The sequence below is a fragment of the Juglans microcarpa x Juglans regia genome, chromosome 1D (assembly GCF_004785595.1).
Source record: "Juglans microcarpa x Juglans regia isolate MS1-56 chromosome 1D, Jm3101_v1.0, whole genome shotgun sequence".
NCBI classification, from domain to species: Eukaryota; Viridiplantae; Streptophyta; class Magnoliopsida; order Fagales; family Juglandaceae; genus Juglans; species Juglans microcarpa x Juglans regia.
In genome coordinates this window covers 36,888,947-36,961,035 of record NC_054594.1, presented here as the reverse complement: position 1 = coordinate 36,961,035, position 72,089 = coordinate 36,888,947, and the positions used below count along the sequence as shown (strand labels likewise).

Below are 72,089 nucleotides of genomic sequence, written 5' to 3'. Positions count from 1 at the left end.
CTTTTGAAGAATATTTGGACATTGCAAAAGGAATTTCGCAACTCATTTTCGTTTAAAAGGAGAAGCGTTTGGTATTTATTTTTGGCAATATGTGTAGCCTGGAGACATTTTCTTAACCTTCCTATAGACTTTTGAATGTTAATTTTAAAAGTTTGTTTGTACACTAATTTGAAAAATTCACATAAATCAATTAAAATTCTTCGAAGAATATTTTACCTTTGCAGAATTACTTTTGAATATTTGTAAACATCCAAAGACATATAGTGTAAATCCTCCTAGGCCATTTGGATGCCTTTCAACATGATGTTGAAACCTAACTGCCAAAAATGGAGATCATACTTGCTGGGACAACCCTTTGTGGTGAAAACCGACCACCAAAGTTTTAAGTATTTGCAAGAACAAAAAGTAGGGACTCATATGCAGTAGAAATGAGTGTCTAAACCACTGGGTTACGATTTGTTAGAATAAAAGAGGGGGCAGGACAACATAATGGTTGATGCACTGTCTAGAAGATTTGAAGGTTAGCCTCTTAAAGAGGTTTTCACTCTTGTTGCAATCTCTCTACTGACTCTAGATTGATTAGAGGAGGTCAAGCAGGGGTACAATGGGAATCCAAAGATGCAAGAATTGTTGTTGAAATTTCAGAAAAGGGATTTACTTACAACTTACACAGTCAAGAATGGGTTGATGTTTTACAAGCAAAGGCTAATGGTTGCTAATGATCAGACTTTTAAGCAAAAGCTTATACACTTGTTGCACACAAGTCCCATTGGGGGTCTCTGAGGTTATGACAAGACTATACATTGGGTTGAGAGAGATTTTTACAGGAAGGATTGAAGGTAGATGTTAAACACTTTATCAGACATTATGACATTTGTCAAAGTGTTAAGGCCGACCAATCTAGGCCTAGTGGCTTGCTACAACAACTACCAACTCTCTCTTAACCATGATCCCAAATTACCATGGATTTCATTGAGGGTTTGCCTTATCACACATGTTTAATTGTGTGTGGGTTGTGGTGGACAAACTCACAAAGTACGCACACTTCACTCCCTTAACCCACTCCTTCATGGCAAATATAGTAGCCTAACTATTCAATAAGCACAGTTTGGAGTTGCTTTGAATGTCTGCCTCAATTGTCCAGACCGGGATAGTACATTTTCTAACAATTTTTTACCAGAATTGTTCAAGATTCAGGGAGTCCAATTAGCCTATAGCATTGTCTATCATCCTTAGTTGGATGGGCAATCAGAGGCTATTTATAAGACATTGGAAAATTACTTGAGGTGTTTTGCTAGGGACCGACTGAAACAATGGGCCCATTCAGTTCCTTTGGTCGAGTTGTGGTACAATACAAGCCAACACTCGTCAACCCGTATGACTCCCTTTTAGGGCCTATACGGCTACCACCCACCCCGGTTGCTAACTTACACCTCTGGACTTGTTAAAGCTGAAGTTGTTGAGGAAAACCTAAGGGCTAAAGATCAAATATTGCACCTTTTGAAGCACAATCAATAGAGATCACAAGACTATATGAAAAAATATGCAGATTTGAAACGTAAATAACATAACTTTCAAACGGGGGAATAGGTTTACCTATGCCTCCAACCATACTGATAGTCAACGATGGCTTATCGCTGTAGTCTCAAACTGGCGCTGCAATTCTACAACCCCTTCCAAGTAACCCACATGGTAGGGGAGGTGGCCTACCAACTCTAGCTACCGCCCATCGCCGCAATCCACCCCGTTTTTCATATCTCCAAGCTGAAGAGGAAGCTTGGAAGGCAAATCTCGACCATCCCCACTCTCCCTCCAGCGGATCTAGGTGGGATCTTCCAACCCGAGCCTGAAAATGTGTTGGCCCAATGAATTCGCAAGGTTTGAAACCTACCACAAGCCGAGCTCCTGTCTGAGGATCTTCATATCTTTTTGTGTTGTTACATCTAGCGAGCATGTGAGCCCATTTACAATTTTGTATCTTTCAGTCAAAGCATTAGCATTGGCTTCCATCTCCAAAATTCAACTAAAAATATATGTTTTCCATAAATTCAAAAATGTTCAAGACATAACTCTACATTGAATTAGTCAAAATAATAGTATAATATTATTTTTTTAATAATAATTTATTTATTTATTTTTAATATTTTGTAACTACACTAACCATATGTTAATTAATAATTTGATTTTTACTTAAATTATTGTTTCCCAACTATTATTTTTCCTCAACCTATTTCTCAACTATTAGTTGGGTCTGATTTTTAGAATAAAATATTAAAGTAGTTGGGTTTATTATTTGGAATAAAATATTACTTTTAAAGATGAATAGTACATCTTTAAATATGAAGAAACACTCCCAAATATTGTAGCTCATATTTTAAGTCCCTATTATTTGACTACTCCAATGTAGATCATTCAAGTCATATTTCTTCAAATTTTGAAGATGCACTGACATTTAGCTATGCTAATGCATTTTAGTGCATAGTGACCATGAGGTTGCTTTTGAATTTGCCTCAGCCGGCACCTATTTCATTGTAGAATTGGGTGTGGATTGTAATGTCTGATTTTATGCAATTTAGAATTGAGAAAATCTTATAACCAGTCAGTCCATTACATCGCAAATAACTGCCCCTAATATATGAGTGACACGTAAACATTCCAGATTAATCCTCATGTAGCCGCACATCAGATTTGAAATTCCCAAATCGATTCGCCCCCCTCTCACATGGAAAGAAAATCTCTTCCAGAGCATCATTTTCTCAAGAGCATCGTCTTTCTCCAGTGAGCTTGCCCCCCCCCCAAATCGCCTTCTCCTGCATGTATGTTTCTGACTTATTCTTCTATGCCCAAGATCGATGTCCTTCTCTGCTTGTGTTTTATTGCAAGTGTATTTTATGCCCAAAATTGCAATAAGTGTATTTTATGCCCAGGATCGTCTACTACTTGTTTAAGTGCAAGTCTCTATATGTTATACAAACATCATCTTGCAAGTCTCTATATGTCATATTCTGTATTATACAAAATTTGTTAATGCTAGCAAATTGTAAACGTATTTTGTACATGAAAGCTTATAGAGGACTATTTGAAGTAAATTGTAACTGTATTTTAATTTCTCTTTTCTTCTCTGGTGGTTTGACACTCTTTTTTAGGACTATTTGAAGATGGGGGGTTGGTGCATGGAACGTGTTTGAGTCTTTGACTAACTCAATTTCTGGTGGTTTAGCGCCCTCTGAGTAACTCCCTTTCTCCTGCTGTTGAGAGAGAGAACAATCTTGAGGCGACGAGTGATGGAACTGGTGATGGAAAACTAATGATGGTATCACGCAACAATGGGCGACGGGAACTACGGTGTGCGAAAGTTTTCTAAATGGATCTCAAATCGATTTCTAAAGGGGCGAGGAGAAGACGTGTTTTATCGTTTAGTATAATGAGTCTATTGTAATTTTTGTAAAATTGCTAATGTGACAGTGTTATTGGATGGCTGCTAATGCTTCAATGTCAGATGAACAGCTACAAAGCATTTTTGTTTAGAATTTACACTCACCCCTGCAATGAGGCATAGCATCTATTTCTCTGTATTTTCCTGTAGAATTCCTTTATTTTACAAGTTCAATGTGTTACATCTGCTGTCCTACAACCAAGTTTCTAAGAGAATCTCTTACCTTGTAGAATTACTTTTGATGAAATTAATATCCTCCATTGACTTTTACTGCAAATCCTCCTATTTAAATATTTACTTTCATTTTTTTCAATTTTTTATACCCGGAAATGCTGTTTGTTATTTCTATTTTTTCATTTAATTTTTTAAATCTAATATTTAGTTTGATTTTTTGATTTTTTATTTTATCTTGTACGTTCTTAATAGTAATGTGTGTCTTAAATGTGATGACAAAATAGCTGATGCATGGCTAGACCCTACGAAAATGAATTCAAAACTCGAAACTGAGTTTTATTTCCCGCCGAAAGCTACCCGATCTTTCGACATGTATCAGTAGAACGGTACTCGAACAGCGTCATTTTAATCGTATCCTCTCTCTCTCTCTCTCTCTCTCTCGGAAAACCCATAAAACTTTCATCGGATTAACTTTGACCATTTATTTTATAATCGCACAATGTCTGCCTCATCGACTCGCCGCCTCAAGCCGTCCAAACCCCTGACCCCAGTCTCCATCTCCAGCAAAAACGCCACCCGTGCTGTACACAAGTCTTCGTCCATCGGCAAAGAAAACCCCGGGTCCGCTTCCCGGCCCCGGTCCGCGGCTCAGAAGCCCGCTATCCGGTCCATGCCACGCGTCGACAAGGCCGCCGCCTCGTTGACGGGTCCTAGGAACGACGGAAACACACGTCTCCGGTGGTCCACGTCGTCGGCCCCTAGAGGCAGGAGCCCCAGTCCTTCAGAGTTCATTCGGATTTTCTCGGATCGGAGGGTTTCGGTGGGTGTGAGTGGTGGTAAGGGCTTGGAGAGTGGGAAGCAGAAGGACTTCAGGTATGCAAGTGTGAAAGGGTGTGAAGGGAATTCTAGTGCGATTAGGGTTTCAGGGATCGTAAAGAAAAAATTGGGGTCAATTTGGAGAAAAAGAGTGGGGTTTGCGAGGAATCGGAAGTGGAAGTTGGAAAAAGGGGTATGAATTTGAATAAAGTTGGTGTTTTGGAGAATTGTAATGGTGAAGTTAATCTAAGCTTGAAGTTAATAAAATCGAGTGAGACGGGTTTAAGTTTCGATGATAAATTTCAAGATGGTATGCGGGTTGATGAGGTTTTGAATTCGAATGAGGAAGTTTTCAAGGTTGGAAATGGTGTTGATCTGTATGCGGAAGAGAGTGGTGGGAAGTCTTTGGATAAGGGGACCGTCTCAGAGAGTCTAAAACAGAAGAAGTTAAGAAAAGGTGTAGGTGGACGCTCTGATATAGAGTATCCGAGCAAGCTTCATGAAAAGCTTGCTCTTTTGGAAGGGAAGGTGAAGAGGATTGCGTCGGATATTAAGAGGACAAAGGAGATGTTGGATAGGAATAATCCAGATGCATCGAAGCTCATACTTTCGGATATTCAGTACCAGATTTCGGGAGTTCAGAAGGTGATGGGTAATGTCGGAGGTGAATCGGATGGTAAAATGGCATTACCGAAAAAAAATGATGGGGAGAGTGGGATAGTTGAGAAGGGAAAGAACAAGATGGCGGATAATGCTAAAAATTTCGTCGAAGGATTAAATAGCGAGGAACTGGAACCTAGATTACTTCCTCATCATAAGTTGCTAAAAAATGGGACGTATCTGAAAGCAACATCAGAAACCTCCCAAGGTCATGAACCCCATGTAGCAGTACCAAATTGTGAGTCAAAAGAGGATGGGAAGTCGTTTAGCCCTATTGACGAGAACCATTTATCCGTTGAGTTGTTAGCTTCTCTGAATAAGGGGCAAAATAAAGTCGCCGGAAGGGATGGGCAGGCTGATATGGAATGCTGTGAAGTTCAAGAAATGGATGGTGCTACGTCTGCAGGAGTAGAAGATTCTTCAAGCACATTCAATGGAAAGTGCAATATAGAGTCAATTCTCACATCTGATGAGACGCTTGATGAGTTTGATGATCAGGAAAATGTGCAGGGTGTGAAACTTGGTGACAGGACAGACGATACTTGCATTTATGAGCTGAATGAAATTGGCCGTAAGACGTCAACTGGAGGATGGTTTGTCTCTGAGGGGGAGGCAGTCCTTGCCCACGATGATGGTTCTTGCTCATTTTATGATATTACTAATTCTGAGGTTGGCAACCTAGTTACCTAAATTAGAGTGCATTTCCTTGAAGTGTCTCTGTAATTATTTTATAGTGATATTTGATTTGCCAATTTTGTTTCCCTTAGAGATCATGTTATCCATTTCCCGAAAATAGGAATACAATTAGTTCAGATCACTTCTACATACAGTACATCAGTAATGAGTTTTGGCTTGATTCTTTTGTTTCAAATTCTTCATGTGATGATTTATCTTCACTACAATTATGTCTCTTTCCTAATGTAGCAGTGGAGCATGTTTATGTGAACGGACCATGTTACATGTTTTAAAAGTGGTGCGGAAAGATTAGTGCATGCATGGATATAAACAAAGAACTGGCACTTAAGATGGGTTTTGTCTCTGATGCGTCTTTGTTTCAGGAGAAGGCCGAGTACAGGCCTCCAACAGGACTCTCACCTGATATATGGAGGGATTGTTGGGTAATTCGCGCCCCTGGTGCAGATGGTTGCTCGGCAAGATATGTTGTGGCTGCATCCGCTGGGAATGCTATGGATTCAGGTTTTTGCTCTTGGGATTTCTACACCAAAGATGTGCGAGCTTTCCAAATTGAGGGTGGAGCAACCACTTCAAGAACAGTACTGGGTTCCTTACCCTACAATATCGTGCACAGAAGAACTGATATTTCTACTATTGTCCCAGAAAATCAACAATGGTGGTATAAACCCTGTGGGCCCCTTATCATTTCGACTGCCACCTGCCAGAAAGGTGTGAGAATTTTTGATATCCGTGATGGAGAGCAAGTTATGAAATGGGAGGTGCAGAAGCCTGTCTCAACAATGGATTATTCAAGTCCAGTACAGTGGAGAAACAGAGGAAAAGTGGTTCTAACTGAAGCAGAAACAATTTCTGTGTGGGATGTGAACTCTCCGGGTCCTCAAGCACTATTATCTGTCTCTTCATCTGGTCGAAAAGTTTCTGCTCTTCATGTCAACAATTCTGATGCTGAATTAGGTGGTGGGGTTCGTCAAAGGTAATTGCCTACCCTTTTTTTTTTGCTTTCTTCACTGTATGCCCCTTCTTATAATTTCTCTTACTAAATTTTCTAGTTGACATATATTTCTTGCTTGGCAGCGGCAGCGGCAGCTTGGTCGGTTTTTTCTCTTGAGATAGACTGTACTTGTTTATTTTTTGTTTTCTCCGATCAACTTCTAATGAAGATGTATTTCTCTAAGTCCAAATACGGTTCTAAATCTGAGAATTTTATGCTTCTGATTATTGCTGGGTTTCTATAGGCAAAATTATTAGCAGCACTTGAATACATGAATGCTATTTAAAGTCTGTCATTATAGTAATTGTAAATTTGTATGACATAATTGATGCATGACAAATGCAGAGTAAGTTCATCGGAAGCAGAAGGAAATGATGGTGTTTTCTGTACCACTGATTCTATTAATATTTTGGACTTCCGGCTCCCATCTGGTGTAGGTCTTAAGATACCAAAACTTGGTGTCAGTGCGCAGTCAGTTTTCTCTCGAGGCGATTCCATTTTTCTAGGCTGCACTAAAGTAAGGTCAAGTGGGAGAAAGCAACCTTCTTCACAGCTGCAACAGTACTCGCTGCGCCAACAAAGGCTATACGGCACTTACACCTTGCCAGAATCCGAAGCACACTTCCATTACACAGCAATAACACAAGTATGGGGAAGTTCAAACCTTGTAATGGGTGTTTGCGGACTGGGGCTATTTGTATTTGATACCATGAGGGACGATTCATTGCAGTCTTTCACAATTGATTCTGGAAACACTCAAAAAGTTAGAGATATCATTGGTCCAGATGACATGTATTCCCCTTCCTTTGATTACTTATCATCTCGTGCCCTCCTTATATCAAGAGATCGCCCAGCAGTGTGGAGGCACTTATCAGAGGTATGAACTATGATGATGCATGCATGCTGAGACCTGCTAGAATGATTTATCAAGCAGAAAGAACCATCAGCAGAAGGATGTGCTGTTGTTTTTGCTCCGTTTTCTGTCATGCTATGTAAGATATATATATATATATATATATATATATATATATATATTGATAGGTAAATGCTACGTAAGATATTTGAAATAGTATGTGTTATATTGATCGAAGTTGAAGTTATTATAGAAATCGGAAAAGGTGTCATCATGAATTTCCTGCTTTATTAGGAGAGGTTCACCTTCGTTAATTCCGAGAGCCAAAATAAATTCTCATTCTATCTTTTTACTTTTATATAATTCAATACAAAACATTTTTCAAAATTCATTTTAAAAACCCTCATAAATTAGGAAAAAAAAAGTAACATGTTCTAGACTCTGAAAAACACTCGTCTCCCTCGAAATTCTGAATCCCTCTCACACGAGAGGCTTTGTACACTTTCTATTAGTATGTATAACTTTACTTTTGGAGCTTATTATTGACAAGATTAGTTTAAAACGGCCAAAAATTGTAAGGCCATGTTTATTTTACAAACTATCAAAGAAATAGAAATTTTCGTAAAATGCTGACTTTTTGTATTTGAGTTCCGTAACTCAAAAAACGTTATAATTTAGTTGGTGGGTTCATTACAGGAGGGGTTGGAAACTACTTGGAATTTAAAAGAAAAAAACAGGCCACAATTTTAACAAAGTCGAACTAAATAGAATAGCTGAAGCCATGAGGGCTTATAAGATGCGTTCTAAGTGGAATACAAAAGATGGCATTCCGTTCACCTGTTTTCTTTGTTACTAATGACCTCCCATTATTAGATAATTCTGCAGGAGAGATCCATCCTTTGTTCATGAGAAAAGAGCAATTTGACAGAGAAACGGCCATGGGTTAACAGCGGCTAAGATGCAATTCACTGGCTAGCATTTGTGAGGCTATATTACTTCCCCTGCTATCGAGTTCTTTGGATGGAAAGGAAGAGACCAGCCTAGCTAGCATGGCTAGCTGTGCAGTGCTTCTGGGTCTCAAGCTCCATTCCCTGACCAGGTACACTCTATCTTACTGCGGCAACGGTTGATGCAACTAAACATCTTTGTATCATCATACGGGAAAAGTTCAGTACAATTTTCTGTACATGCTAGTGACGCTAGCGAATGGGGGGAAGTTGGGAAGCAGGAGGTGTTATGAGGTGGCTTGAATTCTGATTGAACAGTGCAAGTGTCGTACGTTCGCTCGAGCGGAGGTTCACTCAGCTCGAGCGAAGTCAAACAGAGAGCTTCGCTCGACATTCGCTCGACGTTCAGCTCGAGCGAATTAAGACAGAGAGCTTCGCTCGACATTCGCTCGACATTCAGCTCGAGCGAATTCAGACAGAGAGCTTCGCTCAACACTCGCTCGACACCCAGCTCGAGCGAGTTCAGGCAGAGAGCTTCGCTCGACTCTCGCACAACTGTTGGCTTGAGCGAATTGCAGAATATCTACGTTCGCTCGACACTCGCTCGACGTTCGCTCGAGCCAATGTTCACAAAAGTGAATTCTCACTTTTCCTATAAATATCAAACGGCGCCCCCTCTCATAATTCACTTCTTCTGAATTCATTTGTTAGTTGTTTTTAGTGTTTTCTTGAGAGAGAAGTCTAGAGTGAGTTTGAGAGATAACTTCCTTGTGAAGTTTTGTTGTATTGATTTGTACTCCATCTTTGTTGATAGTGAAATCTTCGATACCGACCCCACCAGTGGACGTAGGCTCGTTTTGAGTCGAACCACTTAATTCTTGGTGTTCTTTCTGTGTGATTGTCATCTATTTCTTTCGTTTAGTTCCGCTACTATACTTCGTGTTAGTCTTAGCTACACTTTTATTCCCAACAAACTGGTATCAGAGCTTTGCTCAGGATCTGGAGGGATGGCTATGGCTAAGTTCGAAGTGGAGAAATTTGACGGTCAGAACAGTTTCAGTCTATGGCGCATCAAGATGAAGGCTTTACTGCGACAACAGGGCTTGTCAAAAGTATTAGAAGCATCAGTATCTGAAGATTCTCCGGCTCCTTCGAAAGAAGAAGAAGAAAAGGTACACAGTACTATTCTTTTGTCACTATCTGATGGAGTTTTAAGAGAGGTTGCTGATGAGGAAACAGCAATTGGTCTCTGGTCTGCACTTGAGAATCTGTACATGAAGAGATCTCTCACTAACCGGTTGTATTTGAAACAACGGTTATACACTCTCAAAATGAAGGAAGGTACTCTTATTTCTGAACACCTAGATGAGTTTAATAAACTCATTATGGATATGAGGAACATAGATATTAAGCTTGAAGAAGAAGATCAAGCGTTAATTATTTTATGTTCATTACCCACATCTTTTGAGAACTTTGTGAATTCCATGTTGTATGGTAGAAATACAATTTCCTTGGTAGATGTAAAGTCTGCTTTGAATTCTAAGGAGTTGAGAAATAAATTGAGTGTGAAGAACACTAATGAACAAGCTAGTGGTTTGTTTGTTAAGGGGTCCTCAAGCAGGGGTAGATCGAATGACAGGGGTTCAGAGAAGAATAAGGGGAAATCCAGGGGCAGTTCACAAACAACGTTCAGTAAGAAAAACGTCAAATGTCATTACTGCCATAAGTTTGGTCACTACAAGAACGAGTGTCCAAAATTGAAAAACAAAGAGGACGGCACTAGTTCATCTAATGCCGTTAGTGTTGCTGATGATAGGTCTAACGACCTAGATCTTGTTCTAGCAATAAGCGACTCCAATAGTCGCTTTAGTGACAAGTGGGTTTTGGACTCAGCTTGCACTTTCCATATGTGTCCCAAGAGGGACTGGTTCACTAACTATGAATCGGTCAACGGAGGTTCTGTTTTGTTAGGGAATGATATGGGTTGTAAAATTGCTGGAATTGGTTCAGTCAGAATCAAGATGTTTGATGGAATTGTCCGGACTTTGTCTAATGTTCGACATATTCCAGATTTGAAAAAGAATCTTATTTCTTTGGGTACTCTTGATTCTCTGGACTACAAGTACACTGGTGAAGGTGGAGCTATCAGAGTCAGTAAGGGCTCTATGGTTGTGATGAAAGGAGATAAGACAAATGGTCTTTATTTCCTTCAGGGCTCTACCGTGACAGGTGCAGCTGCAGTGTCAGTTTCTGATGATCCAGATTCAGATGTCACTCGTTTGTGGCATATGCGGTTGGGTCATATGAGTGAAAAGGGAATGTCAATTCTGAGTAAGCAGGGTTTGTTATGTGATCAGAAGATAGGGAAACTGGATTTCTGTGAGCACTGCGTGTTTGGCAAACAGTGCAAAGTTCAGTTCTCTACAGGGGTTCACAGAACCAAAAGTTCTGTGGACTACATTCATTCTGATCTTTGGGGCCCATCTTCCGTCCCGTCAAAAGGTGGAGCTCAATATTTGCTTACGTTCATTGATGATTTCTCTCGGAAGGTTTGGGTCTACTTTTTGAAGCAGAAAAGTGATGTGTTTGTCAACTTCAAACAGTGGAAAGCTTTGATTGAAAATCAGACGGGCAAGAAAATCAAGCGACTTCGCACAGACAACGGTATGGAGTTCTGCGGAGGTGAGTTTGATGAATTCTGCAGAAATGAGGGTATTGCCAGACATCGTACAGTTAGACATACTCCACAGCAAAACGGGGTAGCTGAACGGATGAACAGGACCCTCTTGGAGAGAGCTCGCAGCATGCTTTCTAATGCAGGCTTGGCTAAGGATTTTTGGGCCGAAGCAATCAACACGGCCTGTTACTTGGTCAATCGCTCTCCAGCCACAGCGATTGGTTTGAAGACTCCAAATGAGGTATGGTCTGATACTCCTGCTGATTATTCAAATTTGAAAATTTTTGGTTGTCCTGCATATTTTCATGTTAATGATGGAAAACTTGAGCCAAGGGCAAAGAAGGGCATATTCATTGGGTATGCCAGTGGGGTGAAGGGATTCAGGTTGTGGTGTACTGATCCTAAATCACCCAAGTTTGTAATCAGTAGGGATGTCACTTTTGATGAAAAATCCATGCTTAGACCGAGGAAGGAGAATTTTGAGTCTACAGGACAAGAACAGGATGTTAGAAAGCAGGTGGAGTTTCAGGTGGAAGCATCACAAGGGCTGCCCAACGGTGCCCAAGATCATGCGATTGAAGATGAGCATGATTCCGATTCAAGTAGCGGCGCACAAAGTGAGCAAGACTACAGTATAGCGACTGGTAGACAGAGGAGGCAGATTAGACCACCTCAGAGATATGCTCATGCAGATATGGTTATGTATGCTCTTACTACGGCAGAGAATTTTGTTGGTCAGGAACCTTCCAGTTATTCAGAAGCTGTCAAGAGCGTAGAATCTGCACAGTGGTGCGCAGCTATGACTGAAGAGATTGAGTCTCTTCACAAAAACCAAACATGGGATTTGGTTCTGTTGCCAAAGAAGGTAAAGACTGTTGGCTGCAAATGGATTTTCAAAAGAAAAGAGGGAATCCAGGGTGATACAGATGCAAGGTACAAGGCACGCTTAGTTGCTAAGGGCTTCAGTCAGAGAGAAGGCATCGACTTCACTGAAGTCTTCTCTCCAGTGGTGAAACACAGTTCGATCAGATTGCTACTAGCTTTAGTAGCATTGTATGACTTAGAGCTACAGCAACTTGATGTTAAAACAGCGTTCCTACATGGTGAACTTGAAGAGACCATTTACATGCATCAGCCAGAGGGATTCATTGTTGAAAACAAGGAAGATCATGTGTGCAGATTGAAGAAGTCTTTATATGGTTTGAAGCAGTCGCCAAGGCAATGGTATAAGCGGTTTGATTCCTTTATGATTGATCATGGTTATTTGAGAAGTAACTATGATAGTTGTGTTTATCATAAGGAATTATCTGATAAGTCTTTCATTTATTTGCTATTATATGTTGATGATATGCTTATTGCTGCTAGAAGCATATTTGACATAGGTTTGTTAAAGACCCAACTCAGAAATGAGTTTGAAATGAAAGACTTAGGTGCTGCAAAGAAGATTTTGGGAATGGAAATCTTCAGAGATAGGAAAGCTGGAAAGTTGTACTTGTCCCAGGGAAAGTATATTGAGAAAGTGCTTCAGAGATTTGGGATGTTTGATTCCAAACCAGTAAGTACACCACTTGCTACGCACTTTAAGCTTTCAGCTTGCCTATCTCCTCAGACAACTAAAGAGGAACAGTTTATGGCTAGTGTTCCTTATTCAAGTGCAGTTGGCAGCATCATGTATGCAATGGTTTGCACCCGCCCAGACATTTCACAGGCAGTGAGCGTAGTTAGCAGGTATATGGCTAACCCAGGTAAGACTCATTGGCAGGCTGTGAAATGGATACTCAGGTATCTGAGGGGAACCCTGAACTTTGGGTTAATATTTGATAGAGATGTTGATCTCAGTTCCAAAGTTACTGGTTTTGTTGATTCAGATTATGCTGGAGACTTAGATAAGAGAAGATCATTGACAGGTTATGTTTTCACTCTGTGTGGGTCAGCTATCAGTTGGAAAGCAACACTGCAATCCACTGTTGCTTTATCAACTACCGAGGCAGAGTACATGGCAGCAGCAGAGGCTGTTAAGGAGGACATTTGGTTGAAAGGCTTGGTCAATGATTTGGGTTTACAACAAGATGAGATCTCAGTATTCTGTGACAGTCAGAGTGCAATACATTTGACCAAAAATCAAATGTATCATGAAAGAACGAAGCACATTGATGTCAGGTACCATTTTCTCAGAGAGATTGTTATAGAGGGTGCTATACAGATTCTGAAGATTGCTACTACAGAGAATCCAGCAGATATGATGACTAAGCCAGTTGCAGTATACAAGTTCAAATTTTGTTTGGACTTGATTGGTGTTCGCATTTTGTTATTCCCGTAAGGGATTTGGTGGTGGTGGGATTGGTTTTGTGGTCGGAGGTTTTTTGGTGTTTTGGCAGAGTTCAAGCCAAGGTGGAGATTTGTTATGAGGTGGCTTGAATTCTGATTGAACAGTGCAAGTGTCGTACGTTCGCTCGAGCGGAGGTTCACTCAGCTCGAGCGAAGTCAAACAGAGAGCTTCGCTCGACATTCGCTCGACGTTCAGCTCGAGCGAATTAAGACAGAGAGCTTCGCTCGACATTCGCTCGACATTCAGCTCGAGCGAATTCAGACAGAGAGCTTCGCTCAACACTCGCTCGACACCCAGCTCGAGCGAGTTCAGGCAGAGAGCTTCGCTCGACTCTCGCACAACTGTTGGCTTGAGCGAATTGCAGAATATCTACGTTCGCTCGACACTCGCTCGACGTTCGCTCGAGCCAATGTTCACAAAAGTGAATTCTCACTTTTCCTATAAATATCAAACGGCGCCCCCTCTCATAATTCACTTCTTCTGAATTCATTTGTTAGTTGTTTTTAGTGTTTTCTTGAGAGAGAAGTCTAGAGTGAGTTTGAGAGATAACTTCCTTGTGAAGTTTTGTTGTATTGATTTGTACTCCATCTTTGTTGATAGTGAAATCTTCGATACCGACCCCACCAGTGGACGTAGGCTCGTTTTGAGTCGAACCACTTAATTCTTGGTGTTCTTTCTGTGTGATTGTCATCTATTTCTTTCGTTTAGTTCCGCTACTATACTTCGTGTTAGTCTTAGCTACACTTTTATTCCCAACAGGAGGCATAATCGTTTGTGATGCCTAGTGTTCTGCCCAGTGCTGTTGGTGTCAATCCCCTTATCACAATCCAGTCAACTGCCTACTACTTCCAAATATAAAATCTGAGTCCTTATAATAGGTGCCGTTCGCAGCCTTGTATGTTTTCATAGATAAGGTAAAATGAGTTAAAATTAAAATTAAAAGTTTAATAAAATATTGTAGAATATATTTTTTTAATATTATTTTTGTTTTAAAATTTAAAAAAATTGAATTATTTATTTTATTTTGTGTAAAAATTTGAAATAGTTATAATGATTAGATGAGATGAAATGAGTTAAAATGAATTGTGAAAACAAACGAGACTGAAGACTTGCACAGAGCACAAACGAGTTATTTCTATTTTTCTTCTTTTATCATGCACACATATGCTTTTGAACACTTGCACAGATCACATATATCCATATTGTATAGCTATTATTGGGATTGCACAGATCACATATATCCAAAGATTGTGTGGTCTTCTCAAATTTGAGTTCTTTAGACTACAAGTTTCAGTTTCTCTTGGAGATTTCAGCATTTTGAAACCGAAACACTCCTCCCCCTACCCTGGCTACCCCTTGTGCCCTGTACTAGCAGTAAAAGTAAGTAGCACATAAGAATTTACAATTTAAATTTCTGATACATACTTGAAATGAAGATTTTCATCAGATGATCATCTGAGAACAAGACGAATCTCAATATACTTGCAACCGAAACTTGCTGAACGAGCCACTCTGACGTATTATGAACAGACTTCACACCTTAAACTCGATTGAATACTTAGAAAACAATTCCCTAACATATATGGTCGATCAATTGTACTTGGAGAAAGCAGGTGATCTGTGAGGGTGAAGGTTTTGATGGGAAGTGAAAATCACAGGTCTGCATCTGCATGAAAGTTGGAGTTTATACTTTTGTCTGATTCATTTAATGGTTAAGGCTAAATGATCTGGCAAGTTTCACATTCTCACAAGCTGCTTTTATCTCTCAAACACAAGCACCGCTGTATTAATGGAGTTATTGCCTTCTTTTCTGAAAATAATCATATTTCAAAGGGAATACCTTCAAGCCGGTCGGTCTGTTCCCCCCAACATAACAGCCCCCAATAATAATTCTCCACGTAAGGCTGTTTGTTTACCTATCCTACACCCACCCAACAGAAGATCAAAAGCTCCAAAAGACTCTGGAACGTACGAAATTGACCAGTCATTTCCTTCACACAGACCCATTCGTCTTCTTCCCCTCAATCCCGTCTCCCAGCGATTTCGTCCACAGCAAAAGAACTCGTCTTCCACCACCCTTCGTTTCGTCCCCCTTCGTCGTCCACCCTGAGCTTACCCAGCAAATGCCGAGCCGCGACGGACTGATTTGAGAAGCCCCATCGACGGACTGATTTCATGACCCCCATCGACGGACTGATTTCGAAACCCCCATCGACCAAATAATTTCGCGACCCCCATCAACGGACTCCATCTTCGCGACCCCCATATTTTGCAGGTATGATTTTCTGATCTATGATTTTGGGGATTTTTTTGCCATTAACTTCATCCCGATGAGTTCCTTGATTATTTTGAGCTTGTTTTGATTATGGCAGTGCTTGGGTGATGAATTTTAAGCTTACAGTGCTTGTTTTGATTATAGCACCATGTGTTTGATGTAATATTTCACAGAAAACCTGCAAAATTCTAGGAGGAAAGTGATGGCTCTGAGCTTGGCGGCGATTGAGCTTGGCGGCGGCGACAGCTCTAGAACGAACAGAGATGGAGGAAGGTGATGGCTCATGGCGATGGAGGAGAAATTCACTGCACGGGTCTTTTAGAGGAAAAGGTGAACGATGAGTGAAATGTGAAAAGTGAAATGGGAAAGTGAAAAGGGAAGAGTGTAATCAGATGAAAAAGGATGTATTTTACTTTTTATGAAATAGTCTACGTGTCTTGCTGTGATTGGAGGCTGTTTATCTCTTAATACCAGCCCGTCTATTCCGAAGAGGAACTGTATTTCAAAACATTAACATCTTTGTTGGTTTTCGTCTATATGTAAACATTACTGATGGCGAATAAAGATTAAATGAATTAAGTGGTAAAAACGGGGGAGCCTTGTGAAAGGGACCAATGCAGTGGGCTTTCAAGAAAAAGGAAGGAAGAGTTGCAGAAATGTAAGACACACTACTTACTTATAACCTCATGTCCAGTCCAACTCGGAATGCCAAAATGTACCGGAAACATATTGCTGGTTTTACACGCGCCTTTTTTCATTACAAATGGCGCCTGAGGATTCACATTTTGAATTGGAAATGTAATGAATAAGGGAGATCGGATCTCACATTTTGTTATTTATAATGTGGAGGATCGGTTCTAGTACTATCAGCTTGACATGGACGTCTGTACATGAGTCTAAGAATAGCATTCAGCCATCAGAATCCATCTCGTGGAATGGTAATGGAACTTCCTTCACTGCCCTGTAGTTTCCGACGTTGTTTAGATGCTCATTCTCCAACCTGTTTAGGGACAGTTTACCATTATCAGAAGATTTGTCCCCTTTTCCATTATATATAGGTCACAATGTACCCGGCCTTTTGACTGTACTGTTTTTCAAAGGTTCCCGTTAATATTGCCTTTTCTTTTATGCCCTTTGGATACTACGTGAAAAATGAAGTTGATTGGAGTTGTCTCCAAGCTTTTAGAGGCAGGATCATAAACACAATATCCGCTAATGTAGTTGTTGCTTTACGGACCCAAACTCTCGAAAAGTTGATCAAATGGTTCAATCTTTATCTAAGAAAAATGCTAAATGTACATGAGAAAAATGCTAAAGTTGATCATGTGGTTAATTCTCTTCCAAGACACGAAAATAACTTAATCATGTGAGATCGAAAGTACCTATAAAAGTTCCAATGCCCGCGACGAATTACTTCTAATGAAGCCAAGACAAAATCTAGCAGCCGTTGTTGAACATCGTTAACGTTCAACTTCAACACAGATTCCACCCATGCGACTCTTAGAACAACATTCAAGGCCTGCAGTTCAGTTTCTCATCTCTTCAGATCTTGAGATTGTGGTTTAAAAGAAGGCCCCCAAAATTCTATCAAAGATTCAAAAGGAGAAGAGAGTGATCAGAGAGATAAGTACTCACGATGGATACATAGTAGATGTTTTTGTTTTTCAGAATCAAATCATCTCTTAGCCATGAGTTTTTGGAGTTTTGTTTAAGAAGCCCCCAGTCCTTCACAAAATCCCAGTAACACTGATATACGGTGGCCACCACGGAAGTCACTATGACTACGGGAAACCATATGCTGTGGTGGTCGTGATTCTTGTGATCATATGTTAGCCTCGCGCCGGCTGCCACCATGGCCGAAACATACTTCCCCATGTTAGCCAAATGCTCCACGTCATTGCTATCAAACCATCGTCTTGCACACTTGTAATTACATTGAAAATTAAGCAAGGTGTTAGTTGGATCAGATACATAGACATAGGCTTTTACAAACAGTACTAACGATTTAAACAACCGATTAAACTACTATTTCAGAAGCATACACACACACGCATTTATATAAGGAGTTCTGGGGATCTACCTGCATTGCACGCCAATAGTATGGCATGAATGAAATGACATAAGATAGATCCTTGAATAGCCTTCCGTTTCTGCAGGTTTCATAGTGGTGTGTTCTAAAACTTCCTTCCAGAAAGTAGCAGGCTGCGGATTCCATCTGCCTCAACAACGGAATCTATAGAAAGGAATTACCAAAGAAATTAATTGGATATAAATGCAGCATGATCAGTGTGTTGCGAAAAGAGAGTACTGAATCTAAAACAAATTGAAATGGACGAAATTCAGCGAGTAGGCTTTAAGATTGAGTGGTTACCTGGCTAGTAAGCTGGTCGGCCATGAAAAAGTCGACCAACACAACCTGCGTAGAATAGAACTCAAGTCATTATATTGCAGAGAATGAATAGCATTTTTTAACCAAAGGAGAAAAGAAATGCATAGATGTACCTTATAAAATGGAGAGAAGAATATGTTACGAATAATACGGATAAAGCAGTAGCGCGTCGTGCGATAGAAGATGTCCAATGGGCATATTAGCAGAGCGAGGAAAAACTGAAAAAGGGATTCACGATCAGAACAAAGGGATAAAGCAGAGCGCGTCGTGCGATAGAAGATGTTGGGTTTGTGAAGAGGGTCTGTTTGGACAGTGAGATAAGATGAGATGATTTGAGATGATTTGTAAATAGCAATGAGATTATTAGTTGAAATTAGATGAGATGAGACCAGATAATCACCTCTGTATCCAAACGGGCTGATAGTTATGGCTTGTGTCACAATTCCCTGGTAATTGGGAAGTCCATAAAGTGCTGCACCCCTTGAAACTTTTGACTCTTTAACTAAGTTATTTTTTAGTTACAGTGTTCTAAAACAGTCACGATCATGTTCTACGTGACGATGTAGGAAGTATCTATGAAATTCTTATCATTATGACTACATTCGATATTGGCAAGAAAATTAACAAATTTTCACCTAACATTTTAATTAACATGCTACATTATGTAGGGGCCGGCAATAGCACATAACATCCTAAATTTCTTTAAAAAGGGAAGAATCTCCATGCTATATAAAAAGAATGGACAGAGAAAATTGCTGGCACCAACCAAAAGAAGAATTGCAGGAATGGCATCAACTTGGCCAGGTGAGACGCCACTGGCCCGCAAAAGAAGGTGGACGACCATCGCCCCGACCACAATGGTCATGAGGGTGGTGCAGATGAGGAAGGCATCTCTGTACTTAAGGGATGTATTTGGTGAGAATCCAAAGATGAAGTTGTAATTGATCCTCTTACTCTTCCACATGAACAAATTGCACCCATACATGAACAGGTGCAAGCTTAGTAACGCAAACACGCTGCAAAATGTCACACCTTCACTGTTAGTTTGTCAATATCAGATGCATGGGTACGTTTTTCATCTTAAATTTTGCATGAAATGCATGATACAAATATGCAAAATATGTTCAAAATTGATAACGTTAAAAGCGTACTGTGAACAGCACCCCAGTACTTTTAGAAGAGATGAACGGCTTCGAATATAAATGAAGTAGAAAAATCAAGTAATTAATAGAAAACTGTATTCATTTGAGTTTGTTTCTTCACTTGCATTCTTACCAACTATCCAATGATCAAAATAGTACTGAGCTATTTCAATAGGATTTTAAGTTATTTTTTACCATTAAATCCAGACAATCGAGTTCAGTTCAGTTCAGACGATTCTCTTTCTTTTTTTTTTTTTTTTCCTTTTTTTACTTGTCAACTAATTACAGTGATCAGTACTGATGATTTCAATATCCTGAATTTATGATGATTTTTTTTATTTTTTTTTACTTAAAAATTATGCTTCTATATATTGCGTACTATGAAACTGAATTATATGCATGCCACTTTTATATGATTAGCAATATATAGTTGGTATATGAATGTGGGTAGAAAATGAAAATGATATAGGACAATGTGAGAATTTAAGGACCACCACCTGAAAACCGGATATACTCCATCCATATAAGCTATCTCTGTAGGAGGGGAGAACATACGCGACAAGTGCGCTAAGATTGCATATATAGTAAACAATGATACAAAACACCCAGTAAACAATCCTGCAAAACAGACCCAAAAAAAAAAAAAAAAAAAAAACAATAATAATTAGAAGAAAACAAGACTTTATAAGGAACATTATTCATCAGGAAAAAAAAAAAGATTATTCATCAGAAGTGGCAAAATTCCTTTTGAAAAACCAGCCACCCCAGTACTGTTTTGGTGGGGAGCGGGCTGGCCTACTGAAATTAATTAGGAATGATTAGTGACGAATAATCCCACTAGGCATGCAAGTATATATATATAGTGGCCAGCATGCATGCAGTAGTAGGGGGTTCAACATGAGGAGATCAATTAATAGTAATAGTATATATAATGTGGCTTAGTGAAAGCTAATTACCAACAAAGAAGGTGATCATGTGAGAAGCTTTTTTCTCATGTTGTGGCCGCAGGAATTTCATTGCCTTTTTCCTGTCATTGCTGGCGAAGTGCTTTATGAATATGGATTCCACTTCGTCCATCAGTTTAACCACCTTTTCATCAGACAAAATAATTATAATATATATTAATGGCTATATATTAATATCAAATCATAACGCCTGTTAATTCTCTATAGGAAAATGATATATATATATATATATATATATATATATATATATATACCATCATTTTCACAATTTTATAGATAATTAAATCACAAACATTTTTATAAAATAATAATATCATTTTATAAAAAAATATTCTTAATTTAAAACATGGCGAATTATAAATCAATTTTACGGATATCATTGCTCTTCTTTTATCATTAAAAACCATAAACAAGGTTTCAATCCACAAATCAAATGATGATAACAAAAGTTGCTAATGTTTCGATGATGGGACTGACCACGATCGGTTACGTACCCATGGCCTGTCACATGATTTTGAAGTGTTTGAGAGCTTTGATCAACACCAAGTCGTTAATTATAAAGATAATAAAAATGATAAATAATAATAATACCAATATTAGTATAACAATCCTTTGAAGTTTGAGCAACTGATCATGATCATGAGGCCGTGGCAATTCATCATTTTGTCAAAATAAGGACGACGCTGGATGCATGGATGTCTAAAATATTAATTAATTAATTGGTAGTACGGTTCACGATTCAATTAAATGTCACATATCTAAAGAAACTATATAATGTGCGGTAATTGTGCATATATATATATATATATAATACAATTAATTATATAGTGGGAAGAGCTACGTATATATATATATATTATACGTACGTACAAGATCATGTGAGATCATAAATGTGACACATGACACACACACACACATATATATATATATATATATATATATATAATCGTCACACTTCTCTTAATTCATTGGTCATGATTTCAGTACTGTCTGATTTTTATTTTTTATTTTTTCAACTCATGACTAGTCATAAATAGACCACTATTTGGTTGTGAAATGCAAAAGGTTTTGAGCCTCAAATAATTCAAATTAGGGTGCGACATTAGGCTATATATATATATTATAATATTATATATGCATGGTGCGTGAGTGAGAAAATCCAGAATAATTAAAGAAGCATCATTAATACTCATTAATTCTTGACCTAGCTAGCTGATCTACGTACGTGCACGTCAAATGCAAATTTATAAACCACGTACGTCGTGCACTTGCTAATTAAAATATTTTTTATTTTTATTTTTATTTTTGAATGAGTGATCAGAGATCATCATCAGGGAATAATAAGGGAGAGATAGATATTTTAAACTAGTGCTAATCGATTCATTAAACAATTAATATATATATGTCTTTAATTACCTTATCGGAACTAATAAAAGGAGAGGCCTTCACTGCTTGTAGATAATTCACAGAAGCATGCTGGTTGGATACCTGCATGCCGGCCACATGATATTGATCAAATACCTCTTTATATATAAATATATATATATATTAACAGAATAATATATAGCTCATGTGTAGACTTAAATTAATTGAGAGGGAAAATTGCACCAGTTCTACTATATATAATTGTACTTACAATGAAAAAATTCAGTGCATGCAGTAATTATATAATTAATGGAGGTAGCGTATAGCTGACCCAAAAAATGAAACCAAAAAACGATCAAGGATGGACCTGTCAAGATCAGTCTGGTTTTCGACATTAATTTCGGGTAAAAATTAATCAGAATTTGATTTTAGTAGGGGAAAAGATCAATTAAAAGAAGAAGGAATTAAAGGTACTACTGCTCCAATTATAAAATCCATTTAGGTAACCTGGAAAATATGACTCATATATAGATGGTTATATTAGGAACGTCATTAAGTATGACTCATAGATAGCTGTTTGGAATCTAAGGGCTCGTTTAGGGAGTGAGATGAGATGAGATGAGAATTTTGTGAATAGTAATAAAATAGTTTAAATTGAGTATTTTTTAGATTATAGAAAATGAGAGAGAAAAAGTTAAATTAATATTGTTAAAATATAATTTTATAATATCACTTTTGTTTTGAAATTTAAAAAAAATTGAATTGTTTTTATTTTTTGTTTAAAAGTTTAGGCAAATTATAATGATTAATTTAAAAATATTTGTATTTAAATTATATAATTTGAAGATATTATAATAACTACTAGTCCATAGATCGTTGTTAGGAGTCTCACAGTCTTCATGCATGCTGCATGTGAGGTACTCTCGACATCATTGTCTCCGAAACCGCCAAGCTAGCAAGCTTAATTATACCTAAGCAATTAAGGGATCGATATTTGTACGTACCGATCATATATATATATATATATACACACACGCTTACTCATCATTTTACACTACCCACTTTATATATTTTAATATTATTTTAATTATTTTTTATTTTATTTTATTCTCCTTAACCTAATTAAGTTATTCTACTTATTATCCATACATCACAATATATTTGTTATAATAAAAATGAAAAAAAAAATTAAAATAAGTGGTGTGTGGTGTGTGAATATGATAGGTAGAATTATTCTATATATATATAGGCAAGTACTGTTTAATTCATTAATATTGAATGATTGTATTCCTTTAGTTTTATTGGAAAATGATCGTATTCAATGTCATTTAATTATGTGAAACTGAAAGCTAGCTGTAAGTGCGCAACCAAATTAAAGCACAACCAGCTTAATTTAGTAGTACTAGTACTTATATATGCATGATGACATTTGTCCAGAATAACATGACTAAAATATCTGTCTAATTCGTTTTGTCTGTATGTTCTCCTTGATCTATATATATATATATATATATAATATGTGTGTGTGTGTGTTGTGTCAAGTATGTATGGTATATGCATTGATCATCATCAGATATTTCTCATTTGGTAAATTGATGTTCCAATAAACCACAGCACCGTACCTTGTCAAACTTCTTGAGTATCTTTGTAAACGCCATCATGTTCATCGAACTGCCAAATTAAATAGTTTCTTCGATTAGAACAAGCAAAATTCAGATAAATCTCTACATGATGTATAACTCGAGGGGAAAAAAAATTGATCACGCCCATGCATGCATGCAGGTACCACATTCATGAGTATTTATTGCGTTGAAGTCACTAATTAAATATATACTTGATGGGGCTCATTCTAATTAGCGAGTGACACATTTATAATTCGAAGCTAGCTAGCATTCGCGATTCTTATGCTGAATGAACTGTATGCATGCTTGCTTCAAGGTTATATATAAATACACACACACACACACACATACATACATCAGCTATTGCAAACCAATAATTTCCAGATCGGATCCATTTAATTTGAGGTAAAAACCAAAACAGTGTTTATTCCAAAGGAGACTTCTTCTGTTTTTACTTAAGAATGATTTCTACTGCTTGTGACATCATGTAATCTCGTAATATATATACATATTATATATATATATATATATCTATGTATGTATGTATGTATGTATGTATGTATATATATATATGTATATATATATATATGTAATTTTGTCTATTGGAGCTTCCAACCTAAAGCTGGAAATTAACCAGCCGGTATCTTATGAAATTGGTTGCAGGTTTGATTATATAAAATCAAATTATTTTATCCATTTTCATATAATCATTACAACTTTTTCAAACTCCAACACAAAATATAATAAAAAATTCATTTTTTTCAAATCTTAAAATAAAAATAATATTAAAAAATAATATTATAACAATATTTTATTCAATTTTTAACAAAATATCTGATTTCATCTTAACTGCGTAACCAAACGAGGCATTTATTTATTTATCTATTCAACAAACTAAAGAGGTTATACCGCAAGTTAATGAGATTAATCCTTCTGATCTATATTTAAAATTGTTATTAGTTTTCACGTCGATCACAAATTAAGTAAAAGAATTAATAAATAGAAAAATATGATAAAAGTAAACGTATAACCTGTAAGCTTTGAGCAGACCAAGTACTCTATAGAGCTCCACATAGGCCCCTCGAATCATCTTCTCTGCAGACTGAACCTTCTTTCGATTAATCAATTGATCTCCAGTACGGCAGTACTCTTTTTTGGGACTGATCTTCACCAAATCTTCCCACAGCGATGATGTCAAGGCCGCGATCACGCGTGTTGGTGTTTCAGCAGGAATGTCAATCTTCACGCCCATCTTAGGCTTCGCTTGCTTTGTTAGTTTTGTCTTCGTCTCGCTATAATTCCTAGTACTACTGTTTCTTTGATCTAGTGCTGCTATTACTTCGTCAGTCGACTCCGATATCTGATCATGACTAAGGTTTTCAGCTAATTCAATAGAGCTTTCTGCAAATTATAAATTTCATCACAAATATTAATTAGACATGATCACACACACATTTAATTGCCCTGTTATTTTGAAAAAGAAAAAAGAAATTAATCCCATCAACATATGATATTATATTATATGGAAAACTATTTGACAAAGATCAAGTCGTTCAACGTTAAATGGAAATTAAAAAGAAAGGCCACAAAAATAAGGCCATGGCCAATTGACTTCAAAATAGTCAAAGTTTCCCATGTGTTTCCAGTCGTGTTTATCATTTCACTACAATAAAATTCCTGCCAAAATGATCAATAGTTAGAAATAATCATTTTCATCTCAAATAACTCGTTATAAATATTCATTTTTCTTATGTTAAATTTAGTATGTCTTTATATATATATATATATATATAATGACGTTTCTTTTTCTAAGATCCCAGTTAAAAAATTAAAATTAAAATGTAGACTTAGGTTTCGTTTGGAAACACAATTCATCTCAACTCATCTCAACTCATCATTACAACTTTTTCAAATCTCAAAACAATAATAATAATAATAATAAATAATATTCTAATAATATTTTATCAACTCACTTCAACATCCAAACGCACTCTTAAACTATATTTATTCATTATGATAATCTCGATCATATATATGAAGTAATAACTTGAACCAATTACACCTTAGGAAATTTTATAGGGGTATATTTGACCATGTGTCAGCATGACATTGTTCCATATCTAAAGTACTTGGACTTTACGGGGAATTAATTCTATACCCTACATGCAGCATGCAACGGAGAAATGAAATTTCCGTGCACACGCACGTATAGAATTAGGTTGGTTTGATTATATAAAATGAAATTATCTTATTTTATTTTAAATAATATATTTATTATAAATTTTTAAAAATTTCACACAAAATATAATAAATAATTTAATATTTTTAAATTTAAAAATAAAAATAATATTAAAATAATATTTTATTTAATTTTTAATAAAATATATCATCCTATAACTACGCAATGACTTGCTGCTTATCTATGGTCAGACCAATTGAATCGCTCCATGTCGCTGAGTCATCATTCTAGGCAAAAGTCAACAAATATGGAATTACCATTTTACCCGCATACCGATGAACAACTCCGAGGAATGACCTAACATGATCAGTATTCAGTGGCCCCATTTTTGGCTGCGCACTCAACTTTGTGGCACGTAAAACTGAGAAATTATAAAAGTTACCAAAGGAAAGGAAGCTCACCGGAATAATTAGAAGACCGGGGAGGAGATACAGATGACCAAGAAGGAGGGGAACTTCCGAAGTTTGGACTGGACGGGGAGTTTTTCTGGAGACGGATGTGGCTGAGAACTTGCTTATTGTCCATCAAAAACTGCAGCTGTTTCTTTAAAATCTCTGCTTTCTCAACAACCTCACTCTCTCTCTCCTTATAAAATTGGTTGATCTTATTATGTTCTTCGTCCAATTTCTCGAAGAATATCCTGACCTATACAATCAGAAAATACCCATATATATAAAATCAGAAAATAGACAAATAAAATAAAAGATGATCAATATGATGGATCGAGTACAATATTCAAAGAATTTGCTTTAAAAAAAAAATGTACCAAAATGAATTAAACAGTAAATTGTGACAATGTACAAGTAGTTTAACCTCATCTTCTTGGGAAAACAGTTGAGAGAGATCAGTTTCGTACACCTCCTGATCTTCACCGTCCTCCAGGCTTTTACTCCTCCTGAGCTGCAACAGAAAATGGATATATCAGGGAGAGGCTTCTTGCTTTCTCTAGTGTCTTTTTCTTTGGAGCTTTGTGACTTTATTTTCTATGACTCACGATTGTTTCGTGAGATGATGAGTGTGTGCCTGCAACCGTTTCGTTTGCTTTCGTGAGAGAACGAGAAATGAAAGGAAAGCATGCAGAAGAAACCAATGGGTTTTGTATTTTCTATTTACATTTATTTTCTTCTTCTGGTAGTTGACAAACTTGTGCATCACTCAAGCTTTATTTTTCAACAGCCACAAACGTCAAAACGGCGAAGGGAGAGTTCTAACTTCTAAGAAACGTAACATGCAGCTAGCGGGGTTTTAGCTTTGTACGAAGCACTAATATTATGCATGGAACCTGACTATAAGTGATTTAGAAATTCGTCATTTCTCATATAGGATCCTGCAACTCGCTATTAATATTGTAAGGTAGATTATCGAAATGGAAAATAATTCCTGAACAGCTTGCGCGAGAGAAATTAGACAGAGGATCCTATCTAGTACGCAGGCCACGAGGACATGGAGCGAAATTCCAGAAACTCAAAGTCCAACGGTAGAAAATCAGTCTAGCTAGCTAGCTATCAGTGCATCGGAAACCCTCTGTGGTTTCTTCTGCCTGAAAATGACGTCACTTCACTTTCTGGAAATATTTCCCAACACGCATATATACAATTACACAACAAGACAAAAATCCGAACAGCGCGCACTAACTTTTTGGGTGCAAAAAATAACTACGACCAAAAAGCTTTCGTAAATGTCTGACGCTTTTTAGCTAGCCATCGTAGATCACCGGGAACTCGTAACAGTCGCCGGAAAATCCAGAATGAAGCCAACCCGAAATCAGAAACTACGGGAAAAAAAAAACACACACACAAAAAGAAACAAAGTCACCGGAATCCGGTCATACAGTACGCGTTCATATTACGCGTGTGTGTGTATGTGTTATGTACCTGAATCACATCAGTTTGGCTATCGGAATTGCGGAACTTGTCACAGATTTTCCAAGCGGCCAAGCGTACGGGTTCGAAAATGGACAGACTATAGTCGCCGTTCATGTCTTGGCGGGGATGTTTGGGTAATCTAGATAGCTTGATCTTCTTTATATGCCTCTTCAATTCCCTATAGCTCAGGTAAGCATCCCTCCATTCAGGGATTAGCTGACCTTCGAGCTCCTTTGAGAACTTCACCATGTTTTGTTATTGAAGTATTATGGAGGGGGAAGAGTGAGGAAAAATGAAAGACGAGCTTAAGAGGCCGTAAGAATGTGATCAGAGAGGTTTACATATATAGATGAAGAGAGAGCCGTGGAGACAAAATCAAAGACAGATTTTGCCACTCAGATGTGGATATTTTTAATGTCTTTACGGATTCTTTTTTCTTTAACTAAAGGGGGTACCGTGAATGGCTGTGATCATTTTTTTTAAAGAAAAATAATAATTATAAATAATGTGAATGCTAGTACTACTGATCATTTTGTGGATGGAGCCTTCTCAGGTGGTAATTAATTTTGGATAGCCATGGGACTGGGACGAGAGACCTTATCATTGAACTGGCTATGCGAGATATGCAGGTTAATTTATGTAAACCAAAAGAGAAGCAAATTAAAAACAATATAATTGGGTACACTAGAGATATATACCATTTATGTAAAACCTGCAGATCATCAATCGCAATAATGTGCCGACTTTGCGGCTGCTAAACTACTACTCGTGGGTGCGGCAGCTTGATGAATAATGCAAGTTTGATCTTCATTGCATGATATTAAAACAGATTTCCTATTTCAGAAAGTACTGCAAATTATATATATATATATATAATTAATTGAATAATCACAAAGTGCAAATTAATTAGTAATGCTAGTAGATCAGCTAGCTTTGAAGAAAAAGCTATTTTCTTCACCTTTTTTTTTCCTTTTGGGGGATCGAGTATATATAACAAGTTTCATCGATCACTTAATTAATTAATATAAGGCACCAATTAATTCAATAAAGATCCTTTAATTGCCTGTTTGCTTTTGTTTGATCTTAATTTGTAAATGGTAACGCGTATGTACGTAATTGCTTGGTCTATACACAATTAAGGCCGACAGTTATATACATATGTATGTGATCATGTGAATGAAGTAGTACTCGAGTACGTACTCAGCGAATCTCGAACATAACAAGTTAAAAGAAGATAGAAATAATGGGAAGTTCTTAGAAATCGTGGCGTCCAAAACTTCAGAGTATGTGGCCAGAGTTTTACTATACAATCTCAACTGTTTACGTGTAACGCCCCAAACCCGGTTGGTCCGGAGAATTACTACATGTCACTTAAGAACATGTTTCCCAACACAACTAAAATAAAACTCCAAAACTTTATTAGCAAAACTCAATCTAATGTAATCTAAAAAAACCACATTGAAAACTCTACAAAGTCATTACTGCATAAAAATAAACTAAGGCATCCAAAATCTCTCGGTAGTCGTAACAAACCAAACTAATACTTTCATAAGTCTTACTAAAACCCAAGCCCAAAATATAAATAAATCCAAAAGACATTAAAACTAAAGGACATCAAAATTCATTCTTCTAACATCTTCTCCCAGCTTAATCATTCACACCAATCTAATCCAGGTCCTCAGTTGGACTCTCCACATCATCTGAAAAATATTATAAAGATAGGGGGTGAGTTATCAACAACTCAGTAAGCAGAGAACATATGCTAGCGTGCAAACATGAGCATTTACAAAGTATAGCATGCAGAACAAAACATTTTCTAAAGTTATCATGCAGAGCAGAACATATTTTCAAAAGTAACAGAGCGATGGTTTTAAGACACGTAAAACCCATAATACTTTGGCATAACATAAACTGAGTATCATCATCAGATCAAAACAGAGCATCAAACAGAGCAGAGACCATGTTTCACCCCCGTGGTAGGGTTGTGCTAACCCCGGTGGCCAAACCAGGCAGAGACAGAGGTGAAATCTTTCCTTTATTCTTCTCGGAGCCCCGAGTGTGCACACAGGAAAGACCACAATAAAACCACTTTGTTTCCAAAGTGGGTGCACTCAGAGACAGAAGTTGGTACCAACCCAAACAGAACAGAGCATAACAGAGCAGAGCAGAGCAAAGCAGAGACAGAGTCAGATACGAAAACCAGTACACCATGCCAAAGGTTTTCAGATGTTATATCAAAATAATACAGAGTATTAAAACAGAATCAGACAGTTTACACACACTGAACACAAAAGCCAGAATATCTTTTCAAATAAATGCACAACTTTTCATATTCTCAATATCGCTCATTTTTCAGATTTCAGAAATCACATGACAGAATTTAGCTCATGTCTACACAATGCATGTCAGAACATATTTTTCTCTTTTTCGTACAGATTTCATGAGTATGTAAATAAACGACCGTGGTTGGTTTTTGTTTTTTTCCAAGTTCTCATTTCACCACAAAAAAATATGCAAAGTTTTCAGAAAATCAACCTCAGTCTCAAATAATTCGTGTAAGGCCTAGCATAGGAACCCCGCTTACCTGAACAACTTAGCTTATCAAAAATTTCCTCAAAAATGTCGAGTCGAATATAAATTGTCACCTATAAAAAATAATAACATAATTTCCGTAAGTTTTCAATCAATCACAGATTTCGACATTTAATCATAAACTTCTAAAATAACCTATTTTAATATCTCAAAACTTAAAACCCTCATAATCTCAAGATATATCATCACTTCCTAAAAATCACCAATATTCACCATGACGAACGTCCAACTCAAAACACCAATATTTAAACCCGAAACAGCCAACAAATTTCATAGCATAAACCAGTCTCACACTAACAACTCCATCATCCAATCCAACCGACCCCCCTTACTCCTCGAACTCAGTCCGGCACAACCAACAAATTCACAGTAAATATGAATTAGCGCAGAAATACATTTAAATCTCAAAAGTTATTTGGGAAAAATACTTACAATGCTATAATATAATTTTTGAAAGATCACGGAGCTGTACGAAGCGACAACGCAGCAACAAAACAGTGCCAAATGCACTGTGGCCGAGGGTCTCAAAGACCCACTTTTGAACGGGTGCAAACGAAGACCCGAGATTGATAGGGTAGGGCCTAAGGATGTCGGTGAAGCTAGTGGTGGTGGTGGTTGGCCGTGCGTGGCGGCACAAAGGGGGGTTGAAGTGAAAAAATACCCAAAACGGAAATATTGATGGTGGGGCTTCACCGGTGACAGATCGGAGGTGGGGTTGGGTCCATTGGGTTGCTAGGAGGTCGATGATGATGTGGTGAGAAGATGGTGGCCGGAGGTGGCGCGACGGCGGTGCAGCGGTGCAAGGAGTGCCGCGGCTTAGTGATGCTTGTGGGAGCTAACGGCGGCGCGGTTGGGGCTGAGATTACAGGGTGGTGGTCGCCGGTGGCTGGGGAGGACGGAGGGCCGGCCGGTGTCGATCACCGCCGGCGCACGGCGGCGGGCTGAGAGGATGAAGGAACGGACGGAGAGAGGAGAGGGAGAGACGTGCCGCGCGGGAAGAGGCCAGGAAAAATAAAAGAAAAGAAAGAAAAGAAGGAAAAAAAAAAAGAAGAAAAAAGAAGAAAAAGAAAAGAGGAAAGAGAAAATGTAGGGAAAGAAATGAGGTCTAATTCTCACATCTTGGGTCACAAAAATGATCCAACGGAAACGATTTTAAAACAGCAAGTGAAATAAAATAATTTAAACGCAGCGATTAAAATGAAATTAAATAATTAAACCCAATAATAAGCTAATTTAATATGAAAAACAATTTAAATGTATTACAATAATCAACTATAAAAAATCATTTCAGAATAATTTTCACAAAATTAAAAATCATAAAAATAAACCCACTAAAAATCTAACCAATTTTAAAACAAGTGAATAAATTTTTAAATTAATAATAATAATCTTTCAATTAAAAATACACTAAAATATGGGATGTTACATTACGCAACTCCCGCACTCTAGTCAACGTGGATTTTATTTTATTTTTTATTTTTTTTAAATAAAGAAAACGTGCATTTTGGTGCAAAGATCTCCGGAACATGCATTTCAAACCCCCCCCCCCCCCCCGCATTCTTCCTCACGTCTCTAAAATCCTTCCCCTACGTTCTCTCATCCCCTCCACTCCCCAGCTCATGTCCTTTCGCCGGCCTCACCCTTTCCCTGCCCCGTGTGGCTACATTACTCCGGAACTGTGTGGCTCCACCACTCCGGCATCGTATAAGAAATATTTTCGTATAAGAAATATTCTCGGGTCCGTACGGCTTCTCCAGCTTCACCATTTTCACACGGCTTCAGTCCTCCGCTAGTATTGTATTTACCGTTGTCGAGAGTCACTGTATTTCGTCTTACAAGGGTAAAAAATTAAAGAAAAGGGTTTTTATTTTTCTCTTTTTGTTTCATTTCTCCATTCCTAGCATTTCTCAAAAATGTGTGTTTATGTGTTTATGGATCTGCGATTTGATATTTGTTTGATCAGTATTTTTTGGGATTTTTTTGTTGTTGATGTTGTATGTATGCCACTGATTTTTTAGCTGTTGATAACATCTGAAATGAGCCAATTTGATGTTTGTTTGATCTATGTTTTGTGGGGTTTTTGGATTGTTTTTGTGGTATGTATGTCACTGATTTTTTGGTTGTTGATAACACTTGAAATGAGCGAGATTTATTGGTTGAGGGTGGGTGGTTGGAAGGGGAAAACACAGAGGGAATATACCAAAAAGAGTTTCACAGCTTTGATATACAACATGGTATAAGGTTCATAAGCATGGTCTCAAATTTTTGAATAACTAAAATTTATACCATTTACTAGCTCCTTTAAACAGAACCCCTGAATAAAAACGTGTGAGCTTAACCAATCAAGCAAAAGGAGCTTCCTGGTATTTTCTTGAAGAAAATACAAAAATCTATCCTACACAGCAAACTTCTGGATCCTAAAAGATTAGTTTGAAGCTCCTAAAGAACCAGACCATGAGAATATTTGGCCAAGACCTATTTTTTCACTGTGAAAACTATTGTGTTGTCAGCATCGTGTTAATTGTATATAATATAACACTGCATGTATAGTTTAAGACCTTTTGTAGTAAAGATTCTTGTAGGTCTTTCGATTAAGCCTCTCAATAGCCCTTGAGTATCTCATTGAAGTTGACATTTTCAACTTTAATTTGATGACGCAAAGAAACAAAAAAGGAAAATATCAAAAGTATGCCTTGTGCAGTAAATTCTAGTTTTTTTTTTTTCTCATGATCAACTACTTACTCTTGTCATAGCTATCTCTACTAAAATCAAATTACCCGAAAAATGGTTGTTTTGGCATTCCATGATCTTTGAGCCCTCAAACTGCATATCATATTGGGAAAAAACAACATCTTTTGATTGTATAAATATTTCATTGGAAAAAGAGAATGAACCAAGTGCTTAGGCATGCCACCTAATGCTTGGAGATCTAGACACACCATGCCATATGATTTTTTGGACCCTCAAAGTACTCGGGCAAAGTTGACATTTGACAGGGAAAAGAAGACTTCTTAATATTTGAGCATGACGTTTCTGTCATTCTTTTTCTTTTTCTCTTTCCTTTTTTTTTTTTTCAATTATCTTATAAGGTTTAAGCCCTCCGGTCTTCTTCCTGGCATTTAAGCCTCTAATGTCCTGTTTTAAATAAGCTACAAGACATTTGACATCCACCATTCCAAGCCTAAAATATATATATATATATATATATATATATATTTATATGTATATATATATATAAATTGTCTTTTATCAGTACTCTTAATTATCAACTGCCCAAAGTAATACATACGTCGTTTAAGAGTTGCATTTGGTTGTGCTGCCATTTTACCATTTTCCAAAAATAGGAAACAAGCCATTATCTTTTGTCTAGTTTCCAAGTATTTGGAAACTGAAACCATGATGGTTAATGTCATGGTGGTGGTGACGGTGGTGGTCGGATGCTGACCAAAGAGGCAATATGCTGGCAATGGCAGCAATTGTGGTGGCATGGCTGTGGTGTTGTTGGTGGGAAGATAGCATGGATTTGGTGTTCCTAAACAGTAGTGATCCTAATGGAGTAGTTTTGCCTGTCGTTTTTGACAAAAGTATCAACTTATAGTCTCTTCTTTGAGAATTATGTATCACATTCTTTTATTTGAAATGAATGTTAAACCAACGTGTTTTGTTTTTTCCTTTCCTTTATGTTCATTTTTTCTGACAACGACAACAGATTTGGTGTTCCTAATGAGTAGTTTTGGCTACCGTTTTTGACAAAAGTATCAAATTATAGTCTCTCTTTTGAGAATTATGTACCGCATTCCTTTTATTTGAAATGAATGTTACACCAACGTGTTTTGTTTTTTTCTTTCCTTTATCCTCATTTTTTCTGACAACGACAACAGATTTGGTATTCCTAATGGAGTACTTTTGGCTGCCATTTTTGACAAAAGTATCAAATTATAGTATCTCTTTTGAAAATTATGTACCACATTCCTTTTATTTGAAATGAATGCTAAACCAACGTATTTTGTTTTTTCCTTTCCTTTATCCTCATTTTTCTGACAACGATAACAGAAATAGGAAACTCTAGGTCACTTTTCAACTGATTGAAAAAAAATAATAACTGGAATGTTTACATATTGAAAAAATAGTGTTTTTGATCACTTTTCATTTGAAACAATAACTGACTTACTGCTCGCATTTACAAGTGGCCAATTTTGTCTTGAATGGGCTACTTTAAATGACTTTTTATGCAAGTTTTTTTTTTCCAGCTCTTAGCTTCTAATTATATGTCTTCCTTTTGTGTACGCCCTCTATACTTGGACCATGCCTAATTAATTATGAGGATTAATTATGAAGTTTAGATGATTAATGCATAGTTGTTAGATATATGGGATATTTCCTTCTTCTTTTTAGTATATAAACTATAGCTTGTGACTGTAGGTTGAGGGATTTCTTATGCTGATATGATATTGTAACACTCAATAGTTATTGAATAAATAGTGTGATGGGCGAAGAGGAAGATGAAAGCCACCCAGGCCTACTACATCGATTTCATCCAGCCAGGTATGATACGCATTGGTTATTTGAAAATATCGCAGTGTGAGATATTGTAAAATTTAGTTAATCCATTGTTTATTTTTATATTATGGAACTGTAAATCCATATAGCCTGTCATATATGATGCTTCCAAATATATATCCACATTCATATCTGTATGCTTGGGGTAGCCAGGTAACGTTATTTTAGTACATTGATTTTTTTTTAATACGTGGGTTTGAGTCATTCTAACAAAGTGGATTTTTTGCTGCATCTGGCACTGCCACCCTTTGGACCAACCTTCTCATCCCCTCTGTTGAGTAATCTGGAGGAGTTAAGACGAGGTGAAGATACAACCCAGGTAGTTCATTTCAGTCTCTTTTATGATTTTTTCTTGTACGTATGTTTTTTCCTTACTGAATAACGTGCATTCTGAAAAATTCAGCATTCGACGATGCAATCATGTGTGCCAACTATACCCTACCCACATTGCGCAAGTAAGTCATCAACTATGCCATCCAATGTTGTAGGTGAAAAATATTTAGAAGGTACACTTTTAACCATATGACATTAACATCCACTTTATATATTAAAAATGTATAATGCAATGTTCCTAACCACAACAACAATCCTTGTAAAAAACATATCCACATCCATATCCATATGCTTCGGGTAGCCAAGTAAAGTTAATTTAGTATATTGATTTTTTTTAATGCATGGGTTTGAGTGATTCTAACGAAGTTGATTTTTTGCAGCATCTAGCACTGCCACTCTTTGAACCAACTATGCCATCCCCTCTGTCAAGTAATCCGGAGGAGTTCAGACGAGGTGAAGATACAACCCAGGTAGTTCACTTGAGTCTCTGTTATGATTTTTTCTTGTACTTATGTATTTTTTTTACTGAATAACGTGTATTTCGAAAAATGCAACAGTCGACGATGCCACCCTGTGTGACAACTATGCATGTGTGCCAACTATGCCTTACCCACATTGCGCAAGTGAGTCATCAACTATGCCATCCAATGCTGAAAGTGGAAAAGAATTTAGGAGGTACACTTTTAACCATATGAGTTAACATCTATTGTATATATTAAAAAGGCAATGTTCCTAACCAAAAAAGTTCATTGTCAGAAACTTCATCCGACATAAATTTAGAGCCAAATGCGGAAAGGATGAATGAAGTATCAGATGATGATAATAGAGTTGAGCCTCCAAAATCTGGTATGCACTTTGCTACTGAAAAAGAGGGTTTTGGTGTTATCATAAAAGCACGAAGAGAGATCTGGATGGGGGTGTGAAGTATGTGACGATTAGTTCTGCACGAAGCGGCAGGTACTATCCTAGCCACAGTAATTTATCAAAGCCACGACCAATGACAAAAATTGTTTGCAAGGCAAAAGTAAATGCTCGCTTTGTGAATGGGGTATGGGTGTTGACGAGTATTGATCTTGTTCACAATCATAGTACGGTTAGCCCACAAAAATCTGGATTTTTTAGATCTCTCAAATGTTTAAATGAATATAGTTAGAGGATGCTGGAATTGAATGATAGAGTGGGTATTCGGATGAATAAAAATTTTCAAACACTTGTGGCTGATGCGGGGGGTTTGAGAATTTAGCTTTCCAAGAGAAAGATTGTAGGAATTTTATTCACAAAGCTAGATATTTAAGAATGGGTAAGGAGGTGGTGAAGTATTAAATGAATACTTTAAGAGAATGAGGAAAATGAATGATGGCTTTGTTTCTGTCATGGATGTGGATGATGAGTTAAGAGTTAGGAATGTATTTTGGGCTGACGCATGAAGTCGGGCAGCATATGAGTATTTTGGAGATGTTATCACATTCGATACAACGTACCTAACAAATAGGTACGAGATACCGTTGGCTCCCTTTGTTGGTGTCAACTATCATGGACAGTCCATACTCTTAGGGGCAGGCTTGATTTCAAGCGAGGATACATGCACTTTCGTGTGGTTGTTCGAGGCATGGTTGAAATGCATGAATGGACGGGCTCCCGAAGCCATTATAACCGACCAAGTCTGGACAATGAAAAATGCGATTTAAATTGTATTTCCGAATACAAGACATAGATATTGTCTCTGGCATATAATGCGAAAACTGCCCGAGAAATTGAGATCCCACTCGGCATACAATGCAGGGTTGAAGATCGCCATTCAGAGTGCAGTATATGATACACAAAGTTGTGAACAATTTGGGGAGAAGTGGGGGCAATTAATAAATAAGTATGACCTTATTGATAATGCATGGTTGCAGGGGTTATACACTGAGAGGTCATTTTGGGTACCAGTTTACATGAAAGGTATATTCTGGGCTTGTATGAGCACTACCCAACGGTTTGAAAGCATAAACGCATTCTTCGACGGATATGCGCATTCCGGTACGACGTTGAAAGAATTTGTAGATCAATTTGACAATGATCTAAAGAAGAAGGTGGAGTCGGAGACGACAGCTGATTTCCAATCGTCTAATGAAACAATCCCATGTGTTTCCCTATTTAAAATTGAGACGCAGTTTCAATCATTGTACATGAATGCAAAAATTAAAGAGGTCCAAGCAGAGGTTTGGGGATGCTGATGCTTTTATGTAACCCTTCACTTCTCAGCACAAAATGTAGCATTTCCACCTTCGATGTGTCCGAAGAAATTTCCACACCTGATGGACAGTCCAAATTTGTGAAGTACATAGTTTACTTTAATGAAGACAAATGCGAAGTTAAATGCACGTGTGTCCTGTTTGAGATTAGGGGAATTCTCTGTAGGCATGCATTTAAAATCTATCAGATGAAGTACATTCATGTGCTGCCAGAGAAATATGTGTTGGATGGATGGAGGAAAGATTTAAAGAGAAGATACACACTGGTTAAGAGTAGCTATGATGATTTACTAAGTCAGTGCGGATGCACGACGATATGAGTTTGTCGTTAAAAGATGTCTAAAATTGGCGACGCGTGTATCTCGAAATGATGAGCATGTGAATGCATTCTTTCATGTTTTGGATGAGTTTGAGCAGAAGTATGTAGGATTAGAGCCTGAGTCTGGTTCAACAAAGTTAAATGAGAGTGTGGTCGCCGATAAGGGTAATAAAATATTAAGTCTGCACGTTGTTCAGGGGAAAGGGAGACCGCCAACGAGAAGAAAGGTCCCGATAGTCGAGAAGGCTACAAGGAAGAGAAAAAAGAAACAGGTATTACATTTTGCATCGTCAGTTTGTGTAGATATAGTTTACTGCATACATCTATTGTTCCTAACAAAGTGGGAAATTTTTATTTTTCAATTTAGACTTACAGGAATCTATTTGACGACAAATCACAGAATGTTTACATCCCAATGTCAGAAGTTGGTGATACTGTTGATATCCCAACCCAGTTAGTGCTCTAACATAAATAAGGCCTTCGGCCAATGATGAGGTTTGAGGTTATTTCCACCTTTTGGTTGAAAGTTTCCTATTTTTAATGTAATAAAAGAAATAATTTTGACATTTTGAATATATTCAGGCTATGCCAAGCTTGCCCCATGGAACTTAGCATATATATTTTCCCCGAGTGTGTTTTTATTTTGGAGATCTCAACCTTTTGTGAACTATGGTGGAAGATAGAGATTGGGTATTTTGTCTGAAAGCAAATATGGTGGAAGCACTCTGATGCATTTTGCTTACTATCTTCAACTACCTTGTAGTGTAGTTGCTACAAAAGCTAAGTATTACTGTTGTTGGCAAGCATGAGAAAGTAAGATAATGTTGTATGAGTTTTAGCTGTTTCAAGCTTCCCACTGATGCTATAACACGCACAATAGTAGTTTCAGGATAATTTAATTGTGCACAAATGCATTACTAGGTGGGTAAGAAAATTAGAGTTTGGCGCAAGCAAGATTATTTTAGTTTTTCTATGCATATGAAGTGAAACATAACATGCCAATGAGACAAATATTTTCTTTCTTGGGATTTAGAAGCTTACGTTCGCTAACAAAGTTCTTTAAATATTTGAGAAAGTCTAAATATTTGTGAAAGTTCATTATATATGTGTAGGAATATGTACATGTTTCACTTTGCATTTACTATCTTTTTGATAATCTTGCAAAAGCAAATGGCTGCTTTTTGGTCCTGGTCAAGTCTTATGGAATGTGTCCAAGTTTTGGCTTAGGCAAAAGTTGGAGGTTATGTATTGGAAGTTGAAAGGAGAATTACTTTTGTGTAAAATTATTTGTATAACCACTTGATGAATTTTGAAGTTGCCATAGATACAATCTTGAGATATTTGTAAATAAATTTGTATAGAATAGTTTGACAGTTTTGTAGTGGTGCTTAAATTATGGTTGTGCTGCTAATGAAAATATAAAATATTGTTGTGGAAAAAGAACTATAAGATTTTTTGAAGAAGGTAGTTCATTTCCAGTGCATTAGATGTGGACTGGTAGCTACTTCCTTCGGCTAAGATGGTTGCTGCATTACTTGGTGAGTTTGGTGGCATTGTTAGTCTTACAATTTTGCTGACTTATTGTCTTTGGTTGAAATTTTCCATATGGACAGCTTTGAAAATTTCTTTCAAGTAGTGATCTTTGGCACTGATATTGGCGCTGAGAAGATTTACAGCAATATTTTTATGAACTGATGCATTTTCCTTTATGAATCATGGATGTATTTCCCTTTATTTCCTAGTATTTTCAAGTTGTGTTTCTTTCATGCATGGCAAAATTTTCAAAGCATGAAACATGAACTGCAACACTTTTGAGGGTGGCTTTGTTGTTAGGTTGATAATCGTATTCATTAACCGTTTCATTTATGTTTCCAGTGCAGCGGCTTGGGTAATTGCAGCATACATGATGAAATTTGAATGAGTGATGGCTTTGTTGTTAGGTTGATAATCGCAGCATTGGGTATTTTGTGTAATAGTTATGGAAGTGTACATAGGAAAATATGACATTGTTGGTGTTCTGTTGGGAATCTAAAAACAAAGTTCTGATGGGTGATATTGTATTACATTTTGTATAAGCTACAGATGCATTTTTATATGTATTTGGGAGTGATTGTAGTGGGTTCAAGTTGCATTTCTTTATTTTATGAAAAAATATCTGCACAATGACTACTGTTGTGGTGTGTTATTACTTTATGTATTATATATACATTCAAAAGCAAAGCAAGCACATCTAGAATATATACATTCAATGTGCTTGAAGATCGCATAGTTGTTATGAAAGTAATGGTGCTTGTTCTATAACTACCAGTGAAAACATTGTCCAAAGTTTTGCATGAAGCTTTTCTAGATTGGAAGTGAATTGTGTGAGAGCATTGGATATGGTGGATAATAACAAGTGCACCAATGTATGTCCACACACCCGTACAAATGAATGAAAGAAGGTGGATTAATTTCATGACTCTTCTGCACGCACGTACGTACCGCCATGTTTTTGACAGAAAGGTCCAATATTTGTGTACCAAATTATAGCCATATGGAGGTGCAAGAACAGGTTGGGAGCCAACAAAAGTCAATGGCCATAGGCTCTTCTTCTTCTAATTTTTATTCTTAATCATGCTCCTCATCATCTTTGAACATAGAAACTGGTGAACCGTCTCTTTGGAGCTCACACAATCTTCCTCCTATATGCTTTATTTATACGAGAGAAGTAATGCTCCTCTATTCATTTAGAAGTCTATAGCATTTTAGGCTAGATTTCATAATCTGCATTATGCATCAAAGGGTATTGAAACAGTGTGCTAATTTATTAAATTTGATTTTTGACTTGATTGAGATATAAGGGCAACGCATGGATTTTTGTAATTAAAGTCACTGTGTGTACTGCATTCAACGATTCCTTCCAACAACAATATAAAGTCACTAACAACAGATCTCCCAATAATTACACATTGATAGTCCAAAATTAAAGCCAACTACCTCCAAAAATATTGTCAACTCCAAAAGATCAATAAAAAAAATGTTTTCAATGCCAAATATCACTCCAAAAATCATGTCAACTGCCATGCAGCACATTGAACTTAATATCCATATAAGCTATCATAATTAGACTTTCTAGATAATATATCATACATGTTAGGATCCAAACATTCTATTTACATTTAAAACTAACATGATACATCTAAATTCAGAACTATCCAAAAACTATTACAAGAGATACAAACCAATATAGACACAACAATATACGTACAACTCTATTATCTACTATCCTTCTTCGAAGTTCGTCCTCTTGCTTATTCATCATTTTCTTTCTGTTTATTAGTTTGTCCTTTTCTTTTTGAACTTCATACTCACGCAACAGTAAAGTATCCTCCCTCTTCCGAATTTCATTCTCTCTTGTCAGGTTTTTCTCAGATACTACTGATTGAAGTATATCTGTCCAAATAAAGAATTGATATTTTGTTTCTCCCTGTGAAAAGTTTAATGAATTTCAATCTTCATGTGTACAATTCAAGAATTTCAATCTTCATGTATAAATATTTTTCTACATTCATTCAAGACTAATAAAAAAATTGGAAAATTATTTACCATTCCATAATTCGGACAAGCATAAAATTTCCTTCCAGGATTTTTGTGGGTGTGGGAGATTTTTAATGGCGCTTTCAAACCACACCAACAACTCGGTGATTCTATTTCAAGATCATTAACTGCACATGATGATGATTGACTCGATGCCATAGTTGATCTATGTGATGATTGACATATGACTACTTTAAGTGCAACACTAAATTATTACCCACAGGCTTCATTATCAGAATTATTAGATAGTAGGAGCAGAATATCAAACATCATATAAACCACGAGGCAAATATGACACCAATTTGCAGATAGAATAGAGGTAAAAAAAATATGGGTGCATCTATTGTTCACATCCAATTTGATATGTATTTTTTTTTTTTTTACAAACAGAGTAAAAATCTATCTAAAACCAGAAGTTCATCATGTTAAAATACTAACAAGCAAAAGCAGTTAAAATGCTAACAACAAGCGAATTGTATTGCATTATGGGAATCAAAGCATGACAAAAAAAAAGTATCTAAAGTGTATAAACATGAGAAAATAAAGAGAAAAATGTTTTTCATTTCTAGTAAGTGTATAAACAACACTGTTGTACAACTTTGGTTTTCCTCACAGAACAAAGGAGAATGCATAGTTGTCATTAATTTGTCTCTCTCAAGGGAAGGAAACTAGAGGCTAGGGGATAGATCATATGTGGCGGTCTCACAGAGAATGGATTTGAAACATGAAAGTGGATCTATGTACTGGAAAGCTTGTAGCGTCTAAGCCTTTTCCAAACCATTCATCTATCTATCCATTTAATTTGCCAAAACGCACTCCAATAGATTCTCTATCTTTTAATTTCGCCAGTACTAGTATTGTTTCTTGTGTTTGTATATATGCAGATATTCTACATATATATCTCACATATGAGAGAGAGAGAGAGAGAGAGAGAGAGAGAGAGAGAGGTTTAAAAGTATATTATATACAAATCTGGGGTAAACATGTATATAATTTCCACAATTATTAATCTTCAGCATTTTTATTGATTCTTCTTTCACTTGGATAGTCATCTAGGTACAGATCATCGATGAATGTCATGATCACAAGATTGCCTTAAAGTCCTACAACTAATTTCAAACCAATACATGAGATCCTCTTGAGACAGTTCTTATCCCTGTTTTGTGGGCAAGAGGACACATTTCTTAAAAGTTTCTGTCTTTCAAAACAGAACAAGGCATGCTACTTGAGTCAATTCTCAAAACGATTATATGAACCTGCCCATCACCTCATTCTCTAGATAAACCTAAGTCGACTTAAAAATTACCAAAATTTAAAGATCCAATCCCAAATTCCTGATTTCAACAGGCTCTAGTTTGGTATCCCATCTAAACTTCACAACTGATGAAATAAATTAGTACTGATCCAACCTTACATCTATTCCTGCTTTAGCATACAAAAAAAAAACTAAATAAGCGAAAAAAAATTAAGTGATATAGAACTGAACAACAAAAATATCAGGAAAATTTAGGTAAAATATGGACAAAGTTTCCTGCTTTAGAGTGTATAAAGATTAAGCAATATAGAATAGCATACCATAAAAGATTAAATAAGCAAAAAAAATTTAAGTTATATAAAACTGAACAGCAAAAATATCAAGAAAATTCAGGTAAAATATGAACAAACTTTCCTGCTTTAGCAATATAAAGGTTAAGCAATATAGAATGCTACAATAAAGTAATATTTCAACGATGTCTATGTATCTTCAGACTACTTTAATTTAGTGGAACATGGATTTGATATCTAGATAATGAAAAAATGTAATGATTTTCTTGTAGAATACTCAATTATAACATTACATTAGATGTGGACATGAATTTTGATGAATTCTTTCTAAACAAAATAATAACATGAGAAAATAAAGAGAAAAATGTTTTCCATCTTTAGTAAGTGTATAAACAGCAATGTGATATTGACATGCAGTATTAATTAACCATGTTTTGTGGGCAAGAGGACACATTTATTTGTAATTACCACCATATTCATGGTTTAGCTGAAAGCTATGGAACTTTTGACAACAAACAGGGATAAGAACAGTCTCAAGAGGTTATTAATTTGATTGTGGGCGAGTCAGATTTCTTAGGTTATTAATTTGTTTAAGCCATACTTGGCCTGCCTTACTGATACAAAAATTATGCTTGGCCTGCCTTACTAATACAAAAATTATAGACTATCACAGTACCTTTTGGTTTGATTTATAAGTTTTTTTTCTTTTCAATCTCTATGTTGAGATATTGCTTTTGCATGTTCAATCTCAATAACTTGATGACCAGTAACTGAAAAGAAAATTATGTCACATATGCAGCTGACCTCAGCTACACACTAGCATAAGTACAATGAGATCATGAGAGAATTGTTTTAAACAGCCAAGAAGAGGCATACAATTTACTAAAATACAAATTAATACATACATAAGATTTAGCTACAACTAACAAAACTATCTGGCATAAAATATTTTGGCAAATTGCTAACTGTTTACTTGGCAATTATTTTACATTCAACACTTAACATAGTTCATAATAGAGAGCTTTTACAAAACAAAATGTAATTTACAAGGGATTTAACCTAATTTCTAAAGGGTTTTTTATTTGGAGTACAACAAATACTCGAGTTTTTAGTCGGCTTTTGCTTTTGTGCATTGTACCATATAAATGATACATGGCCATTAACATTGGAATTCAGACGCAGAGCATAAAAAAAATTCAGAATTTAATGTGTAAACATGTGCGACTGAGAAGTGAGTACCATTAAAGTGTGTCTCCAAAAAAAATGCAGAAACTCTTAGAGAGAGAGACGCAACATTGACACAACAGTAGACATTTCAAATGAATTGCAAAAAAAAAAAAAAATTACCTTTCACAGAGATTTCTTCAAACTAAGGGGGTGAGGGAGATGGGTCTTCAAAAGGTTGTGGTGAATCGGTCCCTGTGTCTCCAAAAATAATGTAGAAACTCTGAGAGAGACAGACGCAACATTGACACATTTTAAACGAATTGGAAAAAAAATACCTTTGACGAAGATTTCTTCTACTGAAGGGGGTGAGTCGGTCCAACGGCTTGGGGCTGAAGGGGGGAGAGAGAAGGTCTTCGAGTTAGATGTACCGAGGAGATGTTGCTGAAATTTTCTAGGGTTCGGGAGATTTTGGGGTTAGGGCGTCGGGGTGAGAAAGAAGGCGTGAGAGAGAAGAGTATGAGGTTCGAGAGGGAGAGTTCAGAGGTCTAAGGGAGAACGAGGGTGAGAGATCTGAGGGTCGACGAGGGAGATGCGGCTCGAAGAGGGAGATGCGTTGGCGTCGAGTCAAGTGAGATGTATGTCTGAGGGAGAAGAGGGAGAGTGAAGTAGCTCGGGATTGTGTAGAGCAAGAACCGTACCAAGGGCAAGAACCAAGTTCGGCCATGTCAAGAGTGTGGCGTACGGTTAGAGAACCGGAGGTTGAGTAGAGTTTTCAATGTGGCCAATGCTCATAGAGATTCGAATGTTGAGACTGTCTTCCGTTGAGACTTTTTTCTTTTGAAAAATTTTATTCATAAGCCTAGCACATACACTACACACTACATTTTTTGTTATTTCTTTTAATTTTTTACTCTTATCAAATGTAAGGTATATGGATGATGAGTAGAAGAATTCAATTATTTTAAGAAAAATAAAACAAAAAAAAAAAAATTGTAGTGTGTGGTGTGTGGGGCTTATGAATAGAAATGCTCTTTTTAAAAAAAAAAAATGGTTTTGTTATTATAAGCCCCACATGCACACCACACACCACAATTTCTTTTATTATTTTCTTATTTTTTATTTTTTTGATTTTATTCTTCTTAAAATAATTGAATTCTTCTACTCATCATCTATATACCACATATTTGGTAAAAGAAAAAAATTAAAAAATAACAAAAAAGGTGGTGTGTGGTATGTGAGGCTTATGAGTTTTCTTAACAACTTATCCTAGGAGAATTATAATATAATTTATGAGATATCACATATCTAGATCGATCTAACATTTAGGACTAGTTTGGAAAAATATTTTATCCCAAAATTCTCATCTCATCTCATCGCATCTTATCTAATCTATATCCTAAACATCACTCAAACACAAGTATTTTCAAACTAATCATTACAACTTTTTCAAACTAATTATTACAACTTTTCTAAACTTTCAAACAAAAAATAAAAAATAATTCAGCTTTTTCAAATCACTAAACAGAAATAATATTAAAAAACTATATTCTAACAATATTTTAATTTTATAATATTTTTTATTCAACATTTTCTCTCTCATTTCCCAAAACTATTTTTTATTCAATATTTTAATTGTATGATATTATTTTTGAGTTATTTTTAATTCAAAATAATTCAAAATTTTTTATTAAATATTATAATATTTTTTATTTTCTTTTACAACAGAAAGGATTCATCTTATATATTTTGATCATTAAATGAACCAACATTATATATATGAAACAAATTAATCAATTCGGATCATATCAATCAATTGAAACAAATTAAGGAAGTCTCTTTAATTATGGCCAAAATAATATTTCTTAGTTGAGTTGTTCATGAGTTGAATTAATGAAATTGGGTTTTCATAGATCAAACAATAAGAAATTAACAAACTCGTACACATGTTTAAAAAGTATGCATGCATATAAATCAAATGTCTTCTATAACTCCTTTTTTAGAAAGAAAATTTTTACAAAAAGGTCAAGATATAGACCTAATTAGTTAATTAACTTAATTTGTATCATTTGCAGTTATGGTACCATGATTATGTCAATTCTTGAAGAGAAGCTAATCAGACAGCTGGACAATTAGCAATCAATTAACAGTATATTATATATACATCATGTGTATGTGTGTAACATATACGATTAATTGAGAAAATATTAATAAGACAACATACAATTATATTATATGTATATATATATAAATAGAAAAAATATATTCATCATTATCATTTTTATCATCATATTCTCAACATTTCTTGACATACGTGACATAATTTGATAGGGTCACAACTAAGATATAATAATTAATAGTCTTTAATTATTTAATATCATATCATAGGATGATTAGGGCTGTTCATCCGGGTTTCGACCCGGGAACCCGGGTAGACCCAGACCGGAACTCGGATTCCAAATTTAGGCCGGAACCTGGGCCGGGTTATCCCGGATTAGGCCCGGGCCGAAACCCGGATTCATCCGGGTTCCGGGTTTTAACCGATTTTTTTTTTCTTTTTTTTTTTAACAAATGCTAATTTATTATTAGTTACAAAGATTTTGTCTCCATTTGGCTGAGAATTAAAATCAATTAATGGCCTTTATAGGAACAGAGCAAAAACTCTTGAATACAAGCCTATAAACAATTAATTAATTTTATAACTAAATGGATGTATAAAAAAAAATCAATATTCATTATATAAAATGCATGCGCCATACAACTCACTATATATTATATTATTTGAACTAATTTGCTAAAAATATTACAAAACACATACATTACTTTAATCAAAGTCTAAACAAATTGTATGCAAAAAATCAGAAATTTTTTCATCAATTAGCTCTTCTTCCAACAATCACAGGATAGTGGTTTTGAGTCTTGACAAACTCTCTTGGCTGAATCGGGATCCTTAAATGTTACCTAATTACAAACATAATGAAATCAAAAATCAAAAATGTCATACAGGTGAGAAGTGCCATCGTTATTGTTTCTATCAAAAGAAGAACATCTTTAATTTGCAAATTCTAAATCTGGTAATCTATCTGTGCAAAGAAAATTGTCTCATGGGCAGACATGAGAGAAAGGATAATTTCAAGTTCGATGAAGCCGTATCACTTAAGACTGCCTTTTGCAATATGACCTCTCAGTTTTGTAATTTATGGTGCATATTCAAATTTCTCAGTAATTTATGATGCACATTACAAAAATGGTATGTACTATCCTGTCGTTCATGCTATGTTATGAAATGCAAACCACCGATTTGGAAATGCCTCTTAGACTCTTATATGCAAAAGTTTGGTTTAATATGATAAAGGAAAGTTAAGGCATTAAAAAAAATGTTGAAGAGGATATCCATATGAATATTACAATATATAGATATTTATTTATTATTATTATTATTATTTTACAAAAAAGCATTACCACTTACCAAATCCGAAACGTACTGGAAGCTCCTGGTTTCTTCCCATTGCCGTAGACAGTCAATGGCTCATTCCTTAATGGCTTTTCAATAAATGTATTAACATAAAGAATCCCCGAATATAAATTGTTAGCACTCTCTTAAACTCTTTAATTATTTTGAATAATTAGAATAGAGAAAACAGAGATAGAGAAATAATACCTCCTAGAAATTAATATAAAATAATGATTACCAATTTCTACTACAGAGCTCTATTATTGATTGGAAGAGTTATCATGATTTTAAATAAAATTACATACTAGGATGAAATAGTACAGCTAATTAAAGCGTGCAAGGGCCTATGCTACATAAATTAGTAAGAACAAAATGATCAATAATGCAACTGATATCAGACAGAAGATCATCATGATAAACGTCATTTGAAACATGTTTTTTTTTTCAATTTTCTTTTGGGCAAGTGAAAGAAAGGGCTACAGAAAACTAATGTAACAAAAAAATCAGTGTCCATTTAAAGATGCAATCACCTCATTTTTTTAATATCATTCAAGTATTAATGGAAGGACTAAAATTCTATACAAGTTTAGTATCAAATCTGTTATAAGAAAATGGGTTCAGCATAATCTAAAACTTATGTCCATGATCTAGATCTCACAAATTCAGATCTAACAAATCCAGATCTAATCCATAAAAACACTACACAAAGATTACTCCATTCAAACATTCACATCAAAATAAACCCAAAAACAACAGAGAGAACAAAAATCCAGTCGAAAAAATCAAGCCATGACCAGAAAAAAATAGTAGATCTAGCAAATTAACAATATATAACAGACCCAAATAAATAAATAAAGCCCCACGTTTAAAAACAAACCCAAAACAGACCCTAATCCCTTCCCACGTGCTTACAGATCTAAAACACTGTTATAAAAAAAAATAAAAAATGAAAGAGATTTGGAAGTGTAAATACGAACCTTCGGTTTGTCAAGAAGAACTAACACAGAATTTAATTTGGTTTTTGTCAAGTAGAAGACGACGACCACGAGAAACAGATCTTCGATCGGCAGAGGAAGAGTGACAGGAGGTAGGGTTTTAGCACGAGAAAGAAAGAGAGAGAGAAGAAGACGACGGAGCCACGGCCCATAAGTGAGAAACTCGAAACGAAGAGAAAAGAGAAGAAGACGACGAAGCCAATGAGAAACAAAAACTCGAAGAGGAGAGAGAGAGAGAGAGAGAGAGAGAGAGAGAGAGAGAGAGAGGGGACGGAGATGACCTAACTTCCTACAACAAATTGAGAGAGTGAAAACAAAGCAAATAAATTAGAAATCATATAAATGCGGGTTCCGGATTGGAAATCCGCAACCCACTTTAAACACCCGCATCCGAACAATATAGGTCCGGGTTTTATAATCCGGATTTAGGCCCAGATTTTATCCGGGCCGGAACCGGAATCCGGGTTCCGGACCGGGCCGGGATTTTTCCCTGCCCGGATGAACAGTCTTAACGATGGTGGGAGGATGATCATAATAAAAAAGATGATAAATAACATTACTCATATTATAAATTATAATATCCTCGATATGTGAGTTTCCTATTTATACATAAGCTTAGCAGATAATCTTTTCAAATAAACATGATAATGTGGACCTTGATCTAAATTAATGGTCACTCATGTGGTCTCTAGTGATAGAAAAGGACCCGTGGTTTTTGCACTCTCACAGAATATATATCGTACGTTGACAGCGGTCAAGGAAATCTTTCAGCAAAGTATGTGGAGCCAGGTCGACGCTAGCTGCTGAGTAGTGAAGTACTCACATTTCAGCTAGCTAGGCATGAGTGGATCATCAATATTCAATTAATTAACAATATAATACGTGAGTAATGCACCATTATCTTATTATTGTATCACGATCTACTGATATTGGAAGTTTTTAATTTTGCTAGTGTTAGATCAATTTCTATTTTTTTTAATAACAATTAATTGATCTAAGAAATTTACTTATATGAGATGATAATAAAACAGTACTAATAATGTAATTTCTATTTTTCCATATAAAATCTTTACCCTGATCTCCTATTTAATTATAAGTAATATCACGGCAACCGCAAGGAACAATATTAATGACTGATCACCAGATGATGAGGATCTTTAAGCGTGTGTGTGCATGTATGTGTGTGTGTGTGTGTGTGTATATATATATATATATATATATATAATGATCAGTACTAGAATTTCATGGTCCCAATATTAAAATGCTGTAAGAGAAAAGTTTTACGGCTTGTCAATCTAAAAAGAACAGCGGGCCCACAACTGAAGATTACTGCAGTACCGAATGCCCTAGTATTAATTTCTGAAGGGACCAGATCACAATTCAAAAGGAGGGAAGTTATTATAGATCAGTACTAAAGTTCTTAAAAAACGTCCACCTAAAAATTAAGTATCAATCTACAAATATATATATATATATATATATATATATATATTACCGTTTCACGGAAATAAAAATCAAAAGGAAGGAGGCGGATCGGAGCTGATCAGTAGTACTCATTATCATCTACGTACTAAGCATTATATATGCAGGATTATATAGTTCAAGTAGCAATTAAACGATTAACACGACAATGATTAATAAATATGAATCATGTGTTAATTGTTATATATATACTCATTAAGGGGTGCAAAGACATTGCGATTTTAATGATGCTTTATTAGAAATGATATATATATATATATATATATATATAATTTAGACGTTTCTATAATATATATATATATATATGAAGGTACAATTTATTTCAATTCCGTCCTTAATTATTTTTCCATCTTTATTATATATATATTATATGATGCATGCAAGGTAACTTACCAGCAGCTAGCTAGCAAACTGATCCCTAAGCTTTTAGTTTGATCAGAACCCTAGCTCACCCAAAAATCATTTGTACGTTCTCTAAGTTTCTCTAGAGAAAAACTTAATCACCAATCCAGATTTCAAATCCGCATGGATCTCCTATAGGCAATACGGAGATACTTCAGGTATTATTTACAAGAAAGAGATAATTGGTATATAAAACGGATAATACCTGTAAGATAGAGATAGAGATATTAGAATATGATTGATTCGGTAGAAATGGAACCACCACTAACGTCGTCTGTGAATCGACATATATGGTGGAAGCATTGTAGATTAAAGCAAATTATAATTTTCATCTTTCTAATTTACTTTAGTACTTTCCATACAATGTTGTTCCAAGTAGTGGAGATGATCTGAGAGGGATTGTTAATATTATATGCTTCAGTACCCATGAAGAATATTCCCAAATATATTAAGAAAGGATATCAGGGAAAAGCATATGGGGTCTGGAAACCAAGGGCTAAAATCAGTTTAAATATTTAGAAGTACTTTCATGCATGCATGAATCGCATGGAAGTTGTCCATCTTAATTAGTTGCAGCATGTGTGCTGCGCATTGCTATCTCATGTGCGTTTCTTTACTTTCACATGAGCGTACTTACGGCGAAAAGCATGCATTCTCCTGTTTATGTTTTCGTGTTGGCAGGGTCGTCGAACCGTCGAAGCATCGATCACGTGTTCTTTACGATCCACGTACGGCTTTTGCTCAGATGCTGAATGTGGTTTCAGATGCGTGGTAATTAATTAAAACGTCGACTTGAAAATATTGGTGCATTCCTTCTTCGATCTTTTTTTTTTCTACCGATAAAAATGGTGCATTAATATTGATTATTCATTCCTATATATCATCGAATTAGTGGACATTGTCGCCAACCATTCTGATCTATTTCTTTTACTTTTACAGCTCGGACGACTTAACTTTTCTCCCAAAAAGAAAAATTTCTCCTCACAGCTTCCATCTTCGAAGCTCCCTATTTGATGGGAGAGAGGAGTACGTACTAGCCCCTCCCACCCGGTGTACCTCTCTCTTCGATCTGTTCAGAAACTAGAATCTTTATTTTCTTTTTTCTTTTTTTATTTTTCAAGGAACAATGAAGGTCGACGATCCATCGATCGTACGTGTTTAGGACATCTCTAGCCTACATGTGCACCATCTGATCTGAAATTGCAAGCTGCTGATCTATAAGTTGACTCAACAAGTACAGTTGACTGAATTCAACAAGTGGGTAAACCTCACGTTCCGTTCAGACTAAGCATCAATATGAGTTTTACTTAGTATCATATCGTTGGGCCCTTGACATTGATATATATGCGTTGCTGTGTTGGCTAATTTCCAGCCTCAAATATTTGGAAAGTTCCACCCTTCTCTTGCCAATGCGTGAGCTATACATGATGCACGTATTGTCGCTTATGCGTCCTGAACACCGAGAAAATGCTGGATTTGCCTGATTCTACCTAAATGCATGGTACCATTCTATTGTCTTCTTCTAAATGATCTAGAGCCAACATGATACTCCACTATCTGTGACAGGGAATGCATATTTATCTAATAAAACCTCCTGAACAACCTACAAAAGCCCACCGCTCCAAGCAAATCAAAGTGCTCCATAATCTTCTGGACCACTAATTTATTGGCGGCTCTTTTCTTGATACTTGAGCGCCAAAGGAAACTTGGCCGGGATCATTGAAGTAGTATTAATCATTTAGCTCTATTTCCTTTTATTCTTTCTTTATTTGCATTTTTCTAGCAATTGTAATCATTATTAAAACTCTTGTTGGAGCATTCCATCCCCTATCTTCTTCTTTTTTTTTCATTATTAGAATATATGAATTTCTTAGGATCGAGAAAAAGTCGGCAACCATACCAGCTAGCTACTAGTGTAGGAAGGCTAGACTAAAGGGTTGTTTGGGATTAACAGAGATGGTTTCCTCTCATCTAAAAATTTTTTATCTTATTTAATTCCCAAACATCACTACGCAAATACAAACAATTTCAATTTTTAAATTTTTTTATCTAATCATTACCTAATAATTCAAAAAATAATTCTCAAATTTTCAAATAAAATACAAAAAACAATTCAACTTTTTTAAATCTCAAAATAAAAGTAATATTAAAAATTTATATTTTAATAATATTTTTATTTAACTTTTCTATCTCCTTTTCTAAAACCCAATAAAATATCTATTCACAAACTATTTCACTATTATTATTTACAGATTTATCATCTCATCTCATTCTCCAAACATTCCCTAATTAAACAAACAATATACTTATGTGTTTCTATTCTCAAACGATTTCAAATACGTATATATAGTAAACGTATCATGATAATTCCCAGATGGTATAAACAGTAGGTCCTATTTTGATAATTCAGTATGTAAATGTACTTTTCATTCCAATCTCATCATTAAGTTCCTTCTGTGTATTGCCCTGATCATTAAGTTCCTTCTACGTACTACCTTCTACATTTGAACATTTGTGAATAAAAAAGGTCGCCAAGCCTACTAATGTAGGAATTATTAAATATTGGGCACACATGAAGTAGCTAGTATATGATTCCTAAGATCTTCCTTCTACCTTCTATTCATGATGTACGTGTGCATCAATACCATCCTAGCTAGCTACTATTAGTAAGATTAATTCGACAAAAAAAATTTATTTGCTTTTTTAACATTATTTTTTAAATTCCATACAGGGGTGGGACCGTAGGAGTTCCTTAATTTTAATTAAAGTGTTAATATTCGTCCTAAAACTTAATTTATAACGTCAGGCCTGCTTGTATTTATAATCCAGCTGCATGCATGTAAATGTATAATTAACGTTCCCCGGATTCTAATTATATCCATCGATCGTAAGAAGAATCGATCGAATGAAAACCGGCCTACCAATGATGGGAGGAGTTCTGGCAGGATTTTTCAACAAAGAAGGGACATAGCCGGTAGCAGCATCATTAATTTTAGATCATGACGTGGCCCTGATGTGATTTGTTTACCTAAAAGAAAAATCTAATTTTTGCAAGCGAATTCGTACGCTAAATTGGGTAGCAATGCTGATATGTACAACATTCATTTAATAAAATAGAATGAATTAAAGATAAAAATAATTTTTATGAAATAAATGATATTTTTTTTTTAAAAAATTTTTTTTATTTTATTTTTTTTTTTAATAAAAAAATCATATCAACGTCGGCACACGATTTGGTGTACCGAACCACTTATATCTGGCAAGGCTGTTATCTAAATTGTAGCTACCTAGGTTGTAGCGTGCATGGACCATAATTATTAAAGGCTTTGCATATACATATATATTGGCAGCCACGCGCGCGGTGTTAATTTAAGGTGTTGATGATATATATACATACATATAATATACATAATATATATATATATATATATATATATATATATATATATATATATAAACTCTTGGTATTTAAGCAGTATGAGGGTTTTCTTTTGCTAAGAATTCCTGCAGTACTCTCAAAAGTCAGAATGCATGGCTGCTGCATGTAATGGTACTGATCATGGTGGCTCTTTATAAACTCCATGTGTGGAAGCGTGTAGAGATTCTTTGTCATGAATATGCTTGAGTGCACTCGATTTGGCTACAAGGAGCTGCTTAATTACTGGCTCTCTAGATAATGATCCGGGACTGTAGGCAGGTTGTGTTCTACAGAGCAAGGGACAGAGACAGTACTGGTTTTAGTGCAATTTGCTGATCATAATACATTGAAGTGGAGGAGCAAGTTTATGATCCAACATTTTTTAGTTTGAGTGTGCATGACGTTGGAACATTGCCTCCCCTCCCTTTTCCTTTTTTGGCGTTTTCCCACTAAGAAAATTAACCCCCGCACAAATGAATTTTACTTAATGGGATTTGTAAGGGACACTTTTGGTGAGGGTGACAAAGGAAAAAGGTTAGGGATTTAAGCCGAAAGATTGATAGCTAGCCCATCACTTGGGGCAAGCTGGAGTACTTGAAGCTAGGACTCAAAGGACAGTGGGATTTGAGGTTGTCCCAAAATTCGACCGGATGAAACATGAGGTCAATATATATGTTTCTGAGTACTATTCACTCAATGTCGAGGCCAGGAAACTTTTTAGCGTCTAAAGTGGAATGAAAACCATTTAGGATTAATACGACTCATGTACTATATATTCATTTTAATTAATGTGAAAAAATGATCTTATCCTTCTGATCACGACACCCCCCCCCCCCCAAAAAAAAAAAAAAAAAGAAAAGAAAGAAAAGAAAAGAACAGAAGAGAAAAAATTAATGGAGGGTTATCAGATATTTGTGCAAGAATAATGTATTGAAGGCCTTAATTATTCTAGGTAAATTTCCATGCATGCATGTTCATGTGCAGTACTATAATGTAAACCATGCATCTCCCACCGAAACTTTCATCCCCGTTTTTCTTCTTTTTTTACTATATATTTCTCCTATATGTATGTGTGTGTGTGTGTATATATATATATAATAATTAAGGATCGAGCTGGTAAAGCAGTCATATTTTTTCTTCTTTGCGTTCCTGATGATCTCTAACTTTTGATGGTTTATTTTAATAGCTAGGTAGTTGAGGAGTCATTTGGAAAAGCTTAGTGTTAATGTTGTGTAACCCATTATCGTTATGGATACCGAATTCATGAATCTTTCCTTTTATCTGGCTGACAACGAAAACCCACAATTAAGCTAGCGCATTGCTGGATTCATGCAATAGCTCGCTCGAAGTGCGGTAGATATATGGATATAATTTATTATTTTATTAATTCTGAATCTCTTGCATGTACCGAAGATGCAGAATTTGATACGCATCGCCATCTTCATGAGATCATCGACTCACCATTAAATTAATTAATTGCAACGACAATATTGCATATGATATCAATTCCACTTCAATACTGGGTACTACAAATTATTCAAAGTGAGGGTTAGACCAACCCCCGGCCAGTTAATTATTTAATTACCTAACTCGATCGTAATATTTAATGTAATTATACATATGTTTGTTTGAAAATGTTAAATATTATTGTAAACAGCCTACAACTAATTATATATTTGAGGCCGGTGCATGGTATGTATATGAGATCCCACACGATTTATATTTGGAAGAATTAGTTCGTATTGTTAATTATAATAATTTCAAGGTAGTCCAACATTATTTATGATCATGACACTAAGTACGTACGAATTCCTTATAGAATATAAAACCACATGTGGATTGAGTTTTCCTCGTTCGATTATTAATCTTTTAAAAAAAAACAAAAGAAAAAAAAAAGATAAGAGGTGTGGCTGCTAGCTACTAATACTCGTGAAATTGCTTTCCCCTTAACTAGGGTTGAAAACTGACGTTGTCAGTGCAGTTCCGGTGCAAAACCGATGCCGCACCGATGGCTTTTGGAGAGTTTCAAAACCGATCGATTAGGGGGGAGAAAACCGTCAGCCTCCGTGTTGGCGTGAGTCGGTGCAATTCATCGGTTTACCTTCGGCGTCGCTGTGAAGGAGGAAGGGAGCGGCGGGTTGTGCTGTTGGTGGGAAGAAGCAAACCTACAGAGGGAAGAAACAGAGGGAAGAAACAGAGGGAAGAAGCAGAGGGAAGAAGAAGAGGGGGGTTTAATTAATCACAGTCGAAACTGCGTTGTTTCACCTAAATTTTTTTATAAAAGTCATTTTAAATACATATAATATAATATAATATATATATAATCAGCCGGGTTGACGTTACTGGGTTGCCATTTTGAGAGTGCCAGCCTTCCTATGGCTGCTGCCAATGGGCCAGCGGTTCCACAAAGCCGCCCTCGGATGTTTGCAGATCTTGTAACAGCGGCCCCGTAGCCGCCTCCGGAATTTGATGTACCTTTTAGGGCTCCGAAAGTCATTAAAGGTGAGCTCTATTTTTTGTTCTCCAAGGATGAAATTAAAAGGTCTGAAACCGTTTCGCTTCTCTATTGTTCTTAAGTTCCTCAAGCACCGACCATCTCTGGACGCAATCCGTTCTTTCATTCGCACTCGTTGGGGCTTGGCTAGCATTTCGGTGGTTTCATTACAACAAAAACAAGTATTTATGAAGGATTATTTGCGACGAGAATGATTATTTACGACCAAAACAGACTTATTTTTAGTAGGAAATAATTATTTTCGTAGGAAATAGTTGGCCACGAATAAACAATTTTCTTGTAGTGTTTCAACGATGAGTAGATCTCGTAATGTGTTCATTCAGTTTCAATCGGAGGATGATTTAAACAAGACCATGGCCCGAGAAGCAACTAATGTGGACGGAGTGCATTATCGGGTTTTTTGTTGGTCGCCTGAGTTCAAGGAGGATGATGAACCGTCTCTGGTTCCCGTTTGGGTTTCCCTTCCAGGTCTCCCACCACACTTTTATCATTCCTCTTTTCTGAAGATTTTCACTGCCCCATTTGGAAAATACATTTGTCGCGACAATACAACTCGTTGCGCAACTAAAACAGATGGTGCTCGTGTGTGCGTGGAGATGGATGCAGCAAAGACTCCTCCGAGCTTTTTCTAGATTGGTTCTCCCGGGTCCCCTGCTAGCTGGTATCAGGAAGTAGTTTTTGAAACCCTCCCTACTTTCTGCACAAAGTGTAAGAAACAGAGGCATAATGAGAATAATTGTAAATCAGGAGGGGAGAAAAGCATATTGAATCAGAATATTGGTGGAAAGAAATGGGTGCGGAAGGGCCCTCAGGACAAACCAGAAGAAAATATGGTGATGATAAATACAAATTTAATTACAGGTGAAATTTCGGATGAGAGGAATAAGACACTGGAGAAGGAAGAAGAAAATCTAAGGGAAGAAGGGGAACTTCAATGCCATCAACAAAATTTTACTTCTCTTGTGAAATCAGTTTTTCAAGGTAATATGGCAATGCATGAGGGATTTAAGAAGCAACCAGTATTGATGAATGACAAAATTGTTTTTATTGAAGAGTTGGAAGAGGGTGAAATTATATTGAACAATGACCAGGTGCATATGGCTCTAGTTAGGGTTAGCATAGAGGCTGATCCTTGTCAATCTGGGAAGTTTGGTCTAGCTTATGAAGTGGAGCATGTGCAAGAAGATGACCCTAGTATCCAAGGGGATGATGATATTGATCCGGATATGCCTTCCCTGATGGACTCTAAGGATGTTCATCCAGAGGTGTAGAAAGAAGCACGGTTTTGGTGAGGTTTTTCGGACTCTATCTGATTCGGATGGTTTGCAGCATGCGGTTCATTTCAACAGGACAAAGAAGTTATCTCAGACTCGGATGAGTCTACCCAGAATATTGATGGAGGGATTGGAATTAAGGTGAGGAGCTCTAATAGGGCAAAAAGCAAGCCCTTGCGTCTGAATTTATGATGAATAGGATTATGTATTGGACTATCCGAGGTTTTGGGACCTCTAGAAAAATATTGCTGAAGATGGTGAAAGCTAGCAAGCTGTGTAGTTTTGTCGTGGCAGAATCGTTTATTGATGGGCAACACCTTTGTCGTTTGCAAAAAGATGTTCAATTCAAAGGCAGTGTCTCAAATCAAGAGGAAGGGGGTAAGCTCTAGGTGCTTTGGCCTAAAGATGTGAAAGTCTCTGTGTTGAGTTCTTCTTCTCAGTGTATTAACATGGAGATAGTATTGGCTGGTAAGAGATTGTGGATTTCCTTTGTTTATGCAAAAATGCCAATATGTGGAGCATCGTATGTTATAGGATGAGTTGTGTAGTTTACATCCTCAAAATGTTTCTTGGATGGTTATTGCTGATTTTAATATTATCAGATCGGATGAGGAGCGGATTGGGAGATGACCTCGGCCTCATATAGCCATTGAGGAATTTAATTCTTGCATTGATATGGTCGGATTATCATATTTGAGCTTTAAAGGGAATAAGATGACCTAGTGTTATGGTCATGGTGGGAGGTCTCGAAGCTGGGAAAGATTAGATCGTGCTCTTGTTAACTCCGCCTTTGTATTGGAGTATTCTTCGGCAGGAGGAGTTTATTTACCAAAATTCTCTTCTAACCACTCTCTTTTAGAGGTGAATTTAACTCCAGTTGAGAGAAGATATGGACATGCTCCATTCAAGTTTCAGCAAATGTGGGCAACTCATGAACAATTTTTAGACTTTGTTACTGATGCTTGGAAGAAGGAACAGTGTGGTGGGGGGATGGTTCGATTGGCAAGGAAATTAAAGAATTTGAAAGGGGTTCTCCATGTACGGAACCGAAGGTTTTTGGTAGGACAGGGGTTCACATTAAACAATTGGGGGAAAGGGTGTAGGCATTGGAAGAACAATTACAGGTTGGTGTTTTAAAGGATGTTGAACTTGATCTATTAACTTCCGATGTTGAATTGACTATGTGGAATAATAGAGAAGACAACCTTCTAGCCTAACAAGCAAAGCAAGCATGGCTTAGTTCGGGAGAAGCAAACTCGAAATTTTTCAAAGTTATGGCTTCCAAGAATCACAAAATGGTAGGGTAGGTGGAAATTAGTTAGAATGTTTGGTTGAAAACTCCGGATGAAGTCCGCTCGAGGGCTGTGTTTTATTTCCAAAACTCCTTAGCCTCAAACCACCGAACCTCATTACCAGTTTTATCGGCACTTTTTGATCGGGTCATTTAGGAGGATGGCAATGTGGCTCTCCTTGAGCTCCCTTCAATCCAAGAGGTAAAACAGGCTATGTTTTCAATTCCTACAGATAGTAGTCTGGGTCCTGATGGGTTTGGGTTGGGTTTTATAAACCTTGTTGAGATATTGTGGGTTCAGATGTGATGGATGGTGTTCATGATTTCTTTAGAGGTGGTAAAATTCCAAGGGAGTTCACGGCATCTTTTCTAACTCTGATTCCCAAAGTTGATAACCCAAAGAGTTTTGACAAGTTTCGTCCTATTAGCCTTTGCTTAGTGTTTTATAAGGTGTGTACTAAAATTCTTGTGGGTCATTTATCTCCTTTATCACCTTGTTTAAACTCCGAGGAACAATGAGCTTTTATACCGAGAAGAAACATTTTTGAGAATGTGAGTTTGGTACAAGAGATGATTCAAAACATGAACAAACCGACTCGAGGAAGTAATGTGGTTTTGAAGATAGATATGGCTAGAGCCTATGACAGCATTAGTTGAGATTTCCTTATTCACTCTTCAGCTGCATATGGATTTTCTGAAGAGTTTGGTATGCTGGTGCGGCAATATGTCTCTTTGCCATGGTACTCAGTTGTGATGAACGATATACCAAAGGGTTTCTTTCAGGGAAAGAGAGGTTTATGGCAAGGAGATCCTTTGTCTCATTACCTATTTATTTAGGTGGAGGAGATTCTTTCTAGATTATTGAAAAAGAATTTCCAAGAAAGGAAAATCTCTCATTTTCAGCATCCGATAAGGGCTCCTACGATTTTTCATCTGATGTATGCTGATGATATTATGATTTTTGCTAGTGGGGCTAAAACATCGATTCGGGCCATTGCTGAGATTCTTGCAGTATATGAGAGTTGGTTTGGGCAACAAGTAAACAAAGAGAAGTCCTCCATTATTTTTTCGAATTTGATTACAGATGCTAGGTGAAGAAACATTTTACAAATTTCTAGCTTCACTAAAGGGTCTCTGCCATTTAAATATTTGGGGGTTCCTATTGTGTCAGGGAGGTTGAAAGCAGTTCATTTTGATGAGTTCTTTGGTAAGATCAGAGAGAAAATTGGGGGTTGGCAAGCTCGGCTTTTGTCTAGTGGAGCTCGTCTTCTGCTCTTGAAACATGTACTTGGTAGCTTTCCTATCCATTTTTTGTCGACCTTGTAGATACCTAAGTCTATTCTCTCTTCCATTTCAAAAAGTTTTAATAATTTTTTTTTGGGTTATAAGGATGGAAAGCCAAAGAAACATTGGAAATTTTGGGATTTGATGTGTAAACCTGTTAAAGAGGGTGATATTGGCATTCGGAATTTTGGTGAGGTGCAAAAAGCTCTTCATATAAAATTTGCTTGTCAGTTGTTATCGGAAGATTCTCTTTGGTCCCCATTTTTTAAGGCCAAATACATTAAACAGAATCATATTTCCTTGGTTAACCCAATAAAAGGTTCTAGATTTTGGAAAATGGTGATGAATAGTATACCAAATGTTCTTAATCATTTGAGATGGAAACATAAGAGAGGGCATATTTCTTTTTGGTTGGATAAATGGTTCGGGGATGAGCTTCTAGTGGCTACTTGTTCTACTATGTTACCAAACTTAAAATTGAAGGATTGCCGAATAGAAGGGGGTTGGGCTATGGAGTTGCTAGGTCGGTTATGGGTGTTCAAAAGGCACAGGAAATATTTTCTAATTTTTGTAGGCATCAGGATGAGGTAGACTGTTTAATATGGATGGCTAAAGAGAATGGTAAATTTTCTACTAAAAGTGCATGAGAGGTTATTCGAGTACAAGCTCCAAAAGTCAAATGGAAGGACTGGATTTGGTATCAGTGTATTCCAAAAAATATGGCAACTATCATGTAGAAGAGTAGTCACAATGCTTTAACTGTGGATGATAAAATTCGTAGTATTGGCATTCCCTTAGTTTCCAAATATAACTGTTGTGAGCAAGGGAATTATGAAGACTTAGATCATGTGTTGGCAACGGGTGAAGTGGCATGGACCATTTGGAAGAGATGTGCTTTGCAAGTGGGATTCCTTCGTTATCAACATTGTACCTGGAAGCAGACAGTATATGCATGGTTTGCTAGAGCCTCCAAAACATCGACAAAAGGTCAACTCATGGGTCTCATTCCTACTATACTTGGAGACTTTGGAATCACCGGTGTAGAGCAAGGATGGAAGGAAAGTTGGAATCAGTGGAGGATATTTGGCGGAATATTAAATTTTGGATTTTTAAACTGAGTGAGAAATTGAAGATATTGAAACCCTTATCTCGATGTGATGAAACTTTATTGGCTGATTTAAATATTTCCTTCAAGCCGAGGACGTGTAGGCCAAGTCAGATAGCGCGATGGAACCGGCCAAGGGAACTTTGGCTAAATAAAATATAGATGAAAGTAGTAGGGAAAGATTGAAGAAGGCGGGTGCAGGGGGCTAATTTGGGATTCTGCATGTAATTTGGTGCTTGCTTTTTCTGTCCCTCTAGAGTTTGGTACCAACAATTATGCTGAATTCATGTCCCTTCTATATGGTGTTAGACATTTGAGTAGATTTGGTTATAGGAATGTGGAAATAGATATGGATTCTATGGTTATTGTAAATTGGATAACTGTCTCAAATTGTCCCATTTGGTATCTAGAAGATTATTGGATTGAGCTCATGGAGTTACTTCAGGGAATTACTTTCAGCATACGGCATGTCTATTGGCAAGGAAACAGTACAACAAACTTCTTGACAAAGTTGGCTTCTGATGGTTGTGCTACTACATGGGAGTCCTTGGCTCTTGTCCCTCCTTTGCTTTGAGGTTTTATTAGAACTGACAAAATGGGACTTCCATATATGAGAATTTGATTTAGAATGATGGTTATACTTTTATTCTTGTTTTTATTGGTTCTGGTTGGTTTTAGTTTGAGTGTGTATTGTTTCGATTGATTTGAGCAAGGATTTTAATATCTTAGTTGGGATTTTATGTCTATTGTAACCCACAGGTGTTTGATTGTAATCACGATTTTTTCCTCTACCATAAGTGAGGACTATCAAGAAAATTGGGGTACCGTCCTCTTATAAAAAAAATTAAAAGAAAAAATCGGCCGTAGTTTAGGTTTGGTTTAGAACAAAACCGAACCCGTAAGCGACGATTTCCTTAATTTTATGCTACCGGCCGATCGGTTCTCTGCTAGCTTCGGACTCCGACAACAGTCGATTCTGTCGGTTTCTATACAACTCTACCTTAAACAAGTCTATCTAGCTAGCTATGCAACGTCACTTGTATCCAGAACCACCTAATTTATTATACATATGTTTATCCAATTCAAGCTGTATTATGTGTATGTTCTTAAATTATCAACCAAAATGCAAAGTTAAAACCAATTAAATAATATTATTGGTCAGATGGATATTGCTTATAATTAGGTAACTTTCCATTGCACGCACCATCATGGCCTCATGCACGCATGCTTTAATTTCTGTGATTCAATAATTAGTTGATTAATTACTTCAATCTCATCTACGTGTATTTTCACATATATATATATATATATATATATATATATATATATATATATATATACCAAATCCGCATGATCTAATTGGTCACTTGCACTTAAACTGCAACCAACCAAGCTAATTTATTGTGATCAGGTGCAGTACTACGCGTACATACACAAAAACTCAGTCACCAAGAAATTATATATACTACTTTATAATGAGAGTACTGCTCAAATTATCGCCTTTTTTTTTATAATATATATGCATGCCAGCTACTAAATTATAGTAATTATCATCTTATTCCCCAAGCTCGAGCTCCCCCACTTCTCTATAAATTTATACTTTAAATATTATTTAAGATCTAATATTCGTTAAGATCATGCCACAATATTAACTGTTAATTTTATCCATCTAATTAACTATATATGGTCATATGTTATATATTAATTAATTACCATCATGATCATCAGGAAGTAAATTACAATTTATATTTTTTCAAATTGGAGTTTAAAGTGACAACTTTATTACTTTGATTGCCGGATTAGAAAATAAGAAGTGTGTAATAATTTGAGGGGATCACTAAAATCTAATTTTCCGTTCAGTCAATATTGATCACAAAATAAAGATGTACGTCATCTTCCACCCATCAATTCATGATATATATGTACGGTTGATCTTGACAATAAGAGATACCTACGACTAACATTAATGACTCTTTATCATGAAGATCAATTACCCATGAGTTTTTTTATAACACGTGTGAGGCAACTACAAATTATATATATAGATTATGCTTCGGAATATTTTTCAAGCGGCCCACCATCATCTTCTCTTTTTTTTTTTTTTTCCGTAGAGATACGAATTAGATAAATTCGTTTATATTACTGTTCATTAGTAGTAAAAATAAAATAAGTGCTAAATTAATCATTCATGAAAAGATTTTATACAAATAAAACTTATGAATTCATGACCACGTGGCTAGCTTTAATACGTACGTTAGATTTTATTTACTATAAAAAGAGTTTTACGTGCATAAAATTATTAATTAATGCTGTCAAGTTTCAGTTTCTGGCCAAAGTCTTTGCTCATGGTTAGCTTATACGTACATGCTTTTTTTTTTAATTTTCCTTTTTTTTTAAAAAAAAAAAAAAAGGAAAAGAAGAAGAAGCTAGCTAAATGTCAATATCGGATCACATAGATCTCTTATATATCTATATATATAGCTAATGCATCGCTACTAATACTGAATTTACCTATAACGCAGTCAGTACTGATCAGATCATGATGTGGTATTGATCAAGCATATATATTATATATATGCATTCTCTGAATGCTAATTCCTTCCATGCTTTTGGAAAAAAAAAAATATGTTGCACTTCTTTGTAGATCTTTTGAATGGGGATCATAAATAGGCGCATGTGGTAAATTAAGATCAGCTGAGATCGAAGCATGCATGTAGGCTGCATGCTGCGCTTAAAATTAGGATTTCAGAGATTTTTCCCTTTACTTTCTGAAAAAATAATGAAATTGGTGCTTAATTACTTCCTATACACGCTTTCTTAATTTATTTTTATGAGGATATTAATTATATATAATATATATGATCTACATCCGAAATTAATGAAATTTCCAAAGGTTGGAACTAATATTTTCTCTTTGTCATCACATGAGTCGCTATATATAAAGCCCTTTAATTATTTATGCACAATTGGCAATTTGGCTTGGCATTATATATAAGTGACTATTATCATTCATTCGTTAATTAAGCACTCCAATCGATTAGCATGCAGTTTGTCCGTATATATATAATTAGATTGGGTGTGTGTATATATATATATATATATATATATATATATATATGATTCTTTATCTGAAGGGACGATGGCCCAATGCATTGGGCAAGGGACGCTGCCGGTACTTTTAAGGTATATATAGTTTCATTACAACTGTCGACATTGCTAATAAAGAAGAACCAGAAGTATGGCATATTTAAAAGTGCTATTGATATGAGTAGTGGCCATGCCATATCTTTCTTTTTCAATTGATTAAGACCTCTAATATTCCACCACCATATATATATATATATATATATATATACACCTTTGGCATCTTCTAAAGAATATTAATATTGCACGGCAGTACTACTTGAGGGCTGGCCTCCTTTCATTAATATTCTTCAGTACTACTACTCAACTTGCATGTCCAAGCATCACGAAGACTGCATGTAAAATCAAACAAAAACCCATATAGTCAAGCAACTACTATACATGATCATGACATGCAGAAGATGGAGTGCATTAATCGTGAATTATAAGGATATGTTTCTCAAGATCTTGGGTGACAACATTAACCCTCTTGAGATCAACTAACTAGCATCCATTTGCCTGTTATATAATTATTGGAGATTTAGCTTTGAGTGGGTAAGACTAGCATTAGCAGTAGAGTCAATAAAATTTGGCCAAAATTTGGTTAGAGAATTCACTTTTATAAATTTAGCTAGTCACTTTTTAACAATACCAAATAATAGACTCAACAAATTATCTATATATCACTATTCTATTAAAATATTGATTTTGACATTTTCATTTATTTTGACCCAACGTACTCCGGGCAGACTTTGATGCGGATTTTATTCCAGGTTTTACCTTTCACGCAGTATACTTTTTCTCCTTCGTGCTTCACACGAAAAGACTTTGTGATTTTTCCTTTGTACTGGAAGGTATACTTTTTTAGGATTTTTCCTTCGGTATCGCTTGGGTATACTTTTGTTAACTGAAGAGGATTTTTCCTTCGGCATCTCTTCTTGCGCAAGAGTAAGAGGAATTTTCCTTCCTCTTTTTCTTCTTGCGCGGGAATAATAGAGGCAGCAGAAAGAGGAATATAATTTTAGGATGAAACTAATATTTGGGCAGCCCGAGGGGCTTGCCAAATTTGGCCAGTGAACAAATGCTAGGTTATAATTACTATAGATTTATTGAGTCCATTGTAATAGATTTTTATGTAATTTAGCTAAACTTTGGCCAAAATTTAGCTAAATTGAGTCCACTACTAGTACTCTAAGGGTTGGAGTGGGGTTATATATGCATGGCATGTCTAAATATTGGGTCCCAAAGTTATAATAATTCTCATTAATGCAAAAGCTTTGTACATTGTGGGAAACTGCAGCTTATGATCTGTATTGAGAAGGCGGGGAAAAACCAATGGACAGGATGGTGTGTATAGGAAGGAATGGGGGACTATGTGTTGCTGCTTACTGATGCCATCATCCATATTGAGAAGAACTGCGATCGTGTGTTTACAATGTATGGAAACTAATAGAGGCCTCAACTTGGGTGGGAAACTTTGAAGTGCATTATTAATGTGCTATGATTAATAAGGGAAAAGAGCCAAGACCACTGAAGGTATAAATTTTTAGTGGAGGATACATAAAACATTGAAAAAGACATGACCACCACTAAAACAAGAAAGCAAATGAGAGCTGAGAAAAAATAATGGGTATCATATACAGCACTTCTTTGGCCCATCCTTTTGGTGGGTAACCCCTCAAGACCTAACCCCGGCCAACTCCTACAAAGCAATCCATGTCCTAATCAGGTTCATTAAAAAAAACTGAATAAAAAAAAATGCAAAACCTTTTACATCAGTCCATGATTTCGAAAGATCAACCAATAATTCGGTGCAAAATGGGGCTGATGTCACCAGGAAATTATGCCCTAACCAATCGCTCTTCAGTAACAATATTATCATTGATGTGTGTAATACACTGAAAACCCATTACAGACTTACAGAGTGTAAGCACCAAATAAATGAGAGCATATATATATGGCAAATCATGAGATCGTTATTTTAATCTCCAGCAAAAGGTGTACGTACTAATCTTCCATGTCAAAAGGCAACCGGGATCATATGAGTACATGATATGAAATGCATAGTTTCGAAAATAAGTACATGCATGATGCATCCTTTACATGACTTGGTATATATCAAACAACAGGCCGCCTGCCCTTTTGATCTTAAATCATGGATTTTATTCTTTCTTCTTTTATTTGGGGGATTAAAAATATATATATGCCTGGACAATGAGTTAGATGAGCAAGTGGCTTGCATTGTAACCTCGTGTTTGCTTATCATGAGACACAACAATCAAAAATGTTGATGACATGATTCAAACGTACGTGATCATGACGTGATATTATTCATCAACATCGATCTGCAGGCCGGCACTTAATTTTCATAAACTATCATTTATAAGTTAATCTAATGGGTGATCTCTAAATTAAAGTAGTAGCTTTATTTTATTGGTATTGATCAAGTACTGCCATGCATGATATCCTAATAATTAGTGAGATTATGATAAACGCACAAGCACTATTAATAAATGCATCCGAAACCTGTATCATTAATTCCATGGAGGGATAGATAAATGTTGCTAATTTCGTAAGTAATGAATATTTAGGCTGGCGGTCAGACCGGCCAGACAGATCAATATTGTATTGATCATCTAGCCCTACAAATTATAATTAACTTCATGACGTTACCATGTAACATACCACCTTCTTAATTTCTTGTACTTTGCAGGCATGCATGGTAAAATATTGAGAATACAATTAATTATAAGTTTATGATCACTAAATTATACATGCAGATTACTCGGCCAATAGCAGACAAATCATGATATAGAGTATATATGTAAAGTACTGACCTACAGAATGATAATTATTATATATGATAGACTCATGTACGTAGCAGAATAATGTGCATATATATATATATATATATATATATATATATATATATATATATATATATATACAAACTGATCTACGGCCAGAGAATTCCAGATCAACACCTGGAAATTCAACTGCACATAAAAGAAGAGTAATTGGATACTGGATGTAACAGTGGATGGCTGCTAAGAATGTTCTAAAGTGGCATTTTCTATTATTAGTGATCAGTTTTGCTACGATATATATATGAAGCGAGAGATTCGAGTAATTAATTAGCTAGTCATGACTTCCATTTTAGAGGCATATATATATATATAGAGTATTAATCAGGGGCGGAACTAGGATTTGGTGTCTGGAGGGGCGATCAGCAAAGTGTGCAGTATGTGTCAGCATAAATAATATATACTTTTTGCACGTAACTATATAAAAAAATAATCATACGCATAAAATTATACAATTTTTCTCGATTTATTCATATTTTTCTAAGTTTTAAGAAAAATTTATAAATTAAGAATAAACCTAAAAAAGTATCTAATAATATAAAAGTCATTAGATTTTTTATTGTATAATTGTATTACTATTAATAAGTGAACAAAAAAAAACATGTGAATAACTAATAAATTCTTCACAAAAGAAAATAAATTCTTCACATACTCTCTATCTCTCTAGAAACATCTCATCAATCATCTAGCTAGATAAATTTGCTACCTCTCATATGCAAGAATCTTCCAGATTTGTTTTAACTATTAGATAAACTCTCTTGAAACTTCTAGCTAGTTAACTGATTAATATATGGTTAAAAACATCTCAAAGGTTGTAAAGGAAGATTATGTACAAGTGATAGGTAAGAAATTTAATGAAGTTGAGAATGACCCAAATGAAAAAAATGAAAAAAAAAAATAATCACGTAACTATATATGTAAGCTCAGAAAGATAAGAACAACTTATATGATATCATTGATATAAAACTAAACAAACAGCACAATACACACTAAAAGTAAATAAAGAGAGATAGAGATGTCAAATCAAGACTATTATGTTAATGGACTTAAATATATTTGAGTGATATATTATGTGTTTGAGTATTGGAGCCAATCTTAAATATTTTAAAAATATTTACCCTTAAAATTATAATTATATAATATATAAGACTAATTTTTAAAATTTTTTTGGAGCCCCCAACCTACAAGGCTACGACATAGTTCCGCCCCTGGTATTAATATTCATTGGCCAACCGTACTCACTGTTTTAACGTTGGTGTTCCAACAAATGGCTGGACCGAGGATTGCAATTAATAGTAGTACTAGAGAGTCCATCCAATTATAAGGTTGTTAAACACCATGGGTCCAAAAACTAGAGCTAGCTAGCTAGCTAGTTTCAATCTGAACATCATGTAGTTAGTCGATCTAGTCAACGACAAAAAAGTTCATGTTGAAGTAGGGAGATGTGATGCATCTTAATTAATTCATTAGTGCACGCAGGGCAGAGACAAAATGCATGCGACGGTGGTTTGTTCCACTTTAAACTTTAAAGGTTAATATTCTTCGTCTTCTGTCAATGGAAATAGATCATGACATTGAGAACAAATGATCATATCATGTGTAGGAATATATTGTGGTCGAGAGGCTGATAATTGATCAGCACAACTAGATAATATTATCCAACAACTAGTCCAGGTTGTGGATCTAGCGAATTTACCTGGGCCAGTTATGTGATTAATGCAAGCCCATCTGCGTCGATAAAGATAGCTAGCTAGCTGCCAAAATGTTATTATCATTATTCACACACAAACACACATATATATGTAACTCGTATTAATAATCATAGATCGATGGGTTATTGTTTGGCCCCTCATTTCCTAGTCATGATCAAGCTCACAGATTATGATTCTCAAAGAGCCAAAACGCATTTTATTGAATTCGTGTCTTAGAAATATCTCCTATTTGTCTGCTCTGATAAGGTTAGAATAATGATTAATTACGTGATTAGTTTAAATATCAGCTTTTGGGACAATTTGTCATTTTTCAGGATATTTACAACGTGCATGTCGTCCAGAATTTAAGCCGTATTGGCGCCTATGCCTAATTTAATAATTAACATGATGAGCACATTACATATCATGAATATCATTAATCAACTATCCCTTTATAATGAAGGTTTTGTGAGCACAAGAAGCACGAAAGCACCATGGCCTTGTTAAAATTTCCATCAATTCACCAATTGACAAAATGGCAAAAAACCTAACTCGGAATTCACGTGGGTTTAACCTCATGAAATTGTCTTTTTATGGCATCCCCTGGATCCCGCAAATTAAAGGATCAGGAAAATCTTCTTTTCACAATAGATGATAAGCATCTCTTGTTGACTAAGTACGCAAAAGATGAAACATGCATGAAGAAGATTCCCCTTTATAACCGGATGCTATTATATATCCTACTTTTTGTGTCGTATAGGTCCATAGCCATCTTGATTCAGTACTGTTTGATATGATAAGATTTGGCTTACACCATTACTGCTCGAAATCATGAAGTCTCGAGCAATATCATATATGCAAAGCACTCCTACTTGAGAGCTAGCTGCAACATCCACTACTCCAGTCAAATTGTCCCAGTATTGCGGAGACACATTGAATCTCATCATGCATGCATATATAATATATATATATATATCATATATATTGTCCTATCAATTGTGACCCTCCAGAATTTGCATTTCTTTTAATATTGCTATTTTCTTACACAATATAATTGCCATTGCCTTCATGATGTATGGGGGGGTTTTTACGTGTCAAACTTGGCAAGCTAGCTAGCTAGAGTGTAGCTAGAGACCTCACGCTCACCTGTAGAAGTTTGAAACCAGTATATAAATCCCCGGGCTTTTTTCCAGAGCCAAAGCTTTTTGGTTTATCACATTAATATACAGTAAAATGCATGAAGAAGTGAGATGCGCGGGTCCTTTCAGTTTTGTCGATGGTAAGAAAGACTAAATGTCACATCTTGTGATATCATCTGCAAATAACTAAGAAAGTCGTAATGTTTATAAGCTGGAGCGAATCAGGGTTTTAAGAGGCCAGAAATTAATGGCAATATATGGAAATTAATGGACGTCTCAATATCGTTCGAGTGGGGGGAGCATTGAAATGCATATATGATGTGTTGGTTAGCAAGGAATAGCCAAGACCACCAACGTGTTTTTGTGGACGCAACTATGCAAAGATGTTGATAGGGACACCAGCACCAAACCAAGAAATTAAGCGAAACAAGAAAGAAAACAAAAGATCATGCACTTCGAAAAAAAATATGAATTTGATCCTTTGAATCAAGCAACTTTTAGATCAATATATAAGAGCAAACTTGTAAAAGAAGAAACAAAGTTGACCCCCAATTATTACGACATTCCCCTACAATTCTTTATATATATATATATATATAGTAGTGAATCATGTTCAGATGAATAGTGATTTCACAACTTGTGACAATGCAATCCACGCTGCGTGTACTACTTTCAAAAAGAAAAGCCATTAAACATCCATAATTATACGGATCGGAGATATTGCCTCAATAATTTGATGGAAAATTGGGCCTGCTGATGTCACAATGAGAAACTTATGTTCAACAGATCATAAGTATATAGTAGTTGGTCTGTAATATAATGATTTTAAGTAATTGTATGGCACTAAATTAATGCCCAATATTGATGCATTCAGATATTATCTCTTCCCCAAGAACTGGCATGGAGAGTGCAACTGCAATAGTACCTAATTTACAGAGTACAAGTCAATTAACGACACTAGGCTAGCTATATATCTTTAATGGAAAAGCTAATTGGCTTTTATTAAAGATGAACAAGCTGTGATCATGGCATTCTTGACTTTATAGATTCTCTTCCTTTTCTGGGTTTGAAAGTTGTGAGGCCGGTTTTAATGGTCGAAATTCCCATCAGTACTGAAGTGGAGGGAGATTAATGACCCGTATGTATGTTGAGTTGAGTTTTTTATAAATAATAGTGAGTTGAGATGGTGGAGTGAATTTTATAAGACCCACTTAAGATGAGTTTAGATGTGTTTGAATATTAAGATGAGTTTAAACATATTTATGAAAAATTAAAAAAAGTTGTATGTCCTGCGTGTAAAGATATCATGTTAAGTTGAAAAAAATTATGGATCTCACGTGTAAAGAGGTTTTAAGTTAAGATGAATTTAGTGATTTGAGAATTGTGTGTTTGGATGTTAATTAGACTCATCTTAAAATTAGACTGAACTGAACTCAATTCAGTCTAAATTCCAATTAAACAGGACCTAGTTGCAGTTTGGATACTGAGTTGAGATGAGATGAATTGAGATAAAAGTTGAAAGTTAAATAAAATATTATTAGAATATTATCTTTTAATATTATTATTGTTTTGGAATTTGAAAATGTTGAATTATTTATTATATTATGTATAAAAATTTAAAAAAATTGTAATAATTAGATGAAATGAGATAAAATAAGATGAGTTGAAAATTAACTACAGCCCTTGGGACATTGTTAGCACCACACAATCATGCTGCTTCTAAAGTTTGACTAACATAGTAATTGCCATCAAGGCATAGGTTTTAACAATTTTGTCACTGTTTGTCTTAATTGCTGTTGGTATATGTTAACCTATATATAATTTTGTCAAAGCGATATACGAATTGTTAAGGCGACTGTACTCTGTGCATCAACGTACAGAAATACGTACCTTTTAATTTTTAGTGTAGATTTTGGAGCAGATGAGTTATTTTTAGTTTTCAGGTCAGGGACAAGAATAATTTGTTTAAGATTTCAAAAAAAGAGAAATGTTTTAATCACAAGAGATTCATAAAAATAAATCTACAAACTTATATAAATTGATGTAGTGTATATATATATATATATATATATATATATATATTAAATTGTAAAATTACTTTTATTGTAAAGTATATCTAACTTATCAGATAAGTTTTATCTTACGAAATCATGTTAGTTTAATTTTACTTTACTTTTGTGTGATCTTTTTATAATTGTAGCATTCTATTTAAAAAAAAAAAAAAAACCTACCCCCTTAATTAATCCGACTGACATCAAACATGCAATCAAGATCTCTTAAATCAT

At 35.8% G+C, this 72,089-nt stretch overlaps 2 protein-coding genes and 3 long non-coding RNA genes across 6 annotated transcripts; 3 read left to right on the top strand and 2 right to left on the bottom strand.

Annotated features, from left to right (window-relative positions):
- The first annotated feature begins 4,619 nt into the window (after positions 1–4,619).
- On the top strand, positions 4,620–7,801 carry LOC121239937 (KIN14B-interacting protein At4g14310-like). The gene is made up of 3 exons (XM_041137340.1): positions 4,620–5,755; positions 6,145–6,755; positions 7,119–7,801. Exons 1-3 carry the CDS (start codon positions 4,622–4,624, stop codon positions 7,654–7,656), a joined length of 2,283 nt encoding a protein of 760 aa, XP_040993274.1. The 5' UTR covers positions 4,620–4,621; the 3' UTR covers positions 7,657–7,801.
- Positions 7,802–16,509: 8,708 nt separating this feature from the next.
- On the bottom strand, positions 16,510–27,749 carry LOC121240994 (phosphate transporter PHO1). Of its 2 annotated transcripts, none has more exons than XM_041138535.1 (15): positions 27,451–27,749; positions 26,378–26,476; positions 25,978–26,221; positions 24,369–24,738; positions 23,338–23,386; positions 21,767–21,838; positions 20,342–20,474; positions 19,883–20,003; positions 19,010–19,259; positions 18,357–18,461; positions 18,226–18,270; positions 17,935–18,087; positions 17,490–17,777; positions 17,237–17,373; positions 16,510–16,854 (listed from the first exon to the last, which is right to left on the bottom strand). In XM_041138535.1, the coding sequence occupies exons 1-15, from the start codon at positions 27,688–27,690 to the stop codon at positions 16,764–16,766; spliced, it is 2,397 nt and encodes a 798-aa protein (XP_040994469.1). In that variant the 5' UTR covers positions 27,691–27,749; the 3' UTR covers positions 16,510–16,763. The 2 variants fall into 2 exon arrangements, with proteins under 2 accessions (XP_040994469.1, XP_040994477.1); XM_041138543.1 differs by having other exon boundaries at positions 26,390–26,476.
- Positions 27,750–40,985: 13,236 nt separating this feature from the next.
- On the bottom strand, positions 40,986–44,144 carry LOC121247013. Its single transcript, XR_005937203.1, has 3 exons — positions 44,106–44,144; positions 43,951–44,022; positions 40,986–41,224 (listed from the first exon to the last, which is right to left on the bottom strand). It is a non-coding gene; the product is annotated as an uncharacterized LOC121247013 (long non-coding RNA).
- LOC121247020 lies at positions 42,000–55,700 on the top strand. Its single transcript, XR_005937204.1, has 3 exons — positions 42,000–42,013; positions 54,104–54,108; positions 55,569–55,700. It is a non-coding gene; the product is annotated as an uncharacterized LOC121247020 (long non-coding RNA).
- Positions 43,973–44,458, top strand: LOC121247007. The gene is made up of 3 exons (XR_005937202.1): positions 43,973–44,007; positions 44,133–44,313; positions 44,346–44,458. It is a non-coding gene; the product is annotated as an uncharacterized LOC121247007 (long non-coding RNA).
- Positions 55,701–72,089: the final 16,389 nt, after the last annotated feature.

What these genes read in the sequence shown, in the direction of transcription:
- LOC121240994 (XM_041138535.1), bottom strand. Translation starts at nt 27,690, where the DNA reads ATGGTGAAGTTCTCAAAGGAGCTCGAAGGTCAGCTAATCCCTGAATGG. An exon ending in AAGATGAGGTTAAACTACTT is followed by an intron (nt 26,222 to 26,377) that starts GTACATTGTCAC and finishes CTGATTGTATAG; the next exon opens with GTCAGGATATTCTTCGAGAA. An exon ending in ACATCTACTATGTATCCATC is followed by an intron (nt 17,374 to 17,489) that starts GTGAGTACTTAT and finishes ACTGAACTGCAG; the next exon opens with GCCTTGAATGTTGTTCTAAG.
- LOC121239937 (XM_041137340.1), top strand. Translation starts at nt 4,622, where the DNA reads ATGAATTTGAATAAAGTTGGTGTTTTGGAGAATTGTAATGGTGAAGTT. An exon ending in ATGATATTACTAATTCTGAG is followed by an intron (nt 5,756 to 6,144) that starts GTTGGCAACCTA and finishes TCTTTGTTTCAG; the next exon opens with GAGAAGGCCGAGTACAGGCC. An exon ending in GGTGGTGGGGTTCGTCAAAG is followed by an intron (nt 6,756 to 7,118) that starts GTAATTGCCTAC and finishes TGACAAATGCAG; the next exon opens with AGTAAGTTCATCGGAAGCAG.